At 43.3% G+C, this 72,089-nt stretch overlaps 1 protein-coding gene and 3 long non-coding RNA genes across 4 annotated transcripts; 2 read left to right on the forward strand and 2 right to left on the reverse strand.

Moving 5' to 3' along the window:
* Nucleotides 1-2,412: 2,412 nt before the first annotated feature.
* On the reverse strand, nucleotides 2,413-13,573 carry LOC143131531 (metalloreductase STEAP2-like). The gene is made up of 4 exons (XM_076291175.1): nucleotides 13,082-13,573; nucleotides 11,193-11,720; nucleotides 8,736-8,900; nucleotides 2,413-2,697 (listed from the first exon to the last, which is right to left on the reverse strand). Exons 1-4 carry the CDS (start codon nucleotides 13,571-13,573, stop codon nucleotides 2,413-2,415), a joined length of 1,470 nt encoding a protein of 489 aa, XP_076147290.1.
* Nucleotides 13,574-33,198: 19,625 nt separating this feature from the next.
* Nucleotides 33,199-35,315, forward strand: LOC143131767 (uncharacterized). The gene is made up of 3 exons (XR_012988203.1): nucleotides 33,199-33,512; nucleotides 34,545-34,746; nucleotides 35,285-35,315. It is a non-coding gene; the product is annotated as an uncharacterized LOC143131767 (long non-coding RNA).
* A 3,904-nt stretch (nucleotides 35,316-39,219) lies between these two features.
* On the forward strand, nucleotides 39,220-40,176 carry LOC143131769 (uncharacterized). Its single transcript, XR_012988205.1, has 3 exons — nucleotides 39,220-39,545; nucleotides 39,873-39,973; nucleotides 40,103-40,176. It is a non-coding gene; the product is annotated as an uncharacterized LOC143131769 (long non-coding RNA).
* A 717-nt stretch (nucleotides 40,177-40,893) lies between these two features.
* Nucleotides 40,894-43,505, reverse strand: LOC143131768 (uncharacterized). Its single transcript, XR_012988204.1, has 3 exons — nucleotides 43,166-43,505; nucleotides 42,786-43,013; nucleotides 40,894-40,982 (listed from the first exon to the last, which is right to left on the reverse strand). It is a non-coding gene; the product is annotated as an uncharacterized LOC143131768 (long non-coding RNA).
* Between the last annotated feature and the right edge of the window lie 28,584 nt (nucleotides 43,506-72,089).

Below are 72,089 nucleotides of genomic sequence, written 5' to 3' on the forward strand. Positions count from 1 at the left end.
CTTCTCTCCTCAGCCACAAACAATTCAGACCAAACAAGGAAAGTGCTCTATACATATCTGATATTGTTAATTATGGAACAGTAAACAATGTTGTGAGTGTAAGATTTACATTTACATGTATTCATTTAGGAGATGATTTCATCCAAAGTCACTTACAGAAAGAAAATAACATTCAAGCTACAGTGCAGAGGAGACCTTAGGTAGGAATTACTATTGCATCTGTCAATACTATTACTAGAGGATAAGAGTGCCGACATTATACATACTAGTGTGGTAGAAGGAGGAAGAGGGGGAAGTAGATGCTAAGTGCATGTTAGGTGTGTAAGGTTGTTAGAAGTGATATCACATCCAAGGATGTAGTGGAGGCTAAACGTAAGTAAATGCAGTTTATCCACCTCTGAAATTTCAGAAATATTAGAGTTTATCAACCTCCCGAAAGAGTCTATTCACCAATTGCAACTTTTAACATTAAAAAATCACACTGTATTATGCACATGCACAACATGTACACTCATCAACACTCTAGGAACCATTTAATATCATTGGTATTGTTATAAACATTGGATAATAACCTCCACCATCATCAAACATGTTCTGAATGACTTTTTAAAAATCCGATACCGCATGTCGCAGTCAACCTTACTGTGATCAGAATTCATAGTTCACACCCACCTCTTATTTTACCACTAAACCTCTGATCACATCACTGTAGCCCACACGGCCATATGTGTGTGTGTGTGTGTGAGAGAGAGATGACAAAAGGAAATTGTATGTACGCAAGACCAAATACCCCTTCAGTGACTGATTGAATGATAAGTTTCACAAAACTTAGTATCCTGTGTATTTGGAGGGGGTGGATATTGCCATCTGCTGGTGGTATATTACATAGCACCCAAAAGGCCATACAGACTCCACAAGATGGGACACAGCAGAGAGAGGAGAATAGTAACATGTTTTACTTTATTTGGCTATGGCACATATTTCAAGTAACAACAGTGAACATACTGCACAGAAACACAGTGCAAGCCCTGAAGCAGACTCCTACTCCACTAAATGGACTCCGCCCTTTCAAATGTTGGCGTTCTCACTGCAGGGTAGGGATGAGGCTTGTGTCCAGACACATTAATAGTGTAGAGTTAGTGCACCTTGTTATAACTGCAGACAAATCAACCAAACCAAGACTCCTCCATATCCATAGAATGGTATAGACATTGACTGACTAAATCTGAGTTGTCAAATCTGAATGATAACTCTGATGTCTGCGATGAGAAAAACATCAGTGGCAAACGCAGTGTCATGCATACACGTCTGTGACATGTTTCAGCGTATCAGCTCATCGTCTTCACAGCAGCTTTCTGTGCAGCTAAAACGGTTATGAGTCAGTTAAACCACTTTTTGACCACATGTGATTCCCATTAGAAAAGAAATTCTAACAAGAGATCTTAGTTTCTCCTCGACCACAATCAGATAGTAAGTGACACGTAAAGCCTTTGCACACTAAGATCTGTAATATTGCAAGCATTGATTTTGGTCTGGGAAATACAGAAAGCTGCAGTAGGAAACCTCCTTCATTTACACAATACAGATGCAAAAAAACATTTGTCAGCGTTTGTCGTTGTGCAAACGTGACTGACACAAAATGAGGTTGTATTTGCTCTTCAATCGTCCAACAATTTCGCATGAAAAATAGACTCAGTGTGAAAAGGACTGTAGACTTAAATCTCCTGCTTCTATACGTGTCTGTATGATCCTATTTACAAAGTGTTTTTTCCTGATAATGGCATGTTCCACGTGATGGCTGACTGCCTGTAATTTCTATCGTCTAGATTTGGCCCTCACTCAAAGAATCACAATGAAAGGTCTGGGTCAAAAAAAGTGCATATGTTCAAAATTACAGAAAAAAATATGTTTTTTTTACAATTGATTTTACAAACTTTTTTAACAGCCAGCAAAACTAGCCTGATGTTGCTATCAGGGTAAAGACACGGCAGTGAAGCATGTGGCCATGTGTGCACCGTTTGGACAGACGCAGGCAAGACATCTTCAGACTTATCTTGCAGTGATCCATGGCAAAGCAGTGGCTTAGTCGATAAGGAGTAGAGAGGTGCCAGGAATGTGTCAGTGCTGTGGAGACTGCTGTGTCAGTCATCATGTCAGTGATGAATGAGTGCTACGCTGAGACAAGGTGTGAGGGAGCCCATCACGTCACGTCACGTGGCAGTGGTTGTGCCACAGTCAGCAGCATCACAGTGTGTTTCCAGGGATGTTTGGATGGAGGTGACGTCTCATGATCGTGACCCGCTCTGGGGACAGGTGACTGGCCGATCGCGGTGGGACTGAGGTGACTTCACATGATGGTGACCCGCTCTGGAGACAGGTGATTGGCCGATTGCAGCGGGACAGGAGGTGACGTCACATGATGGTGACCCTCTCTGGGGACAGGTGATTGGCCGATCGCGGCGGGTCCCTCCGGCCCTGGCTGGCCTGCCAGCCGCGACGGATGAGGTGCAGCTTGCGGCTGAAGCAGGGCAGCAGCAGCAGGATCTTGCCCAGGATCACCATGACGGGGAGGACCAGGGCGATAACAAAACTGGGCGGCAGGTAGAACCGGTAGGCCTCCTCCTCGAAGGCCCGTCGCCAACCGAACAGCAGGCCATGAAATGTAGCAATCAGGAGGGCAATATAACCCAGAGTGGACTGGGACCAAGAACAGAGCATATTACAACATCATAATACATGTGTAATACAGCACATGAATATATTACCGCTTGCTATTAGATAATATGCTATTGTACATATTTTGGATTTTGGAACTTTAGAACATTGACACCTATAACTGAAGACAGTAATTACACACACAACAATTACATGCTAACATTATTGTTAAAAATGAGTTATATGACTGTTCTCAACAACTTGGGGAATAACAAAATGTACAAGTAAATACAACAAGACAACAAATGCCATAGTTTCTTATTTAAACTTCTGTGCTTAGATGGGAAGGCATCGAGAAAATCCAATGTTTTGTTGTTGTTTGACAATGAACGACCTTGCATAAACAACCAATGTCTTCATCCGTATACAGAAAAAGCCTAAATGTATAAAAGTTTATGAGTTTAAACAAGGACAGATTGGATATTTCACTATGACATTAGCAAAGAATATAGCCTAGAGTAGCCTAAAATATACAGGCCTATCAATAGGTTAGACATTTTTTAATTCCATTTGAATATTGTCATGTCACGTAGCCCTACATGGAACGTTATTAACCAGTTTTCTAACGGTGTCCAACGATGAGTCATAAAAAATATTAATATACTGATTCTGCTCGGAAAGAACCGAATAAATAAAACACTGATTTAAAAAAAAAAAAGGTAACACTTTATTTTAAGGTTCACATGTTAACCACCAATACATACCTAATTAATACCTGTATTAGTGACTTGTAAGGCATGTGTTAGGCAACATTAACCATTTGTTAGGTGTGTATTCACAAATTTCTTGTTCATGACGAATTAGGCCTTTATTATTGATATAATCTTAATAATGACCTTGTAAGCCTTGATCTCTACATACTAATTAGTAGTAAGTACCAAAATAGAATATGCATAACCTACTTGTATACTGTCTGAATAAATCCCAAATAGTAGGAGAACAGTTGTAGAATAAGCAAGTGTATGGCTCAACCTCATTGCTGCATTTCACTGCCCAGGTTGCTGTGTGAAATAGCACTTAATAACTGGGAGATTGGCTCCCATTCTAAAGTGGAAACTGGTTCCTTGGTAGCAAGCACATTATCATCAGTAATACCTCTGCAGAATGTACTTATTAGTCATGAATTGGTTCCATATTCTAAAGTCAGGCATTATTATTATTAAGAATTATATGATGGGAACAGTCTAGACTATAACTCCTGGTCAATACAGACATTCTTTACCCTTAATACATTGCTAGTGCATACATTGTTCATTCAAAATATGGTCCCTGTTCTAAAGTAGAGGCTGGGACAATGTTTATTTAACAAGTTCTGTAAACATGTTACATTGTACTCTCAATGAGCTCACAAAGCACAAAAAGACTAGCAATACCTTCTCCCAATACTGATAAAATACTAGTCCACTCTGGCAAGTAAATAGCAAATGTTCTTTTGTGTGATTTCTTTACTGCTACTGTAGTTTTCAGGCAAATAGGCCTGCTGTGTACAAGGCAAATAGGCCTGCTGTGTACCCGTTTTTGATAGGGGGGTCCCGTTTCAAAGAAGACCACCACAGATGTGTTGAATAACAATTCTTTTGCCCTTTTTATTTGTTTAAAAGACGTGTTTTTATCCTGTCAGTTCTAGTTAAAACTAGCTTTTGCTAGTCTTTTTGTGCTTTGTGAGCTCTTTGAGAGTACAATGTAACATGTTTACAGAACTTGTTAAATAAACATTGTCAGTGCTGTCACTTTTCTCATCTTCTTTTCTATTGTTAACACCCTCCCAGCCTCTACTTTAGAACAGGGACCATATTTTGACATATCATGACTAATAATACATACTGCAGAGGTATTACTGATGATAATGTGCTTGCTGCCAAGGAACCAGTTTCCACTTTAGAATGGGAGCCAATCTCCCAGTTATTAAGTGCTATTTCACACAGCAACCTGGGCAGTGAAATGCAGCAATGAGGTTGAGCCATACACTTGCTTATTCTACAACTGTTCTCCTACTATTTGGGATTTATTCAGACAGTATACAAGTAGGTTATGCATATTCTATTTTGGTACTTACTACTAATTAGTATGTAGAGATCAAGGCTTACAAGGTCATTATTAAGATTATATCAATAATAAAGGCCTAATTCGTCATGAACAAGAAATTTGTGAATACACACCTAACAAATGGTTAATGTTGCCTAACACATGCCTTACAAGTCACTAATACAGGTATTAATTAGGTATGTATTGGTGGCTAACATGTGAACCTTAAAATAAAGTGTTACCAAAAAAAATCTGATTTCTGATCCAGGTTCAGTTTGGGCCTGTAGTCATTTCCCAAACCCATCCCATCTCTCTTGTCCACTCTCTTCCTGTCTCTCTCCACTGTCTTATCGATATAAATGGTAAATGGACTGCATTTATAAAGCGCTTTCCCACTCCTCCGAGCACTCAAAGCGCCTCATACTCACACAGATGGAGGGGGCTGCCGTGCAAGGCACCTCACACTTTGGGGTTTGTGTCTTACTCAAGGACATCTGGACAGGTTCAGGAGTTGGGCTTGAACCGACAACTTTGCGGTTCCTGATTGACTCCTCTACCTTCTGAGCCCTGTACCACTGCCACCCAGAGTCAAAAGCCCCAAAAATATACTTTAAAAAAGAGAGAAATTACCTCAGGTTCAGGTTGGACTTGAACCTGGGTCGCCATGGGCACTGTAAATGGTATGGAATGCTGCCTGTCACTTGCTTCACACCTCCCTAGGAACTACCTAGTTCCGGTCCTTGATTGTGATTGGCTGAATCGTGTTCAATGCCGTTGTAAAATGCAGCATAAACATACACCTTGGCCGCATTTCGTTCTATATTACTGCACTACCATAACTTGATACAAAAGTTAAAGTAGCTGTGTCTCGACGTTGCTTGGCAACCATTCAGATAGAGGAAATATATTTCTTAGCCGAAGAATGGTTATCTATGAATAAATCGTTACATTTCCTGTTGCTGTGCCTTTACTTTATGAAACTTTGCCAGGTATTTATAGTAACAGTTTTAGAAAAGCAATAAGCCACTCGAGTCCGTAGGTTACACTGTTTTTACAACAGCTAAGGGGGGTTTTAGGCACTCCGCTAGCGCGTCGTACATACATATACCATGACTGCTATTGTGTTTAGCCATGCACATACATACATATATACCATGACTGCTATTGTGTTTAGCCATATACATATATACCATGATGACTGCTACAGGGTTCCTACACATTTTCCATTTAAAAATGCCATACTTTTTCCATACTCAAATGTTTTTCCATACTCAAACTTCTCGGTAGATTTTTCTGACCATATTCTAGACACTGTCAATGGAGTGTTCTTCTAGCATTGTGAAGAGCCGTATAATAAAGTTTATTATGAACTTGTTAGCCCTCAGAAAACACTTGCCCATTGTTGGATACTTTTTGATGAGGAAGTGCTGTGTTGGAAGGTGCACTCACATTTGATACAGCATACTACATATGTTGGAGACTAGTGCACTACTGGCAGAGGCCTCAGAAATCACTGTAAACAGTATTATTTGTTTGCAATACCTAGAAATTTTTCCAGCAGCGGTGCTGTTGATCGTAGGAACCCCCCCCCCAAAAAAAGAAAATGTTGAAAAAATGACTCCTTAAATGGTGACTTCTGGTGGATTTTGTGAAAGAAATGGACAGATTGAGTGTTACAAATTATGACATAACCATCAACACAAGCATTTACAAAGCATGATTATTGCAGTACTTGAACAGGATTATTCATGTTTTTCTTTCACCTTTTTCATTTACATTATTAGTAATTAGCCACTGTACAACTGTACACTGTAGGCCACTGTACTAGGTACTGTACTTTAATTAAGGCATTAAGACAAAAGGCAAAAGATGTTTTTTATTCCTCCAATTTCAGCATGGGTGTCTTAACTTTTGCACAGCACTGCATAAACTACCGTATATAGACTTCCCTTTCATGTCATTACACTGTATTGGTGCTATGCAAGTCGAATTGAGTGCCTGTCACTTTAAGGCCGTGACGGCCCGTGGGGCTTGCTTGATTCTCATGGTTTTAAGCTAACTTCAGCGTTATTGTGCATGGTGCATAATATGTGGATGAAATGAATTGTGTTTTCCATGTCATTTGGTAAAATAAATGCTCAAAAACTCGAAGAAAATCTATCTTGGATTATAGGAGATAAGTGTCTTGTATCATTTCTATAATTTTGGTGAGCTCTACAGGAATTACAAACTATCTCCAGATGTAAATGGTTGCGTATCCTATTACTCAAATTCAATTAAACCCACCAATAGGCTAACTAGACCTTAGTTTCACAGCCTAGGTATTTTAGCAACACAGGGCTTGAAAGCATTGCCTGTATCACAAACAAAAACGAAACAATGCGTGGAATTTATCTGGGAATAGGCTACTGAAGGTAGGGGCGAGGTACCTCGCTGGCGTGTTTAATTTGGTTCCTTGGTTAACATAATGTAGGCTATGTTTTTTTGCACAAAATTGCGTCTGCTAATAAACTTAAACATAAACACAAACAAGCATGATCTCCTGTGGAATCCCTGACTGCACCTTCAACGTTAGCCTACTATTATTTGTTGACATTAAACCAGAATGAACGGCAGCTGTTCCTGAAGTTCACTTGCATGTTTTTTTTTAGTTTTTTTTTAATTAGGCAACTTTTTTTGCAGTGGCACTTGAATTCCAGGAGCGGCGCTGCGCCGCTGATGAATACATTGTAGGGGAAACACTGAACAGTTTATCAGATAATGCAGTATCCATGTCTTGGTAACTTTTACAAAATCAAAAAAGTCTACCGAAAATAGCAGAGCTAGGTATAGGGCACGTGCATAGAACTGGGGTTTTCGATTTGGTTTTGGTACCAGGGTTCCCTTGTGGGAGAGATTTTTTCTGAGGACCCCCATTCAATTGTATCTTGATTATGTGGACTGACAACTTAAGCTACACAACAGTAGGAATGGTTTATTATGACCTGAGTGAAGTGATTAGTACTGTAGATGCAATAGTCTGGAAACACAAATATTTCTCCATACCCTTGTTTCTTTTTTCAATACTTATCCAAACCTGGAAATTACTAAAATCAAATTCCATACTTTTCCAGGTTTTCCATACTGCGTAGAAATCCTGCTGCTATTGTGTTTAGCCATGTACATACATACATATACCATGACTGCTATTGTGCTTAGCCATGTACATACATACTAGGGGTGTCACGATTCTCCAAATCCTCGATTCGATGTAATTTTCGATTTTAAAGTCACGATTCGATTCGATTTTCGATCTTTTTTAAATATTACTATTAATGCATTCCTTATGTTATTTACTCTTTTTGGCCTTTTCTTTTTCGGGGGCTTTTATTTTGACACCGCTTTGAAACCGTTCCAACCGCGAGGTTGTAATGTAAACAGAACTTTAGGCTAAAACAGAGACGTGAACATAGTAAAATGAAACAACACAGAATGTTAATTTGATTGTTTCAGCACACTCCGAAGGGACCCAAGGTTAGTGTTCATGGAATATGTACTTATAAATTTGCATTTTAAGCCTTAAAGTAACTTTGGACTGTAATTAGACCATCTTTTCACTTGCTAAGTTGAGTAGGCTAAGTTAGTTTTAATTGACGTGAATGAACGAATACTTCCACACCGGTGATTTCAAAGTAGCAAGAGGGGCTTTGATTTCGGTAGGTTGATGTGTAGGCCTATATTTTAACTGGCTGCAGCCTAAAATTAGAGGAGTGTTGACGCTGCAGTTCAGCACGTGCATGTGTGTTTGTGCTCTTGGCATACATGCTGGACGTGACATTTGGGGTGTGGCTGCATCGTCGATTCTACTTTTAAGTTCGAAGTTCGAGATTGAGATGTAATTTCGATCGATTTCGAAATAAAATCGAAATCGTGACACCCTTAATACATACATACCATGATGACTGCTATTGTGTTTAGCCATGGTTGTGCAGGTAGGGCAGTGTGCTGGGGCTCACCTGGATGAAGCTGAACTCCCTCCAGTTGAGGGCGCTGCTGACAGAGGGGATGGAGGTGACGGCCAGGAGAGAGAGGAGGCCCAGACTCATGATGCCAAAGGACAGGTACATCTCCACCCGCCACACCTCCTCCTCGTTCCATGAGCTCTCGATGTTGGCATGGACCTGGACACGCACACACATACACACACACACATTCACACATTACTCCTAAGTAGGGCTGGGCGATATGGCCTAAAAATAATCTCTGATTTTTTCACATAAAACCCGATTTACAATTTTAATCGATTTTGATTGAAATCTGCATATCCTTCTTTCACAAGCGTTTTACACCATGTCTTTAAGTTGTTTATTTAAGATAAGTGAGCGTATTCTTTAATCTTTGTTGTGCCATTCATGTTTTTCACACGTTCATGACCACTCTCAGTGGGAAAAACAATGTAATCACGGGGGCGGTCCCTGATATTCCCAGGTGGCCTGAACGAACCATAAACCTCTATGCTTATGGATGACATCACTAATGAGCGCCATTACTTTTGGCATCAGATCCTATTTGCTGCCCATCAGCAGCTGGATAAAGTTTAGAGACATTGGACATAGCCTATATGGCAGATCATTTAGAGACATTGGACATACTGTAAAACTCCAAATAATAGCCCGGGCTTTTATTTTCCCAAATCGCCAAACTGCACCGGCTAGTATTAGAGACAGGCGTCTATATGAGACAGGCCTTTAATTCCCTTTACACAAAACTTTTCCTCTGCAAAGATGGAAAATATTATTGAATTAATTATTTCAAACACACTGAATGTCTACCTATATGACTAGGCTATCTGATGACAATTACGGATCATTCATTTAGTGTTGAGATGTTGTTCATTGAGTGAGATACAGTAAGATCCAAATAGTGGGGATAGCCAGAACAGATGAAACACGTTTTAATTGAACGTAATCTACAAAGAGATCGTATCACACTGAAAGCTCATATTTTGTCACTAGCAAATAGCCTATATCGGTCCTTTGTCAAATACAGTTGCATTATATCAGCCCTGACCAAAACCGTTCAGGAATTATTTATGCAAAAGTGGAACGTGCTTAATGTTTTATTCTCCCTCATTTTCGGCACGAATGAAACATGAGAGAGCATGAACCATATTGTTTCTACCGTTTTGTACTTGCCAACTTTGACAACAGTCTACATTCAAATCATAGCCTACTTCCAGGCTCGCGGGAACATATTTTTGACCAGGGGTGCTGAATAACAAAATAATCATGGATGTCCGACGATTTCTCCCCCAGCATATGATTCGAATTTAGACAGCTAAATACGCCATTTCACCGGCGTGTAGGAGTAGGTCTAAGAGTGAGAAGTTTTATAATGCCCTGGGCAGCCACATTCCACTGCAACTATGTGCAGCACTTGCCACTCCGACTCATCAATAAAAACTGTGTGCGCACACACCAGTCCCATAGAAGCGCACTTGACTTTACATCATTAACCTATTTCAGTAGGTTATATAGCCAGAGAATGTCCGTAGATGGGCTCTGATATAGCCTAGTCTAAGGTAAATTCCTTTTCTGACTTCTTTCTCTTTATCGCCATGGCATTTAGAATAAAGAATAACGTTCGTGAACCGTTCTGGTTTTGTTGCCAGCATAAAAACAAGCTTACCATCGGCCTATCCACACATTTTAAACACAAGGGATGAATTGAATGATGACGAAGTCGGACATATAGTCATAGTTCATATTGGAAAAAAAGTTATACAATTTGAACTAGCTTTTCCCCAACGCAGTCTTTTAATGCCATCTAATCATAATGTGCGCAGTCTGCGCAATACTTAAGCCCAAATCACACCCAAGATTCGCAACGAGATGAGCAGCAACTTGATGCAACATTCTAAAACCTTGCAACTGTGACCAGACATGTGAATGCTTTGCGACGGCTTGTAACGACGTGCAACATCTAATTCACACTGCTGTAACCTCCTTTCTGTAACAGTTTCGTGTCATTGCGAATCTTTAAACAGACGATCTGACGGGTTTTAGAAGATTAAATACAACACGAAACTAAAAAACAGACCAGTCCTCTACTGGAGATCATTGGACATAGCCTATGCCAGATCATTTAGAGACATTGGACATAGCCTATATGGCAGATCATTTAGAGACATTGGACATAGCCTATATGGCAGATCATTTCGAGACATTGGACATAGCCTATGCCAGATCATTTTTCAGTGATCAAATTTAAAAAGAAAAAACAAATCGATTTTTAATAAAAAAACTCTATTTTTAAATCGATTTTTTGCCTAGCCCTACTCCTGAGACTTATTCACTTTTAATAAGTCCTTTAAAGGTTCTTTTTTTACCAGTGCAACTGATTAAAATAATCAAATCACTTCAATAAAGCTATGAAAATAATTACGCTTCCTCTCCCTCTCCCCACCTGCTCACCTGCTGGTAGGCCATATTCATGAGCAGGTATCTCTCGGACTTCCTCAAGGGCAGGCACAGGCTGTACAGCGTGTGCACGCCGGCGAAGAAGAAGCTCAGCAGACCCAGCTGTTTGCGGTAGCCCAGCCACTCGTCCAGCCAGGGCGGGAAGCGCCGGTACTTGGTGCCGTAGCCTAGCTGGTGCGCCGCTGCCAGCTGCCCGGCCAGGTACACCAGTGCCAGCAGCGTGATGGCCACGGCGGGCACCGTGTGGTTGACCACCTCCACGGGTATCTTGTAGAAGAGGCTCTGCCCGCCATGGACATACGGGTGGATGATGTCGCGCACGAACGAGTAGGCGAAGAAGAAGATGGACAGGGCCACTGCGGCCAGCACGGGCCCCCGCCACGCCGGGAAGAGCCGGAGCGGCATGTTCTCAATGTCACGCGCCGATGACAGCGCACCCATGTCCAAGGGCGCAAAGCCCATCTGCCGAGCCAGCTCCTGGACCTGCTGTCGGGCCACCAGGGAGTTGCTGCAGATGTACACCTGTCCAGAGGGACACATGGCAATCAGACCATCTAAGTATAAGTATAAGTATATATACTCTTTTGATCCCGTGAGGGAAATTTGGTCTCTGCATTTATCCCAATCCGTGAATTAGTGAAACACACACAGCACACAGTGTACACACAGTGAGGTGAAGCACACACTAATCCCGGCACAGTGAGCTGCCTGCATCAACAGTGGCGCTCGGGGAGCAGTGAGGGGTTAGGTGCCTTGCTCAAAGCGTGCCTACTGGTCGGGGTTCGAACCGGCAACCCTCAGGTTACAGGTCCGAAGTGCTAACCAGTAGGCCATGGCTGCCCCCTATCTATCTTTGCTATGCTAATTAAGCACTTTGGATTGCCATTTTTGTACGAAAAGTGCTATATAAATAAAATCTGATTGATAGATAGACACACACACACACCCACACACACACAAAAACACAAACACACTCTCATACACATATACACAATTCAGTAGGTACAACAAACACTTCTAACTCCCTTTCAATCTCTCACTCTGGGGTACATCATATTCTAGGACTTTGAAAGATATGACACATAAGCCCATACCATGTGATCAAGCTAATTCTCACCAAAGATGTGCTAAAAAAGGTCCTCTACTTTCCTTTGCCGAGCCGACCACCTGCTGTGTCATGTTTGACGGGCAGACAGAAGGCCCATTCTCTGGCTTAGAGCTTCTCACTGGCGATGAGCGCCGTCTGGCTTGTAAAACTCAGAGGGAAATATCTCTGTCACACAGGCCAGACTATTCAAAGAGCTAAGCTTACAGACAGCATGTGGGATCATGTGTCTACATTCATACACACATCGTACGTAGGTATGCCACAAATCATAATTTCAGTGACTCCTTGTTTTTGTTTTAACATGATCTGTGACTATGGTTTAACATTACATGGTCTTGTTTTTCTAGTTCTACGCTGTTTCTTTATATGATAGCCATTTGCACACCTTATTCTGAGCGGATGGAACTGTTGGAGGACCATTCTGACTAACCATCTATTGTGTTATAATTGCCAGGATGACCATCAACAGATCATCTGGGATTTTATTTCATTTAAAAGTGCAACACATTAACATGAACACTACTCCTGCTTTACCCATACATGTTGGCCTGCCTCTTAGATCAACTTCATCTACTCGTGCCCCCTCACACTCATTTATTCATTTACACAACTGTTATAATAGAGCTAGCTATAGCTAATTTGAATAGGCCTTAGTGGTCCCTGGGCAGGGAAATATAAGGGTATAATACAGACAATACAAAACAACATTTAAGAGTAGAAGACTAACAATATTTACAAATATCATATCAAACCTGACTAACTGGCCAGGTCTCACCTGATTGCATGTGTCCTTCGCTGCGGACTGCATGGCCCATGCTGAGATCACGTTGAACCCCTTCACCACAAAGGATTCTGGGAAGAGGGAGGCCAGATACTCGGCGTTGGACTCCGGGTACTGGTTCCTGCGGCGGTTGTTACTCACGTCCACCAGTACCTTGCCCACCAGCAGATGCTTGAGACCCCAGAGTGAGGCGTAATGCTCGCGGCGTATCGCCAGGAAGATGATGCTGGCCTTGTCCACGGCGTCCTCGTGGTGCGTTACGTCCACCACGTGCGGGAAGGCCTCGGCGGCTCGCTTTGGCTGCCGGCTGCCCACCACCACCCCGAAGCCGCTGCGCAGCAGACGCAGCGTAAGGCTCTTGGAGAAGTCGCCCGAGCCCACGATGCCCACCACCGCCGCCAGGCGACCGCACTCTCTGGACGCCATCATCTTCACACCGTTGGGCAGGAAAGAGGCACTGCCGGCCGCCATGGAGATGGAGTCCATTCTCACACCAGCAGCACCTGCATAACACTCTGATGGATGGAATGATATTGAAGACAGTATATCAGAATAAATAATAGTCATAATAATAATAATACATTTAATTTGTATAGCGCTTTTCAAGACACTCAGAGACGCTTGAAACTGGACTATACTAAACACCATCAGATTATTACTGAATTTATAAACGCTGTGGATTTTGTACTTCAAATCCTTACACAGATAGCCTACACAGTATATAACTTTATAGGATTTAAGGATCAGAGGAAATATGTGATTCACCAAGGGCATGTGAAGGACACACACATGATGATAAGATTATGAATATGGATTACCAAGAGAATGTAGGCTATGATATCCTTAAAAGTTTTCACTTAAGAACAGATATGCTGTGACCATTTAAACAATAGAAAATAACATGCCACAGGTATTACATATTGGTTTGTAGCTTAATGGCTTAATGCAGACTACAGACAGTGCCACTTGGGGATAATTAACCTTGAAAATCACTGTCAGGTGTCAGTTACTTCTCTGTTACTCTTTTTAAAAGTAGGCTACACTACAGTGTATCCATGAGTAAACAAGACAAACATGTGTTAGTAGAGACTTGGTCAAGAAGGCATGAACATTAGAACTGAGTCTGACACAAATACCTCACTATATATGACACTATGTACATAGCCATACAAACATGTATTATGACAGAGAAACGATTAAAATTAATTGAAAACAAACAAACAAGCTATGAACAGCACCGGCTATACTTCCATAGCTGTATTGTGGACTGTCACTGAGTAGGCTACGGAATCTCAGAAGTGTTATCACCAAATAGTAGCCTAACAGGTTGACAAATATTGCATCATGCCACATGCCAATTCTGCTCTACAAAACAATCACTCTAAGTCAACTTAGGGGGCATCTCTGTAGGCTATGGTAGGCTAAACCCTAAACAACCCTCCAGCATCTTGCCTTTGCGTGACGTAAGAACCTGTTAGCCATCAGCTGATTCTCCTTGCAATAGGGCGCGCACGACTGTTTTTGATTTTACCTTATTTGACATTCGTTTCACCTGTAAGAGCAAGGGTTTATGACTGTCATTGTCGTGTTAGATGAAGTATAAAACACGACAATACGCTACGTATGTGCTTCACTTGGCTGTTTGAGACATAACAAATTGCTTAATGTCGATGGATGCATCCTAGCGTATAACCCGATATTTCTCATGCATTTATGTTTGCACATATTGTCAGCATTATAAGACAGGCTCGATTTCAGAATTCTATAAACACACGCACACGAGGAAAGCTTATTATTAATTTACGTGGATAGATATAACACAAGGTGACCGGTTTACCTTAGATGTGATCCGCTGCCTGCGTGCTTGTGTCCAACCGGTTCCCTTCCGTTTTCTCCGCCCCCAGTCCGTTAGATGCGCCGTGACCGGGCTGCTTAAACAGGCGGATGCTTGCCATCGCTGTAGCTTTTTCGCACGCTTCTGATGGAACGATTCTTTGGTTCTTTGGTGAATAGCTTCTTTATTTATTATATTTAATAGCCTATTTTTATTTATTTAGCAGATCTGTTAACTTCTGTAGGCTAATTATCGAAATCTTTTTAAAATGTTAATGTAGGCATATGCCAATTTAGAGCACTTAAATTGGATGAAGATCATATCCTTATTTTTGGCTAGGCTACTAAATATGTGTATCACAGATTAAACAGAATTGATTGTATTTACTGAGACCTCAAAATGTCACAATGATAAACTCCACTATGCCAGTGCGAAATGCTTTCAAGCCCAGCTTAGCCTGCCTACCTGGACTCGGAAAGCAGTGCAAAAATGTTTGCAATATTGGTCTGTCATTTCATTGACCCTATCATCCAGGGCCGGTTCTCCCCAGAGCCATAGAGAGAAAGAGTTGCGACACTCTTTGATGTCACCGCCAGTGCAGTCACGTGGTTCGTGTAAACCGCTATAGTTCCAAAACATACGCTGGCTGTCATGTTCTTCTATGGGACAGACAGCAGCGATTGCGTTATTTAACGGTAAATATATATATATAAACATACACCCTACTACTTTTTCAGCTGTTATTGCATGATTACATATTTGTTAATGTCAGTTTTGCATTTTGAGAGGCAGGGTGACAATGAAAAAGCTGTATATTACTATACGTTTTACATTTTTGGAGGGAAAAGCTTATGTTCATGTTCGCATGGACAGAAGTACAGGCTAGAACGGCTCTAACTTAAGTTTTCTTTTCCATATCATTCATGTGATGACAGATGTCTCATGATTTTCATTTTATCGCAACTGGGCTGTATTATTGATTACCGTGATTTTGCTTATAAATTCCGATTCAGCCATTAGCTTACCTTCGTGGTAGCGTTAGGTCTGCCGTGGTCCATTCAGCATTCGCCTAGCAGCTAGCTCACTTCTGATAAGTGGTCACCCCCAGACCACAACGTGAAACATGATCATGTTAAGACTAAGAATATGTTTGGGTCTATAGGTAAGTGCAGAGCTATTAAGATTTTTCTCTACGGCTCTGGGTTAATGCACAGAGTAAGAGTAAGGTTAGCTGCAGAGAGAGTGATAGAGAACAGTGACAGGTGACACTCCCATTGGACTCCGTTGTACCTTTTTGCTTTTTTGAGAAAGAACAGTCCATTCAGCATTTACACCCACTTCTTCTGATGAGGCAGGAGTTGACCACACAACCATGATAATTTTAATACTAAGCCATGCACAAAGAATCAAATATATTAAAGAATAACAACTCATTAAGCTTGGATGAATGAATCAAATATTGTTTAATAAAAAATACTGAGTGAGACAACAAGATGTGTGTGTGTGTGTAAATGTGTGTATCTAACTGGAAAAACAAGAACAAAGTGAAGGAACAGGGAGGAATATTATAAGTGATTAATACATTTAAAAAAATCCTCCACATACATCAGGCTTCAGAGTGCATCAGGGCTGAAAGGAAGGAGAACATTCATAATAAAGGTACCTGGCATAAGATAAAAATGAACAGTGTGGAACCAAAAAAAATGGGAACAAGCATGAACAAGGAACAAGCATGAATAATATCAACAAACATACGTACAGTGGCCACAACAACGATACTGGTGGTCCAGCAAGATCTGTTGAGACGGGCACAAATATATTCTAACAAGCCAGTTCACTCAGGACTGCCTAGAAAATTGCATACATCAGACTCACACCTGTGGAGTTCCACTATGCACTATGGCCAGTCACTGTAGGGCAGTTCCTCTCGACAACGCATACTAACATCCTCTTAATCTGTGTCCTGGACACTAAAAAGCAGATGAAGCGAAATAGGGCGACAATAGATTCAACAATGGACACAGCAGGTAACACTATATATAGGGCAAACCATTCACAACATATTATAACGTCGCAAATATACTATAGTGTAGCGCCGAGGCTATTTGCCCCGTGTTGGACTTTCCCCTGTGTTCCCCTGTGTCTTCTGTTTTCCCGGCGTGTGCGCGTGTGTGTGTGCGTGCGAGAGTGTCTGTGTCTCCCTCTCCCTTCTGTGTCATAGAATGTGTCAATAAGTTCTGATGTGTTTTGATTGGGGGGAGGTGTCCGGGAGGGAATATTTAGGGGTTCGGATAGGTTAGCGATTGATAAGGGGAGGGAATAGAATAGGGGGTTCTAAGACGTCTAGTAAGTTTAGTCAGAGTAGAAGTAAATTACGTGCGAGTGGGTTGTGTTGCGTTGTGTTGTCTGCCGTTGAGAGTGAATCACGAGTGAATGAGAGCTATTTTATCAAGATCAGTTTGTTGTTTTGTAGTGGACACCTCCTGCTACGTACCTATAGTCTGTACATCCATTGAGAAATAAATAACCGGAGTTTGGAACGATATCCCAGCCTCCCCGTCTCCTAACTACTCTTCGGCATTACACTGGTGTCAGAAGTGGGATCGTTACCTCTGCCGAAAATGGATGACATCGCTGGGCTGGTAAGGTCGTTCCCTTTACTTGGACAGACTAGGGACCCTGATAAGGATGTGCCCCGACATGGGCAGGACCACCGAGGTCCGGAGGGACAGAGAGCTATTGCTAGATGGTCTCACAATAACCCCTTTCTGCCATTACTACGAACCGAATGTTCATTAAGCCCTGACTCTAACGCTCGTGCCCCTGACAGTGACACTCACGTTCGTTTTCCTGTTGCTACTGGCAACGGCGAAGAGATCAACCGGAAAGTATTCAATAAAAACATCCGGTTCGCTAGTACGCCAATAGTGGCTAGCGGCGCTAGTGGTGGCTGCCCTGCGCTGTCGGAAGCTAACTGGCTAGCGGGAGAAGCTAGTCGCTACTCCGGTAGCAGCAATACTGTTTGCTTAATTGATTCACATCCCAATTGCCTTCTAAATAAAGTCGAGTCCTCTTCTACAGAAGCACTTTTTGCTCCTTCACTTCCCACACCACCCAGTTTTATGTGTCCAATACCAAACGCCTGCAACTCCCATCAGCTCCTTGATATTGAGCCCCTTAGCATGCATGCTAATTTCCCATCCGAACACACTAGCATTGCGGCAAACACTCTGCAAAAAGGCTCCGACGAGGCAACCCGTCTATTTTATACACATAGAGAGAACACCACACAGTTGCCAGACACTCGACCTTCACCCCATCAGTGTGCTCACTCCCCAGTGACTGGGCCTCACTGGGGGGTCAGTCATTCTACCGGCGGGCATGCTACAGCCACAGAGACTGGGCCGTCTGTCCCCCTGACCCCTCTGGTTGCACCTGAACCTGTGCGTAATAGAAGTTTCCTGAAGTTGGGCAGATACGATGGCCGTACCTCTTATGAAGCCTTTCGTGAAAAGTTTGAGCTAATGGCTAACTCTAATGGCTGGAGTGAAGAGGATAGAGTGGGGCAGTTGGCAGCTGCATTGGAGGGGGATGCGCTGCAGGTTTTTCTTGACGTCCGCGGCAGCCAGGTGACCCAGGCAGATGTTCTACACAGGGCATTGTCTCGTCGGTTCGGTGACACCACTCCCACTGTGTCACGCCGTCAGCAGTTCCAGGAACGTGTGCGGCAGGACAAGGAGACACTGGGTGTTTTCATGGCTGACCTACAGCACTTAGCTCAGTGCAGCTATCCATCTTTTAATGTGGAAGTGAGAGATGCCCTCACCTTGGATGCATTTATTCGTGGTCTGACACCCGAGAGGCTTAGGCAACAACTGCGGCTGCAGCAACCCACCACTCTAGAAGAGGCGCTTCAGCAGGCCCATGCCATTGAGGGGATTTTTGACGAACAGCCAGCAAGAACCGCGAACAGCTGGGGTAGCCGTCCTAGGGCCTTTGCCGTTTATCCAGGTGATGGTAGCCATCCTCCATCTGCTCGTAGGCCTACCTCTTTTGACCATGACTCTGCCGTCTGCTGGCGCTGTGGCAAGAGAGGCCACCTGCGCCGGGACTGCACCACACTGGACTCAGCTGTTGGCTCTTTACAGCAGGGAAACGGGAAGGGACCGGAGTAATGGGAGTGTCTCCTGGTCCTGTGTGCAGTGTAGAGTCTCCCGTCAGTGTTGTTTCATCTGATTGTGGCCTAGTCGAGTGCTGTCATGTATCTGCTGTTGTAAATAGTCATCCAGTTAAAGCTTTAATAGACACTGGTTCCACCGTCACTCTAGTCCACCCCAGCTTGTTAGTGAACCATGCACTACAACCCCCCAGTGTCCCTTTAACTACCGTCACCGGCGAGCATGTGCCTATGGTCGGCCAGTGTGAGGCGGAGATCCAGGTGGCTGGACAATGCTTTTTCATACGCGTCTGGGTTGCTGAACTTCCGGAGCACTGTATCCTTGGCATTGACTTCCTTCATGCTGCAGCGGCTGTCATTGACCTAGGGGCAGCATGCCTCAGACTTGGAGAGTCAAACACTGCGCCCATCTGTTTCAGCCCCTCACCCCTTCGACCACTGTTAAACTGTGTTGGCGTGCTCCATGCGGCTGAGAATTCTGACCCGCCAGCACCTGAGACCATACCCACTACCCCAGATCTTCCTGTGCCGTTTTCAGCAGCCTGCTCTGGGTCCGAGACTCCACTTCCCCTACGCCCCTTTCCTGCTGTAGTGGAACCTGAGCCTCCAGCACTGGTCACTGATCCACCAACACAGAGACACACCATCCATCAGTTGTGGGAGGACAACAGCGTAGGCCTTGATGAGTCACAAAAACAGATGCTATGGGCTGTGCTGGACCATCATCGTGCTGTTTTTGCTGCAACCCCCGGTGATGTTGGTAGGACCCCGTTGATTCAGCACAGCATTGACACTGGTGATGCAACCCCTATCCGTCAACGTGCACGTCGCTTGCCCCATTCTCGACAGCTGGCTGCAGAACAGTGTCTGGAGGAAATGAAGGCTGCTGGAGTCATCGAGCCCTCTGACAGCCCCTGGGCTTCTCCGGTTGTATTGGTCCCAAAAAAGGATGGCAGCTGGCGGTTTTGTATCGACTTTCGGCGGCTCAACGAGGTGACTGTTAAGGACTCATATCCACTACCCCGGATTGACGAGTCCCTGGATCAGGTGGGTGGGTCGAAGTGGTTCTCGTCGTTGGACCTCCGGTCTGGTTACTGGCAGGTGCCCCTCGCTGCTGATGCCAGACCAAAGACAGCGTTCACTACGGGGACAGGGTTGTGGCAGTTTAACACCATGCCATTTGGGCTTTGTAATGCGCCCGCAACATTCGAGCGGCTGATGGAGCGTGTGCTGCAGGGAATTCCCAAAGAAAGGTGTCTTGTGTATCTTGATGACCTGCTCGTACATGGCAAAGACTTTGAGTCTGCATTGCGTCATCTAGATGCAGTCATCACAAGAATAGCCCAAGCCGGCCTGAAGCTACACCCAGAGAAATGCAGTCTGATGCAACGCGCTGTCACCTTCCTTGGACACCACGTGACTGGAGAGGGGGTTGCTACGGAACACCGGAAGACCGAAGCTGTTCGTGACTGGCCAGCCCCCTGCAACCTACGACAGTTAAGGTCTTTCTTGGGTCTGGCTTCATACTACCGCCGCTTCGTTCCAAGCTTTGCCACTGTGGCTGCCCCACTCCACCAGTTGTCTCGGAGGGAACAGAAATTTCATTGGGGGCCTGAGCAACAACGTGCTTTTGACAATCTGAAGCTGGCTCTTTGTAGTGCACCAATCCTTGTGGCGCCAGACCCGAAGCTCCCTTTCATCCTGGACACGGATGCCAGCAATGTAGGCCTCGGGGCCGTCCTATCCCAGGTGACTGCAGATGGAGAGAGGGTCATCGAGTATTACAGTCGGTCCTTCAACAGAGCTGAACGCAACTACTGTGTGACCCGGAGAGAACTGTTAGCCGTTGTCGAAGCTGTTCGTCATTTCAAGCATTACCTGTGTGGCCTTCCTTTCGTGGTCCGGACTGACCATGCCTCCCTGCGTTGGCTCCTCTCTTTCCGTGAGCCAGAGGGTCAGGTTGCCCGTTGGATAGAACAGCTACAGGAGTTTCAGTTTGAGATTCAGCACCGGAAGGGAGAAAACCACCAGAATGCTGATGGGCTGTCCAGGAGGAGCTGTTCAGCTGCGTGTCCACAGTGCAGTCGTCTACCTGGTAGCGCTGAGGGTACGTTGCCTGACGTATTAGAGGATGAACTGCTAGCCATTCAGTGCCGAGCCATACTACCGGCCTCCAACATGTCCTGGGCTACCGAACAACGTAAAGATCCAGAGCTCCAGGTTGTGATCAGCTGGGTGGAGGCTGGACAGCGCCCATCCTGGGAAGATGTAGCTGCTCATGGACTCACAGTGAGGGGCCTGTGGTCCATGAGGGATGGGTTGGCCCTACATGACGGGGTGCTGAAGAGACGCTGGGTGGAGCCTGCAACAGGTTTACCTAAATGGCAGACTGTTGTCCCGATGTTTAGCTGCGGATTGGTCCTCGCAGCCATGCATGGGCAACCTGGAGTGGGTCACTTTGGGGTGAAAAAGACACTGAAGCGTGTGCGACAACAGTTCTATTGGAGCACGTGCAGGAGGGATGTAGAGTCCTACTGCCGCCGGTGTGACGCATGCACTGCCCGTAAGGGACCCGTGGGCCGTTCCCATGCTCCACTTCAGCAGAGGAGGGTAGGCTATCCGATGGACCGTATAGCTGTGGATGTGATGGGGCCCTTACCGTTGACACCCCGGGGAAACCGTTACATCATCGTGGCTGTGGATTATTTCACCAAGTGGCCCGAGGCGTACGCTGTGTCCAATCAAGACGCATGTACTACAGCTGAGGTGCTCCTTGGAGGCATGTTTGCTCGGTTCGGAGTGCCTGCAGAACTCCATACGGATCAAGGGCGGAACTTTGAGTCCCGCACCTTTGCAGATTTTTGTCAGCGGATGGGCATTCGGAAGACTCGAACCACTGCTCTCCACCCTCAAAGTGACGGCCTAGTCGAGAGGTACAACCGCACCCTTGCCGAACAGCTAGCCTTGTGTGTGCAGCAGGATCAGAGAGATTGGGACCTGCAGATTCCTCTGGTCCTCATGGCAAGCCGCACTGCAGTCCAAGAGTCCACAGGTTGTACTCCAGCGCTGTTGATGCTTGGTAGAGAGCTGCGGACCCCACCCTCACTCCTCATGGGCCTACCCCCAGATGCTCCAGATGCCCCTGCAGGGCTTGAGTATGCACACCAACTGCAGGACCGACTCCAGCTAGCTCACGACTTTGCACGCCATCAAGCCATTCAAGCTGGAATTCGGCAGAAGAGAGCATATGACCACCATAGTGCAGGACGTGACTTTACTGTGGGTGAGTTGGTCTGGGTGTATGGGCCAAAACGGAAAAAAGGACGGTCGCCCAAGCTCGACTCAGCGTGGGACGGGCCTGCGTACGTGGTAGAGAGAGTTGGGGAGGTGACATATCGCATCCGTAAAAGACCTGGAGCGCGGTGTGTGGTCCTCCACCGTGATAGGCTGGCTCCGTACCGAGGGGATCGTAATCCCTTTGTCCGTGGAAGTCCGCGTCGTTCCCCTGGGGTGAACTGCCCTGAACCTGGAGGAGCTGGACACGCAGCGCCAGGGGATGGGTGGGGAACCTCAGAGGAGGGCGAGGTCTGTCATCCCGTTGCCCTGGTCCCTGGGAGTGTTCCAGGAACACCTGGAGGAGCTGAACACGCAGCGCCAGGTGGACCTGGAGGCAACCAGGTTCAACCAGGCTTGGGATTGTGCTGGCCAAACCCCGCTTCGCCTGCGCTTGACGACCACAGGGGGGAGAGGGCCCACAGGCGTCGGCCCCAGCGGAGACCAGCAGGTGAGGGCCGTCCAGCGGCAGCGTGCTCCTCCTCGCCTGTGCCTGACGACCACAGGGAGGAGAGGGCCCACGGGCGTCGGCCCCAGCGGAGACTAGCAGGTGAGGGCCGTCCATCGGCAGCATGCCCCTCCTCGCCTGTGCCTGACGACCACAGGGAGGAGAGGGCTCACGGGCGTCGGCCCCAGCGGAGACCAGCAGGTGAGGGCCTTCCAGCGGCAGCGTGCTCCTTCTCGCCTGCGCCTGACAACCACAGGGAGGAGAGGGCTCGTAGGCGCTCAGCTCACCGGCTCGCGGACGTGGGATCACGCGCCCACCGAAGACCGGCAGCACCGGACGACATTCCTGTGTCGCCCCTTGGTGCTGTGCTTCCGGGGACATCACCGCAGCGGCTCCAGCAACATCAGCCTGCGTATAGCCTGAGGCCCAGGAGAGGGCTTCGCCCGCCTCGACGCTTTGATGAGGCCATCTTTCCTCGAGGGCGAGGAACTTAAAGGGGGGGGCAGTGTAGCGCCGAGGCTATTTGCCCCGTGTTGGACTTTCCCCTGTGTTCCCCTGTGTCTTCTGTTTTCCCGGCGTGTGCGCGTGTGTGTGTGTGTGTGCGTGCGAGAGTGTCTGTGTCTCCCTCTCCCTTCTGTGTCATAGAATGTGTCAATAAGTTCTGATGTGTTTTGATTGGGGGGAGGTGTCCGGGAGGGAATATTTAGGGGTTCGGATAGGTTAGCGATTGATAAGGGGAGGGAATAGAATAGGGGGTTCTAAGACGTCTAGTAAGTTTAGTCAGAGTAGAAGTAAATTACGTGCGAGTGGGTTGTGTTGCGTTGTGTTGTCTGCCGTTGAGAGTGAATCACGAGTGAATGAGAGCTATTTTATCAAGATCAGTTTGTTGTTTTGTAGTGGACACCTCCTGCTACGTACCTATAGTCTGTACATCCATTGAGAAATAAATAACCGGAGTTTGGAACGATATCCCAGCCTCCCCGTCTCCTAACTACTCTTCGGCATTACAATACTTTACCACACTTATAATAGCCCTGAGCAAATTCAAAAGTGGTTGAGGAGAGAGAGGGAGGGAGGATCCTTGGATGTATTCGGCCTCTCCATTCCCGGCACACCGTCAGCAGTCGCCACCAGCAGCCACTACCTGCAGACACCACCAGCAGCCATGGCCAGCACCAGCCACCATTACCGGCACCAGCAGCAGCAGCCGCCAGCAGCCGCCACCAGCAGCAGCCGCCACCACCAGCAGCCGCCAGCAGTAGCAGCTACCAGCAGCAGCCGCCACCTGCAGCAACAGCCACCATTACCTGCAGCCGCCACCATTACCAGCAGCAGCCGCCATCACCATCCTTCGCCAACACCAGCCAGCTCAAGCAGTCATCGCCTCCAGCAGCAGCCGCCTGCAGCAGTGTTTGGGAAACAAATTAGTCACACTACTGTCTGAGTAATAAACATTTTAAAGCTCATTATGGCTTATGATAATTTTTTGTGTAAAATAATTTGTATTCCTACATGCAATCCAACAGCCCTTTCAAGGGTGTAATTAAACAAACCTTATTTCTACTAGCATCAGATACACAGTACTCAGCTGACTAGCTAACACCGCCAGGTTCAGCAGATACAACCTAAAAAAAAAACGTCCTTAATCAACCTTAATGATCCTAGTAATCTAACATCAATAATTTACTAAATAAAATATGTCAGAGATTCACTACTGAACGTAATTTTTGGTGTAGCGATACCTTCTTCACAGCTCGCAAAATCGAGATAACTAAGTAGCAGGCAATGACTGAAAATCGGTTGTCTACCAAGTTAAGAAAATATATATAAATTGCACTGTGCACATACAGATAAATATAAGCATATGCACCATAAAGGGCCTATTTATATAATATACAGAGTTGACAATTCAAAAGAGGTAGCTATTTAATGAATTTACGCCTGGATATAACATTAACGTTAACACAGAGGGCGAAGTCAAGCTAACAAACTAGCAGGCAATCGGTGGTCTACCAAGATAAAACATATATATAATTACGCTGTGTACATACAAATAAAGATCAGTATATGCATCATAAAGGGCCTCTGATAAAATATAAACAGTTGACAGTTCAAAAGAGGTAGCTATTTAATCAATTTACCCCTGGATATAACATTACCTTCACAGAAGGCAAGTCAAGCTAACAAACTAGCAGGCAATCGGTCGTCTACCAAGATAAAAAATATATATATAATTACGCTGTGTACATACAACAAAAGATCAGTATATGCATCATAAAGGGCCTATGCTACAATATAGACACTTAACAAATTCAAAACAGGTAGCTATTTAATCAACTTACCTCAGAAGTTACTCGACAGTCAGCAATGGAAGTGAATGATGTCCAACGCCATAGAATGGCTTTTTGGAACTACGTGAGGCTGCATACCCAGGAAGTAGGCGGCAAAAGGCGTACAACGGAGTCCAATGGGAGTGTCGCAACTCTTTCTCTCTATGGCTCTGGTTCTCCCTATACGCACACTACGCAAGTTGCGTAGGGCCCCGCAAGTTAATGAAGGCCGCCTTCCCCGTCTCTCCTGGAGTCAAGCTATAGTGACAGACAAGTATACAGTTATAGCGACAGTGCCTCATACATTAAAGGACAATTCCGGCGCAAAATGAACCTAGGGGTTAATAACACATGTGTACCGAGTTCGACCGTTCGCTGGGATTTGTTTTCATGCTAGTCGAATGTGACCAGTTTTATTGCAAACCGCTTATTAGCGGTTAACGCTAGCCTTCGGGGCACACTACAGTAGAAATAAATCACTATTTCTATACCACTAACAAGGCTCAAAATAGCACCACACTTACACAGTAGCATAATGAGGGTCTCTACATGTAAACCGAAGCATTGAGAACTTTGTAAGTGTACAGGCAGTTTATTAAAAAGAAACACATTACCGTTCACATCTGGTTCACATATACAGGCAGGCGATGTGAACTAAAATCAAACGTAATTTGCTCAATATAGGCCTATCAGAAATAATAGCTCCGATGTAACATAACTTGTGTAGTGTAGGCTACTTACTTAGTGGATCCATGTCCCTCTGGTAGCCTATGGATCGCCGCCGCCTGTGTGTGGTATTGACTACAGCTTCTAGCTCTCTCTCTCATAGCCCTTTCACGGAGCTCCCGCAGCTCTTCGTTGGTATTCCGACTCGAAAAGATAAGGACGTCCAATAAGGGTTCATCCTTGATGTCTTCAAATTCGTTCAAATAACCTGCCATCTCTTATGTCTCCTGTTGCGTTCAGTGCTTCTCTTTTGCACAGTCCTTCTGCAACAACGTTTCACCCGAGATTCACTTCACATCCCAGTTGTAACCAAGGCGCCTGCCTGTATGTGAACCAGACGTCAACGGTAATGTGTTTCTTTTTAATAAACTGCCTGTACACTTACAAAGTTCTCAATGCTTCGGTTTACATGTAGAGACCCTCATTATGCTACTGTGTAAGTGTGGGGCTATTTTGAGCCTTGTTAATGGTATAGAAATAGCGATTTCTTTCTCTGTACGTGTGCCCCGAAGGCTAGCGGTAACGCTAATAAGCGGTTTGCAATAAAACTGGTCACATTCGACTAGCATGAAAACAAATCCCAGCGAACGGTCGAACTCGGTACACATGTGTTATTAACCCCTAGGTTCATTTTGCGCCGGACTTCTCCTTTAAGAAGATGAACATGAAACCGAATTACCATTCAGGGCATGAAAAACGGAAGAAACGTCACGAGAATGGCGAACAGCGGGAACAGCAGTCGGGTAAACTTGCGTTCGTTCCATGGTTTGATGTCAACATGCATCTCTCCAACATGCATCTCTGTTGCTGGCCTAGCCTAGGCCTACCTAACAGGGAAGTGAATCCCCTGATCTGTCTGTGGCTTGCTTGCCAGCCTTTCCCAGTCACAGTACTTCGTAAAGTTGTGAAATATAATCGCATTTTAAAAGAACTAAATTGTTTTACAATATTTGAGTCAACTTTAATTATAGCCTACAACTGAACGTATGCAAATTGGAAAGTAGCCTGTATTAACTTTGATTCGCTGTGCTGCATGGATAATAGATGCACATCGTAAATTAGGCCTATTTGAAGTATTAAAATGATTGTTTAAAATAGTCTACGTTTGAAAAAATATTGAAACTAGATGTACCGCAGAGCGGTACAAAATATGACCGCCGCCCAGTCCAGCACATTTTTTCCACAAAAATAAATCACGCTGAAAGGCCTATATGATTCTAACTGTCTCACTAAATTGCATTATCCACACTCAATTCTCACGGATATCTGCTAGACAACAAGTACCAAAACATGATTAGTTCATAGATTTCACATGTAAAATTAATTTTATACAACCCCACCTCCATCTTGCCTGTTCATAATTCTGAGAAATTCTTGAATTGTGTGCATGTGTGCATGTACATGTTTATGTTATGCGTGTGTGTGTGTGTGTGTGTGTGTGTGCGTGCTTGTGTGTGTGCCTGTGTATGTGCCTGTGCATGCAAGCGTACATATGTCTACTGTGTGAGTATGTGTCATACGTATGATTACTGTGAATGTATGTGTGTGTGTGTGTGTGTGTATCTGTTTGTGCACATGTGTGCACATGAAATGGGTTAACATGACCCCTGGAGGCAAACATACGGAAAAAAATGGTCATCCTAGGCCCTACAGTTCTCAAGATATTCACAGAGAACTGTGTCTGCCCTACCCTCCTTTCGGGGGGTCCAGTCCAGCGGGGGGGCTACAGATCAAAATGAAAAATTACGGTTCCATGCTATCCATGTGGGGGTACATGCCCACCAAGTTTTGTGTACCCCGGTCTTTCAGTGTCCCGGGAATCCTTGTTGGTGTACGTCACTAAATGTACACATAAATTATTTTATTGTAAGGCCCCCCATGAACGAAAGTACACAAAACTTGGCATGCATTCGGAGGGTGTCATAATGATCCTACACTTTTAATTTCGTGCAGTTTTGAACTTGTCAGCCAGAGATATTGTGATGAAAACACCTAATTTTTTGCTTTTTAATTTTTAACTAGGTGGCGCTATACATGAAATAAGTGGTAATGGGATGGGTTGACATGCCCCCTTAAGACCAACATACATAAAAAAGGTGGACCTCCTAGGCCCTACGGTTATCGAGATATTCAAACTGTCTCCGGCCACCTACAGGCCAGTTGGTGTATAGTAACATAAATTAATTTATTGTGTGGCCCCCCATGAACGGAATTCCACGAAACTTGGCGTGCATACAGAGGGTGTCATAATGATCCTACACTTCCAATTTTGTACAGTTTTGACTTTGTTAGGTCACAGATACCTTCAATTACAACACCTCATTTTTACTTTCTTGTGTTTAACTAGGTGGCGCTATACATGAAATGAGTGGTTATGGAATGGGTTGACATGGCCCCTTGAGATCAACATACAAAAAAAAAAGGTCCTCCTAAACCCTACGGTTTTCGAGATATTCACAGAAAACTGTGTCTGCCCTACCCTCCTTTCGGGGGGTCCAGTCCAGCGGGGGGGCTACAGATCAAAACGAAAAACGATGGTTCCATGCTATCCATGTGGGGTTACATGCCCACCAAGTTTCGTGTACCCCGGTCTTTCAGTGTCCCGGGAATCATTGACAGAAATTTGGGCATGCGAAAAAGAAAAAAAAAAAAAAAAAAGAAAAAAAGAAAAGAAATCTGACTAAACCTATATGACCTTCGCTGCGCGGCGGTCATAATAATATATAAGAGAATCAGGGGAGCCAGTTCATAACTTTGGCAAGTAGCCTACAGACACACAGGTGAAGAACAGTCAGTCAGTAAGCTACTAGCACAACCAGACCCTTACAAAAAAAAAAAAAAAAAACTGCATTACTTCAAGTGTCAAACTGCAGATTTCTGAGTATGAAAACCTCAGTTTTGGAGAAAATATTTGCAGCTCTTATGCAGGGAATGCATTATTTTAGAGGCAAAAAACTGCAGGTATTTTTTGCAAGGGGATATGTACAGCAAGCCTCAAAAGCAAACAGCCCAGACTATATAAACAAACAGCCCAGACTATATAAACACTATATTTGGTAACTTCCATAGACATCCAAAATGGGGTGGGATGATTGTATTGGGAGCACTGAGGTGTCAGATGATACTATAAAAAAAATGGTTACATTTTGGCGCTCAGAGTTCAGGTAGGAAGGCCCCTTAGCAGGATTTTGCTTAGGGCCCCATGGAGGTCTGAACCGGCACTGCTAACATCTCTTGTATATTCTTTCTCATGTAAAGCAAATGCCTGTTATCTTTTTTTAGTATTTTGATCAGCTACAGATTCCTATTTACTGCCCTTTATTTTGGATATTGGTTGGTTTTGATATGCACATTTTGTAAATTAGCCAGAATGATTCGGTGAGATCTATGCTATATTAGTTTAGTGTCTATGATAAACAGTATACATCTGTTGATATACCTTTTTTGAGTTATATCTTAAATATTTTGCACGTCTTTTAGGCTACTGAAGGGAAGCACTCTGTCGTAATTGTAATTACCACCAGGGGGAGCTACAGCCTTCTAGTGCCCAAGAGAACCATTTTTGGGAACAGTGAATGTCGATGCAATATCTAAAGCCAAACAACTTGTACAAAGTTTGGTCCACCATCAGTGAGTGAGTGCTCCATTAATGTGTGTGTGTGTGTGTGTGTGTGTCAAAAAACATAAAAAAACTGAGTCTCTGTAGGCAGCCTAGGCTCCGAGATCTGTACACAAAAACAATTGCTACCAACAAGGGTTGGCAACCCCTCAAAAGCAAACAAAGTGTTTCAACCAATAACCGACGAGATGCACGTTAGGAGAGTTTTAATTGCACGGAAGTGAGGGGGAGGGAGTAGCGAGCTAGCTCTCTGTTTTGTTTGAACATCAACAGAAGCGACGTATCCCCGCTATCGCTGATACAACCTTTAAAAATTCATTGTGTAATTTCTTGGGTTAATTCTTGGGAGAAATTCTCCCATCTAGCGGTGAGATGGTGTATTGCAACAGACTCCAGCTACCCCCCACTGCAAGCGTGATTTACTAGCTACAGAAGCCGCACCATAATGTCCTAGCTGACGTTACAAGATCGTACCCTTGGATTTGTTATTTTGGCTTATATTCAGCGAGCAACTTATAAGTGCTAACGTTATTCGACAAGACTGTACAAGATATGTAGTTCAAGATAATGCGTGGTCTTCTATCTTCGTACGAATAGTCAGATATCATCAGGTGATTCAACGGTAGGGGTTTCCTTTTCCCGGCAGCCACGAGCACAACTGTCTTTCGGTAACTGACCGACAAACATGAAAAGCAGAGCTAGAATTTCAGGTATGTCCCTCCTTGGCTAATGTATTCTAAAGATGGAGGCCGAAACATGGCTGCCGCCATACGGGCGACTCGGTCGTATGTATTCTTAATGGCAGATCCTACACTTACGAAATTTGTTTGTGTAAATAATTACACATGAATGAGCACATATTTATGAAAGAAAAAATGGGTTTTTGCTAAGAATCAACCCCAAAAAAAGTACACAATGTAGCTTTAAGTTATCAGTTAGTGCATAATGTCACAGTTACCAAAACCTCCAGGTGGCCAGATTCTCCAGGGCCAGGTCAACTGACTGGGCAACAGCGTCATTCCACTCACAGGTGACTGGATTATGCATGGAAATAGGAAGACCTTATAAGAAAGGTGTGAGGAGTTCTAACTAGGGCCTAATCATGACTGCAGGGTCACCTTAACCTCAGTCAGCTGTGAGTGTCCTAGGCCTGAGCACCCATAGAATTCTGACACTCTCCTGATTGACTGTCAGCCATACACATCTGCACAATATATACTGTATTTACTGGCACTTAAACTGACCTCTAGCAAACATCACTGCAGTGCATACACAATTCTGCATACCACTCGGAAACACGCACACCTGCACAACGATTGGTCTGAGTTGTCGCTACTCCTACCAACTTCTGCCTGTCTGGTGTGCTGGTCTGTCATTTTTGTGAAAACTGCAGTTTGTATGTGAATTACCTCCATTGTCATACTTGTTGTTATTATTGTTGTGTTTGTTGCTGTGTTTGTTGTTGTTGTACCTGACGTCTGGATACTGTATGTGTCTTTAAAGCTATACGCATGCAATTCATTTCAGCTATATACTCAGCTCAATACTGACAAATATGGGTCACAGCAGGGGTGTGAGCAAGGTGGAAAGACAACATCTGGACATAAAAATAGAGAGAGAATAAACCGCTGTCTGCTGGACTTACTGTGTAATGTTCATCTGTGGCAGCTAGCTGCCAGGCAGCTACAGTGCTACACTCTGGGGACATGTTTGTGAGCACCCATATCATGTCCATGCCCCCAGAGAGTAGTGCTGTAGCTGCCCCATGTCCATGCCCCCAGAGGGTAGCGCTGTAGCTTCCCCATGTCCATGGCCCCAGAGGGTAGCGCTGTAGCTGCCCCATGTCCATGCCCCCATGAGGGTAGCGCTGTAGCTGTTGGCTTCAGAAAGAGTTAGGTAGAAATGATTGGGTTTTTTTGTTTGTTTTTTTTCCGTACCAACAGACCTCACGAAACAGATATCACTGGAATTCTCCTTTAATCTCTCCCAGGTCGTCAACAGTAGGATTCCAAGGGGACTATCTCTGAGTATGACCTTTTGTGAATAGCAAAAAAGAGGCACAGTTATCCACCATTTCAGAATATTCTAGAAAAATGCTGATACTCCTTCTCTTCCCAAACAGGATCCATTCCTATGAAGGTTTATGGGTGCAAAAGTGGCGAGGACATTTAACTGCAGATTTTGCATGTGCACACTAAAGTCGTAAATGTGTAACAGTAAAGTTGAAGTTGTACATATTTTTTTATATCTTGTTAACACAAAATAGGGGCTACGGGTTCACAAATCCTTTTTACTGGTACACAAATCCTATCCTGTGAGTCACAACTTTCAAGAGTCATGCACTCGACACTTTTGCTCCAAACGTTGCAGCGCAGTTGGTGCGAAACACATTTGCACATCCGTGTTTCATAATCTGAGAACATGCACAACATTCGTGCATTTGTAAACCCAAATGTGAACTAATGCATCCGAAGTTGTGCATCTGTGAAATAATTTCTCATTAATAAAATTCTACAGATCGCTTTGATTTTCTTGCACGACTACAAGTCAATTGATAGAAGTGCTCGAATCTGCTTCTACGAGTGACTTTTGCTCCTGGCTAGGTGATATAATAGGAGCAAAAAGATTTGTATGTGTGCACGTCGAGCGAATCGATCGAGAAAACAAGGCGGCCGGATCTGGATCCAGGATCGCGCTCAGACTACCATTGCCTGCTCATAAGGTAAGTAACATGATAATAATATGAAGAAAGTTATCTTGTTTGTTGGTTTACATTATCATGACAGCTATGTTTAGCTTAGCTTACCTGCTTGCTAAATCCTCCAGTGCTAGATCAAGCTAGCTAGCTATCGCTAGATAAATAACTAGTTTAGAAGTACAGAAATATAACACTGCCCGTCCAAAATCGTTAGGACACATAATCTGACATCAATTTTCGAACACACCGCAACAAATATTTTTTCCTCGCTTTGTGCAAAGAAAAACTATAAATCGTGTGTCCTTCATTGATAAGGAAACATGCTGAGGTTACTTACTTTATGAGCAGGCAATGGTAGTCTGAGCACGATCCAGGATCCAGATCCGGCCGCCTTGTTTTCTCGATCGATTGCTCGACGTGCACACATACAAATCTTTTTGCTCCTTTTATATCACCTAGCCAGGAGCAAAAGTCACTCGTCACTCGTAGAAGCAGATTCGAGCACTTGTATCAATTGACTTGTAGTCGTGCAAGAAAATCAAAACGATCTGTAGAATTTTATTAATGAGAAATTATTTCACAGATGCACAACTTCGGATGCATTAGTTCACATTTGGGTTTACAAATGCACGAATGTTGTGCATGTTCTCAGATTATGAAACACGGATGTGCAAATGTGTTTTGCACCAACTGCGCTGCAACGTTTGGAGCAAAAGTGTTGAGTGCATGACTCTTGAAAGTTGTGACTCACAGGATAGGATTTGTGTACCTGTAAAAAGGATTTGTGAACCCGTAGCCCCTATTTTGTGTTAACAAGTTATAAAAAAATATGTACAACTTCAACTTTACTGTTACACATTTACGACTTTAGTGTGCACATGCAAAATCTGCAGTTAAATGTGCTCGCCACTTTTGCACCCAATATACCTTCATACACTGAAAAAAGTGATTTTGACATGTAGTAATTTTTTCTTAAATGAAACTGTATTTATATACTCAATTTGTTTGTGTTTTGCAAAAACTCATTTCAGATAAGTAATATCTGCAAGAAAAAAAGGGGTTTGCTTCAGATTTGTTTGTGTTTTACAAAAAACTAATTTCAGTTAAGTAATATCTGCAAGAAAAAAAGGGTTTTGCTTCAGAGGCGGTGCTGCGCATGCGTTTATTTGGCTGCCAAAAGATGATTGTCCTCCATTTTGCAAACGGTTCCGTTGGCTTGAAGGGATCTGCACTTGAAATCTTCGCTTTTGACTTTTAACGGTAAGTGGTATATTATTAAACGTCATTTGACAGTCAGTTTACCATTACAAATTTGGAGTGTCTTTAATTGCCTTATTTGACACGATAGAGCTGTTTTCTTGAATATTTAAGAAATCGTCTAGCAAGCTAGCTAAAGTTAACTTTACCTAGCAGTTCTACTCCAATATAATGTTAACTGGGCTAACAAGTTCATCTTAAAGTTTACTTTTATTACCTCCTCGACGTAATTGATTGAATAACTTCAAAATGAATATATACCTTAATGTTACACAATTTAGGTCGTTGAAACTCAGTGGACCCATTAAAGTTTGTACAGTTAACATTAGCTGCTAACTGAATTGGAACACAGATCTTGCCTGAAATATGGTTGACCTTAACGTTGCTAGTTAGCTAACCGAACACGTTATGCAGCAGACCAAACACGTTTTCACCGACCCCTGTGGAGTCAACTGACACTTAACTTGAGCAATGCCGAGTTTGCAAAATACATTTGTTTGGAGACTCAGAATGCAGGCCAAGGTACATGTAAAAAGGAAAGAAATAGGACTCATGTTTTGTGAGTGATTAGGTCAGGTCATAACTCGGACAATGTTGGGCAAAAGCCACATTTACGCTAGGTTTAGAAACGTGTTTATTTATTCTGTCAGTAATGGAGTACCACTATTTTCTCAATAATGTCATCGCCAGCGCTGAATATGCATGGTGGTGGTGGTGGCATTTCTCAAACTCAACAGCAGTGCAAGATCTGGACAGGCTGATGCTACGCACCTGTTAAGCAGATATTGCTTGAACATTTTATTTGTTCCATGGTGTTGAAATTCGAAATGTTTTCCCTTCAAGGGGACAGTCAGACCAACAAGCAGGGCTGTGTAGCTATTGTTGGTAGATTGTAAGATAATGTGTCAAATGTCAATTAAATGAAGTGTCAAAATCGTTTGATTAACTAGTACCATTTGTGTATGTATTAAATAAGTATATTTCATAAATGTATACTTTATATTTATATTATAAATGTGTTTCTATCCTCTTTAGTTACAGGTATTGAGAAATGTCCTTGCTTGATGACTGGATCAGGAAATGCCTGTGATGCTTGGGTATTCAGGCAAGCTACAGGTCAAAGATGCGTAACCTTGGATGTCCAGTGACCGCCGTTTTCCAGAAGAAGAAGGTCATAAGTTCCAGAAGAAGGTTTAAAGGACATAAAATGACCAAACATTTGAGGATTTTGCAAGGTGTAAGTTTGTATTACTATTTTTGTTTACTTCTCTTACATATTACATACAATGATCACATTGGATCTGTTTCTGCTATTTGCAACTGCCATCACTTATAGTCACCCTACTCACACATTGCTCTTATGTTCCTTATTACAACATAGCGACAGATAGAGGCATTATAATTTTGTGTCTAACTATAACTGGACTCCTCAGGGTTGATACGTCTACATGAGTCGTCATACATTTACCCACTCACTCATTTTCCCGTTGCTCACATTGTTCCTTCCCCAACTGGTACACTCACTTATTAGCCTGATGTCGTTATACTCAATTCCTGTCAGAATTTAAGTCTGGCGCTGCTTCGTTGGGACGTGATTATGGGGTGTGTTTCAACCAATACAGGGGAAAGAAATGCTTGCCAAATGCCTGTTATCTGTTGCAAAGCACTCTGAACTGAATCTTCCGTATTAAAAGTGCTTTATAAATAGAGGTTATTATTATTTAGAGTATTGATTGTATTTTCACAAAATAATTAATATCCCTGTATCTGAACAGACAGAGACTGTACATCTGAGGAGGGAGGCAGTCATCAAGACCCCGTGCCTTTATTTTGGTGAAGATGATGATTCTCTCATACATGTACATGGTAAGTAACACTAACCAAGGGCATGTTGAAATTGCAATAAAAATTGCATTTTTATGCCAATTTTTAAGCCAAAAACCTTTAAGCCAGCTCCCAGCTCGTACCTTTTCTCAAGCGTCAACCTAAAGCAGCTTTTTAAATTTTGTACAGGATATCCATGGCAAGGAGGTGTCAAGAGAAAACCACCCCTTGGAACATGAGGACATCGGCATCGTTGTGGATGGAGGCATCATTTTGGAGGAACCTTGGTCTGTTGCACAAGGCTGTGCAGTGAAGCCAGAGACTTTCTAATGAGGAGACACAGCACTCAAAAAATCCTCCAATCATGTGTTGTGAACTCGGTGCTGGAGTAAGGTTGGTGTCGTGAAGCCTTGCGCACGCGCATTTCTGCCAAATAGGATGCCCGATGAGTGCCAAAAAAGCATTGCATTATGGCTGCCGAGTGCAGGGACTTGCCTAAAAGGACTTTGGTGAAGCTAGGGGTCATATACACATTGAATCAATGTTGAACTCTTCAATACTATTACAAATTCATGCAAAAAGTTGTCATTCAGATGGATGGTGATAAGCTCCTACCCAAGGTTCTCAATCTTAAGAACCAAATCATTAGATGGGCAAGTGGGCCTCTTCTTTCTCTTCCCTGCTGTCTCTCTCTTTCTCTCTCTGTCTTTATTGTTCGTCCTCTCTCTCTCGGCACACTTTTACACACACACACAGTCATGATTGACTTGATTTGAAAGATTCAATAAATGGTTTTGAACCTTTCTTTCTTTCTCACTGTCTTTCTGTCATTCTATCTCGGCACATTTACTTACACACGCACGCACGCACACACACACACAATCTCTCACTGGTAAGGTGTTTGGCTTTGGTCAAAGGTTCACAACCATTTATTGAATCTTTCTTTCTCTTTTGGTGCACACACTCTCTCTCTTTGGCACTACTGCCTTTGCTTTTGCTTTGGTTTGAGAGCGGGAAAATTATTATTTTTTAGAGCAAAGGGTCACAATGTGTTTTCACATGTGTGTTTCTATGTTGAACATTTGTTTTAATAAAGACAGTTATACCATTTCTGTTTGAGATTTAAGTTAATACTATTTAACCTGAATTTGAAGTTTAACTTAATTTTTACCAATGAAATTATATACAAATACTAAGCAAATTCAACTAAATCTATATGGCTGGATGTAGCTAAATTAAATTGAGTGCAAATGGTTACCTAAAAAAAATTAAGTAATTCTTGCATTAGAGAATATTAAGCAAATTCAACTAAATCTATATGGCTGGATGTAGCTAAATTAAATTGAGTGCAAATGGTTACCTAAAAAAAATTAAGTAATTCTTGCATTAGAGAATATTAAGCAAATGCAACTAAATCTATATGGCTGGATGTAGCTAAATTAAATTGTGTGCAAATGGTTACCTAATACTAATTTTTACTCAAAATATTTGATTGGAGTTTGCTTGGCTTGATTTAGTTGTAACTACTCAATTTAGTTTAGCTTTAATTGCAAGAAAATATTAAGCAAATTCAACTAAATCTATATGGCTGGATGTAGCTAAATTAAATTGAGTGCAAATGGTTACCTAAATAAAATTAAGTAATTCTTGCATGTCATTTTTTTCAGTGTACATTCCTACCAGAACAGATTGCACAGAGCAGGGGATGGAAATGGCCCTGTAGTTATTATAGCAGCCATGAGATGGCAGTGTTGCTTATCTTTAGAGTGCAAGTCCAAACAAAGCTTCACCCTCCAATTTAGAGCCACATATGTATCCAGCAAGTTATAACTCTCATTCTCATGAAACTCCCGCAGGGAATTGATGTATCAGCTATGGAAAAAATCTGATTGTTTCAAGCGGAAAAAATATGGGAGTTCTTCGAAATGATTATGTTCTTTACAATTTTGCGAAGGTCATTTCACCATTATTTTTGCCTTGGCACGCTTTGCCCAAATAATACCGCTCCTAATCTGTCCACTAAGAGGTAGAATGGGAGATTAAGCAATGGCAATCTCCGCACGGTTCTGAGACCCAGGGGGAGAACTTATCCCCTTTCACAGTATGAGGTTGGAGGGGGGGGGGGGGTAGGGGAGGGAGGAATGGAGGGAGTTCCAGCGAACACCCTTGTATCACAGTCCTGCTGGCCACACCATCAACTTGCGTTATAAGCTCTGATGCTTCCCTCATAAAACATTCATACAATTCCAGGAAAGGGGAAAAGAAACACAAGTGCCTTAAAAAATAAAATGCGCTTTAATCTTTGGGGGAGAAAGCAAGCGAGAGAGAAAGAGAGAGAGAGAGAAAATGGAAGAATGGAGTGGAAGAAAAAAAAATTAAAGCATAGCTGAAAACTTCCACTTCACCCTTTTGGTGACATGTCAAGTAATGTAAAACCAGCTCCCTGAATATTTATTGAGCCCAAATGAACTGTCATCCTTTTTGTGCCAGCGTTGCAGAGTGCTAGATATTCAGTGTATGAGATGACTTATGCATTGTTGTGGCTGCACATGTTAAAATAAGAGGTTTAGTTATTTATTTATTTACATTTTTTCCCCCTCTTGAGCGGGCACGTTCCTTTACAGTGTCAAACAGCCAAGCCGTGCACTTGTGAGATGCATTTATCAAGGCAGTTTGTTGACTGAAAACTTTTTAGTGAGACTGACTGAAGGTGGAAAAAAAGGCTGTTTTAACATTGGAGGTGGGGATCGGGGAAAGAGTGGGAAGAGTGGAGGTAGAGAAGGAAGGAGAGAGGGAGAGAAGGAGGGAGCGATGTGGGGAGGCAGGGGCCAGACAACCCATTACAGCGTAAGATTGGGGAAGAGACAGAGTGCGAAAGAGATAAAGGGAGGGGGATAGAGAGAGACAGAAAGGGAGAGCGAGAAAGAGAGTCAGAGAGAGAGAGAGAGATAGAGAGAGAGAGAGGGCAAGAGAGAGAAAGAGAGAGAGAGAAAGAGAGCGAGATTGGGGACAGTTTAATGTCTACCATGAAGGTGACCCGGGATTACTCCAGTCCCCTCCCCACAATCTCATCCCCGCATCTGGAAGCCATCGCAACACAATAAGCTCAACTTTCTGCCCCTCCGCCCCCACTCCCACCCCATTCTACCCCACCCCCCCTCACTGTCCTTTTCCAACTCATTTCTCCTTCAGTCTCTGTCCTCCTCTCCCTCACAACCCTCCGTCTCCTTCAATTCATGCTCCCCACTCTTCAGTTTAGGCATAGTCCCCTCCTGACACATAGCCTGAGCCTGACGCTTGTAGCTAAGTTGCCCCTACGAGCAAAAAGCTCACAGACTAGTCTACACGCCTGGTTTTGGATGCCTGAGCCACTCACTGGATACTCGGGGCCAGAGAGGCAGTTTGGAACGGGAGCAGCACAGACCAATGAACCAGGTGAAGAACCAGGCAATGCACGATGCCTCTGAGAGCACGCAAACAGAGACTTTCTAATGAGGAGACACAGCACTTAAAGAATCCTGCATAGAACTGCATGTTATGGCAGTAATCTCCACACATATCTCACCCCTTCCTGTATACCTCCCCATTCTCTTGTAAAGGACAATAGCTGCCCGATAACGGCCCAATGTGCGTTACCAAGATGACCGCCGAGTGGAGGGACTTGCCTAAAAGGACTTTGACGCAACCTCCTCAGCCTGCTATGCTCCAGTTAGAACACTCACAGAATTGGAGACACAAAACAAGCTTTGTTTGCTTCAGAAGAAACAACTTGTGGAAGGAACAACTCTAATGACTATGACATTCTCAGTGAATGGCATCCTGTCTTGATCTGTCTTTGTACAGACAGGCAATTCACCTTTGGCTAAGCCACACCCTAGAATGTAGATTGACCAATCACAGCGCAGCCAACAACGAGCTCCCATAGAGGTCCGACACTTTTTCACATCGCTCCATTGACTTTAACGCAGGCGTCTCATATTTTCGGTCTCGGCAGGTATTTTGATCAAAAATATGGTTAAACGTTGTGCCTGGGGCATTTGTAATACAGATACGCGTTTCCCAGAAAGGTTGGAGGGGGGTGTCCGTTTTTTCCCCTTCCCAAAACCGAAGTCAAATCCTGACAAGTGTCGTCTTTGGATTAAACTGTGTGGACGTCCTCACAGTCAGCTAAACCCCTCGAGGATCAACAAGCACACTTTTGTGTGCTCTAAGGTAAATTTTGCTTTTAATCTTACTGTGAAGTTATATGATATACTAGTTAGACAATTTTATGCTGTGTTAGGTTATGATTTCGGTTCTCTAACCTAATTATTGAAGAATCAATGTGCTAGCAAGCAAGCAAGTTTAGGGATAGCTTAGCTATCACGTAAATCAGGATTGTTTTCTTTGACTAGCGGCTGGATGTTAGCAGCTAGCTAACTTCGTTATTAAAGTTACAAACACCTAACGTTAATGTTATAGATACGCTGTGGTAGTTTTTAAGGTGACTACCGCCACCGTGTTGCCACAGTCCAACAATATTTTACATCACTATTTCAGCATTTTGTTAATGGAGAACCAAGTCCCGAATCCCCAAATCCAGTCCCTGCTATTCCTGGTGGAGGAAGTGGAGTCAAAAGTCGAAGACTGCCAACTAAGAGGTAAGAGGTATATTTATATAATTCAATCACAGAAAACATATTACAGCCACAACACAGTATCAGAATAATATCAAACACTTTAATCGATTTTACATATGTATTTATTTGTATGTATCTATCTATTTACAGAGGCATCTCCACAGTATCAGGCTCATCAGTGCAGGACACCACATCAGAGGAGTTGTCCATCGTCATTGAAACAGGTAGGCTACAGTTCATGTGACTGTTGTGGACTGTCATTGCACATTGTAGGGAGAAAGTGCTCAAAAAAGTACCAGTCAAGTTTATCTTTTATTTTCCTCCACATCTCGGGATCAAAACAAATTCGCTCCAGGTGATAGTCACTTTCACATGACACAAAAAGGTCACACCATGGCATCCCAGTTATCCCCAATTGTCCCATGATTTGGAAGTAATATTCGTGTGTACGATTGAGCCTGTAGGTGTCATCGCTACCCTTTTTAAGGTACTGGCAATCGGTGTAGCTGATTTTCATTGGACATTTAATTTCGAGTAGTCCATAGGTCTCACTCTCATCACTCTGAACCCTTCTGTCAGGGGATGTACCCAAATAGGGGGCGTTAGGGTTGATGACAAACCCACACACTTGCACATCATTACCAGTGATGACCGCATACTGGGCTGCAGCGGCTGGCTCAAGCTCCAGGCCTCTCTTCATGGCTTTTGTCATGATGCTCTTCTTCTTCCTCTGCATGATGATGGCAAGTTGTTCAAAGTCAGCTCTTCTAGAGAATATTCTTTTGAAGGACGATGAGGTTAGGCGGATAGAGCGGACATGATGCCAGATGTTGTTGCTACTCTGCTGTCTGGTGTTTTTCTCAAGTGCCTCTGCCTCAGCCTTTGAGACTACTATGGTACTGAACCTTTCCATCTGCACTTCATTAAGGACAGTACAGAAAGAGCCTGGCTGTGGTGGCAAAGGGAATGCTGGGAAGTCACTGGAGTTTGATTGGGAGGATGCTTGTGAAGTGTTGTCCAATAGTGGGAGCTGTATGCATTGAAGGGGGAAAAAAACATGTATTATTTACATTATGTTTCTTGTTTTTTTTATTTTTTTTTACTAGGCCTCATTTTATTAATGTCATTGTTGTGTTTTTACACAGAAAACCAGATTCACACAGCAGACCAGATTCCCACAGACCAGATTCCCACAGAGGATCCACACCAGGATCGCACAGAGGACCAAGAAGAAATAAATCAATTAAAGAGGCAACTTGCCGATAAAGAAAAAGAAAATGCCTTGCTGAGGGAAGAGATTCAAACTCACTCATCTCACTCACTCACCCACACCACACCCACTCAAGCTCATTACCAACTCACACCGGAGACTATATCTAACTGCAATGTGCCTGAGTACTTTAAGTACAGCACAGGTTTTAGTTATGATGAGTTCAACAAGCTGTGTGCTTTTTTTAGGATACCCAGTACTGCAACAGATACACAAACACTTAGCCCTGTGACATACCACAGAGTAGATCAGCAAATCAACCTCATGCCTTTAAGACAACAGTTCCTACTTGTGCTTATGAAGCTGAGGCAAAACTTTGATCTGAAAGAGCTGGCCTTCAAATTTCAAATTCCAGAACGAACTGTTAGCACTTTATTCAATTCATGGATTGATTTCATGTATGGTAGGCTAGGCAACATGTCTATTTGGCCACACAGGGACACAATAACACAAAACATGCCTGACAACTACAGAGCAGAGTTCCCAACAACATTTGCTATTCTTGATGGTACAGAGATTAAGACAGAAAAACCAACATCACTGTTACTTCAAAGTCAGACTTACTCAAACTACAAATCTGCCAACACACTTAAATGTCTTATTGCCTGTGATCCTCGTGGTGCCATTATCTTTGTATCCACACTTTACACAGGATCAATCTCAGACCAAGAGCTATTTAGACAATGTGGGATCAAAGATTTACTGAAAGGTCTGCTTCAGTGTGGCTATCTTAAGGCAGGTGATGGGCTCATGGTGGATAAGGGTTTTCTTATTGAGAAGGAGGTAAAGGAGCTTGGGCTTAATTTGAACATTCCCCCCTTTGCCAAATCAAATAGTCAGATGCCAGCTACAGACATTGAGATGACAAAGAAAATAGCCAAACACCGAGTACATGTAGAAAGAGCCATAGCCAAAGTGAAGAAATTTAAAATGGTTTCTGGACGGATCCCTAATGTCAGACTTGGAAACATAAATCAGATATGGTTTGTGGTCTGTATGCTGTCCAATTTCCAGCCGAACATTATAAAAGCATAGGATACAGCACAATGATCTGTCTACACACAGTTAAGCTCCTGAATTTGAATGTTTTTTTTTAACATGATAAATCAATTATTGTGTTGTTATTGAAAATTAAATCAAATGTATGTTGGCTATGTGACTGCAATAAAATGTCTTCCTACAAATGATAAGAAATTAGTCATTATCTTTAACAGTTTTACATAATCTGCTTTACCTGGTAGCTCAAGCCACTTCCAAGAGGGTACTTCTCCTGACCTATCACTACATCTATCGGGGGTTTGCTTGCTATGTAGCTCATAGGTGTCCCTGTCAGCTGTCTCAATAACAACAAATCCTGATCTGTTACCTCAGAGATGGCCCTGTGAGATGGAAAAGTCACACATTTCTACGTATGTCAAGTAATCTGAAATACAAAATACATTTCTGCGTATGTCATGTGCTCTCAAACACATAGGCTACATACAAATAAGTTGCTTATGGTGGAGGGACACAATGGGATAGCCAGCCTACATGGTGTTAAAAATCAACATAGCTGTGACTCACCTGTCATTGCGGTATTGGCAGAAGATGGGTCTCCGTTTTCGCTCTGTCTTGGCCCTGGCCACAACGACTGCTGTCACAGGCTGTGGTGCTACTTTAGCACCTCTTGGCTTATGCCATTGTTGGGGTAAGCTTGTGGAGGACTGAACTGGCACAGCGTTTATGTGTTGTGCCTTGCAGAGATCCAGGGTATGGATAAGCCCAATGATGTGCGCGCAAAACCCTGTGGAGCTAACCATAACATCACCTTAAGTTACAGTTTAAGTTGAATAGTCTACCGGTTGTTGATACGCTAGCACATGCTGAATAAATACAACGTATACGTGCGTAACGTTAGTCCGTTTGCTTCGTAATAACGATTTTAGAAGTGAATAGAGACGTACCCAGCTTTGCATGAACAGTGTTGCTCCTTGATATTGTCAGTCCCAGCCTCCGTCTCGATTAGTAGGATATGCGGTGGTTCATTTTTTGACTGTGACCGGTATGCTTTTGCCTCTATTTGGATGCCTTGTTCTTTGCGTTTCACCTGTATGTCCTGAATATAGCCTTCGAACGCATATTGCAGACCTTTTTGTCTACTCCTATCGGACACTTTATTTGCTGCTTTATAAAACTTTGACAAAAGTTCAGCAGGAAGAGCTGTCACAGCATAAGCCATGTTGTTGATAGTCTTACGATAACCAGTCAGAAAACTAGAGCCCAGAAGTTGTCGGACGTAGCAACAGTAACTAAGGGGGGCGGGGCTTAGCCAAAGGTGAATTGGAGTTGTATTCTTTCTTTCTTGGATTCAATCCCAAGATTAGAGTACAGAAGGGTTACAGTATTCCCTTTTGAAGGACAAAGCCTTCATTTGGCAGAAGAAACCAGACTACCAGACACAGTCTGAGATCTGAAATGTGGTTGAGAGTGTGTGGGTGTGTCTGTGTCTGTGTGTGTGTGTGTTTATGTTTCTGAAGCTGTTTCAGACTTCAGTTAACGAGCCCGGCACCTTATCCAATTTCTTTCAGCAGCTACCACAGCAAATCAGCTCCAAAGATTGACCCTCTTAAGTTTTACTGGTTACGACTTCTGAGAAAAGCCAATCATTATTTATATTGCACCATCCTGCATCGTAGTCAATGATGTAAATAGTACATCAGAAACACTGATTAAAGCACACACACACACAAACGCACACACGCAAACGCACGCACACACACACACAACCAGATCGACAATATTCCCATGGCTAATCTATTAAGAATGATCTCTCTTCTGTTCTGTTGAAATGAAGATGGTGTGAAACTATGATGGAAACTGTTAGTACAATTCAAATAAGATAGGGGAGTGTAGAGGATCAGAATAAGAATTAAAATATATTACCATTATCTTGTGAAAAGGTGCATCTCCCCCAAATCAATGTATTTAAACTGAAGGACACCTTGTGGTTTTGATAGATATAGTCTTTATTGTCCCCACGGGATAATCATTTGAATCTGAAAACAGACAAGAGGAAATGAAGTAGCCATAAATTAGAATTTTGTTAATATTTCAATGTTTTCAACCCACACTGGAAAGTCTCACATTTAAAAGTGGTATCCAAGTGTTCTGGTATCCTGTTTCCAGATGGCCGTGAGCGTGGAGAGACGAGGCTACGTGATGAATGCTCGGCCTTGTGTCGGTATATGCATATGCTTCTGACGTGGAAACCAGACTGAAACAGGTGGCAGTGTTTTAAGTGTCACCTAGTAACAGTAGATGTGAACCAGATGATGTGAGAAAAAGGGACACACACACACACACACACCGATCCTGCGCTCCTCAAGTCTCTCTTGTCTTCCTCCTACCATCTGTGGTGTGTTCTAAACTCTGTGTCTCTCTCATTTACACGCACACACACACACACATAAGTAAGTATAAGTAAATACTCTTTTGATCCCGTGAGGGAAATTTGGTCTCTGCATTTATCCCAATCCGTAAATTAGTGAAACACACTCAGCACACAGTGAGGTGAAGCACACACTAATCCCGGTGCAGTGAGCTGCCTGCAACAACAGCGGCGCTCGGGGAGCAGTGAGGGGTTGCTCAAGGGCACTTCACACACACACACACGCACACAAGGGACTCTCTTGTCTTCCTCTCATCATCTGTGATGTGTTGTTCACTTTCTGCGTCTCTCTCATTTACACGCACACTCAGTCTCGTGGCCAAATGTCAGTATGTTTTTATAGCTAATGAAACAACTTCAGATGTGCAAATAAAAGTTTACCTTTGACATATCTATATGCAACTTCCATCATTATCCACATTGTTTGAGCCATAGCCTACCCACGCTACCAGGTCCGGTTGACCGCTGATGCTCCTTTCTCCCAGTTGGACATCATTAAAGGACAGAATTGAATCACAATCCTTAGAGTTATGCATAATGTCAATAAATACCACAGGACTATAGATAATAAAGCTGTTTGCTTCTAAACAACACACGTGTTTCCAGCATCTAATCACACATAGCATGTTCCAGGACATTCTACCATTCTTGCATGTAACCAATAGAAATTAAGAAATTCAGTGTCCGATATGTAATTCAATATATGTGGAGAATGGAATTGGTGCTGTTGAATCTTGCTGTGTTGTATTGACACATTTCTATTTTCCTGACCAATCTGAACACACAATATAATGTATGTTTCAGTCAGGTTTACGGAACTGGCAAGAGTGTAATGGCACGTACAGTATACGCAGACAAGGGTTGCATTAAACAAAAACAAAAAAAACCTGCGTTTCAAATTCGTCACACACACATACACACACACACAAACACACACCCACAAGGGGCTCCAAATGATTCCCCCCGGTCTTCAGAGTACATTCATTCTCATTTGAGCGGCCTCCTCCCCTCTCGGGAGGCTCTGCTGGTCCAGTGGGCCTGCTAGAAGGGCCACATCTGACAGGATTAATCTGGACCAATAACACGGCGGCTCATGCCCACTCCTCACAAATGAGAGCTCAATGCGCTGTGAAAGAGCCTCTGTTCGCCTCACTAAGACGTATAGATATGCAGAGATTGTGTCTCAGACAGACACATGCAGCCTGTCTCACACTCACGCGTGCGCACACACACACACAAATGTAGAGAGAGGCAGAAATTTGTGTAGCGTTCAAAAGTGTGGAGGAGATGTTCTGTTGTGTAAGAACATAACACAAATAACAACCCTCTAATTCACCATGCCCAGCTCTCTCCATGCACTGTGCAATCTGCTTATTGCTTTGTTCATGTGTAATCTCACAAGAGGTGCCTGAAGTCACACCACAATATCACAGTTAATTATCCTGTGTGTGTGTGTGTATCTGTTTGTGAGAGTACACACTAATGTTACTTTATAACTGCAGTGATGTGTGTGTGTGTCAGTGTGCTCCACCCCATACTTGTTTTGATTTAGAATGCATCCGTGGAGGGAGTGCACATATAATTAATTGAGTATGCCCCTGTGCAAATGCCCCCTTGCCTCCATACATCAAAGGGTTAAATTCAGATACATTAATCTAAAGGACTCCCTGGGAGTCTTGAATTTATACAGTTGACTCGACACACGTCTTTGTAGTGAATTTATTTAGAACGAGGTCAGTGTTGGATCTTCAGGGCAATGATTACAACAATCAGCTTTTTTGATTACAAAAGTCAAAACATTAATTTCCCCAGGTCTTATACCAGCAAAACAACCCAGCCTGAGGGCTTCACGTCTTGCTGTTCCAGTTCACCTCATGACATCTCTGTGTACATGTAACACAACGATTTCATTTTTTAGTCAAAATGCTTTTTGAAAAGATTTCAAATCACTCATAACTGCTGGAGAGCTGAATAAATAGTCAACTCAAGTGAAAATAAATGTTGTGATTGCTGTCTGAATCCACCAAATGGCTTTACCTAAAGCTCTATCAAGGACAAAGGTCTGAAATGCAATATCACAAATCTTCCTTTCTCCATATGTTATGCTCTACCAACCATTATCCAGTATCTTAAAAAAAAGACATTCAAATCCAATATGACTGACAGCAAATCTGGGATTGTGTTTTTTTTGTGTGGCAAAAACATAAAAGTTGTCTGAAGTTCTGTGTTTGTCTGGGTGCTGCTCAGCCACTAAGCACTGGCTGATAGACTTACTGGCTGATGGCAATGTTGTTGACTGTTTTGTCTATACTTTTGTCTGTGTACCAGGTTGTTGTTGCTGTTGTACTGTGGTGTCTGTTTATCCTGTGTCTGTGTCTTGATCTCTGTTTAATGTGCTGCAGAACAGGAACCTGCTGAAAACCAGCTTAAACGTAGTCAGGCCCACTTAAACTGTAACTGACTGTTTACTTTCAACAAAGGTTTAATTTTAAAACACTGGATTAAAACAAGAATAAAATACAAGACGTTCCAGTGTTCATCCTAACACCTTCATCAGTTGTTTAGTGTGCACAGTAAGTACAGTAAGTAACTCTGGCATTAATACACAAGGCAGTGTTTTACTGGAATGTTTTGAATATCCGTATTTTTGCTGCATGAGACAAACAAACAAGGAAGTAATCACGGTGGCAATGCTCCATTAACTGCACTGCTCTGGCCTTCACTGGGCCCTTTACGATTCCTCCAGGTTTTCCAGGGTTGATTTAATGGTGAGAGCTCCCCAGGCTTCAATGATCCACACGTTGGCAAACTCTGACAGCAAAACCGGCCAGGGCAAAAGAAAATAGTTTGCAAGGTTATTTATTTATATCTAGCTACCTACTCCCTTACTGTACAAGCCTTAAACACTATAGCTGACATATACACCCGCTGCATATAACAGGAAAGCTTTGATCCAGCTTTGTTTTTGTGTGTCTGTGAGGTGGAAAACCAAGCTGTGCAGTGAGTTTCTTGAAGGATAGTGTGTGTTTGGCTTGTTTTTTGCTAGTAGAGCCCTGATATTCTATAACATCAAGAATAAAATATCAGGCTGCAACAGGAGAGCCGCACAGAAATAAGGAATATGGGCAGGGGTAGAGGGACATATCCCAGTGATAGCAGTAATTTCATCTTAATGGTTTAGTCAATACAAAAATATCAAAGCACTGTTTATGACATTGTCAGCACTAGGCACTAAGCAGCTAGGGAAAAAAACGATTTTGAGAGAATCACTCCTGTAGTCTGTTTCCAGTGTGTCTGTGAGCTTTCGCAGAAAGTTGGTAAGATGTTGATGCCTCACTCTTCTATTTTTGTTTAAACCTTTTTAGAGTAAGGGGGGGAGGGTGTCTCAAACTTCAAGGAATAGAAAATTACTGGCATTACATTAAACACATTCTCTCTTATAATTGACTGTCAACTCTGGTAATTTTAATGACTTTCTTTCTCATGCAGAGAAACCGTCCGTCCTGCTATGAGGGACATCTCTAAACCAAGTTGAAACTTAAATTTTCTTGTCCTGATTATTCCTCCCGTTCAAAGACATTTAACGTGTGTACAGTATTCTGGCGGCATTCTAAGTGAAAATGTCAGAAAAATTTTCAGTCATTAGCTTTCTAATGACCTGCTACATATCTCTGGGCTTCGGAAATTAAAACCTGCGAGCGTCAAAAGGAAAAAAGGCCTGGGCACGACAGCATGTCTGTGTCGGAGAAGAGAGAGAGAGAAAAATTGGCTGGGAATTATAGAGTTGATCAGTCACCAATTAAAGCTGAGAAATGCCTTTGCAGAAAAAGAATAAATTAGAACAGATCAAACTCTTTCTTTTGTCCTGGGGTGGAAGCTGTTTTTTTTTGTCATGTCCCTCCACCATCTTTCTTCTGGCCTTTGCTGCAAGTCTCTTAATTAGATTGGTGAGGAGAGAAGAGTCAGAGTAGACTCAAAGGTCTTCCCTTTCATCCAGAATGTTCTTTAACCCTCAGGGAGTGGACTTCAGTACCCCACAATGGGCAGCACAGCATGGGGGCACTCCATGAGCTTCACTACTCCTGCTGCTGTTGCTGCTACCAGCTCCTTTTGTTCAAATCCTCTGCTAAGGTAGGACTATCGCGTCATCCACATATACATCGATTCGTCCATCACCTCCCTTGTCACCTCTTAACTTTGTCGAGCGATGTTTCGTGAGGTGTAGTTTTCAATGCCCATTGATGTCATTTCAGATGACTCACCCCTGTGATAATCTAGCCCATATAATTTAGGTCAGTAGCACCTTTAATCTGACTAGTACATACTGAGGTCACACTTAAAGCCCCCCTGTGTAAGAAATTCTCCCATCTAGTGGTTAGGAGTAATATAGCAACCAACCTCTCAAGCGCTGCCTCGTTTAGAACTACGGGAGCCGTCACACATCAAAACTGACACTAGTTCTGGACTCCTAGCACGTCGAAGCATAAACTTCTCTCTGAAAGCGTAACTCTCGCCAAAATGCACCCTAGGGTATTTTGTGAATGTACACGAGTCAAACTTTCGTTTAAAAGCATAATTATTGTTGTCGTTTTTGGGTCAAATGGAGTTTTGAATGGGAACTATTTTTTGATACATGATCGCATCAAAATATTTTTTTGTATTTTTAAAACACTAAGAAGGCTCGACATAACATGAAACTTCGATCGAAGTATCATCAGTGTCTCTACACATGAACTCGAGCACTGAGAACATTGTTCGTGTACACAGTGTTCACTAAAAGAAAGGTTTTGAACAACTCACTTGGGTTTTTCCATGTGCCATCATGCCAATCAAGGAGTGAGTGAGGTCACATTTATGAATGGTAAATGTTGATTTTGTTAACAAACAACTGAAAACGTTACACAGAATTGAGCTGAGGCTGAAAGTTCAGCAAAGTACTCCACTCCAAGCTCACTACGGTAGTGCAGGAGAGGCCAAATCAACTTCTCCCAATTCTACCTCCACTATCGCTCCTCTGAAGAACCGGGGCTAAATTAGCCTGCTCTCTCTACACCGTGCCAGTCTCCTGCCGACAGCACAGACGAAACTATGCCACCACAGCACCTCCCCAGCTCCATCACAATCGGGGAATTCAGCAGCCTCCACTGTGGATGATGCAACTTCACACTAGTCTGCAGTCGCAACCAAACGCCTCCACATCACCCTGCCAATCACCTCCAGAGAAGCAAGCCTCCTAAAAGAGTTACTCAGCCTGTCGCAGTCCTCCTCCAAGCCTCCTAAAAGAGTTACTCAGCCTGTCGCAGTCCTCCTCCAAGTCCCATTTCATTGCTAACTATTAGGATCTTACTCCATGGAGTGGTCACGTCCTACAGTATTTGTTTTTACCTGACCAGTCATGTCTGCAGTCACTGATGTCTGTGTGTGTGTGTGTGTGGGTGCAGGGGGAGGGGGTGGGGGGTGAAAGAGGGAGGGGGCATAAACCACAAACAAAATAACTTCATTTAATATACTGTATCTGCTGTATTTCATCCATCCTAAATGGGAGGGGAAAAAAACAAAATGAAATCAATTTATGGAGAGAAAAGCAACCACAAGACGACAAATTGAAATGGCCTCTGTGGAAAGTGAAATTGGCTGGAACCTTGGGGGCATTTCAATCCCTGTTTGTTCGACAGAGTTTTGCATAAAGCGCAAAAAAGCGTGAAAGCACACACACACACATGAACTATGTATACACAACATCTTTTCTCTAGCTCTCCCCCACTCTCTCTCTCTCTCACTCACACACACACAGGAACTCTGTATACACAAACAACCTCTTTTCTCTAGCTCCCTCTCTCTCACACACACAGAGAGAGAGAGAGGGAGAGAGAGAGAGCTTGCGCAGAAACTTGCAGAAGTAGACAGGAGAGAATGTAGGTCAGTTTGAGGATGCGGGATTACACTATCAGTTCCACACACTGAAGCATTTGTAGGTCCAAAGCAAACAGCAGACCTCTATCCCATCCATCAAAACGTGCTTTATCACAAATGACAGCTTGCCACCAAACAGGGGCATAATCTGATTAGCGATAAGTCTTGCACCTCTCATTAACATGCACAGTGGTGGACAGAGGTCTCTTTCTGTGTGAGTGTGTGTTTAAGCAAAGTCAGTCACCTCAGAACCTCCAGGGACTACAACCCTAATCAAGAAACAATTATTTCTTTGCCATAATTAAATGGTGTGTACTGTATGTGTGTTAACTGTGAAAGGTAAGAGTTGTCCTCTTGGGATGGGCTACAATTGACAGAACATTGTATTTGTCTTGCTAATGCCCTCAGAGTGTTGTGTGTTTCACAGATTCCATCTGAGCTAAACGCTCCAGGCTCTGAATGACTTGTTTGTTTACAGACCTCATCATCTTCATTTGTTGACTTTCCAGGGCTATTTCCAGGTACTTACAGTCTGTTTATGTCTGACACACCAGATTAAAATGGGTACTTTGGTCCGGCTTTTCCTTTTGACATTTTTATGCCAGGGCAGTGTTGACGTTATTGTAGAATTGGATGATAATAAAAACAGAGGGAAAAGGCAACTACAACAAACCAACCAACAAACAGACGAAAACATGTTTGTGAATAATCAGTATGAGTCCCTGGAGCCTGACCAGAAATATGCAGATTGATGACTTCGGAGATCCTTTAATGCAGAAGTTTATTTGCCAGCCATGTGAGAGCCCTGAGATCACTGGGTAACATATACAGTAGAACTTACAAACTGCCCTCTCTGTCACTGGATCACATTGGGTAACATATAGAACTTACATACTGCCCTCTCTCACTGGATCACATTGGGTATCATATAGAACTCACATACTGCCAGTTCTAAAACCTACCCCTTAGGACAAAACAAGAGATAGACTCCCAAACAATACGTTTTACCAATCAGATCATAGCCAAATATGACTGCATGGAAATGTTTATGTTTATATAATATATCAGATGCTTTTATCCAAAGCGACATATAACAATTAGTTAAAATAAACAATAAACAGTTATAAAAAAAAGTTGGTGGAACTACATTAAGGATAGTAATGATAACAATAATGTCAATACAATATCAACTATCAGTAATAAAAAAAAAATAGCATAAATATACCAACCATAACTCATAAGAACAACGTAATTAATGAATTTTTTAAGCGATGTTGGGTAACGTCACTTCTGTTGACGTTCAAACAAAACAGAGCGCTACAGTATATCGCTACTCCCTCGCCCTCCCTCCCGTGCAATTGAAACTCTAAATGCGCATATCGTCGGTGATTTGCTTAAACAGTTTGTTATGTTTTTATGGTCCAGGTTGGACCAAGTTGTTTTTGTTAATAATAATAATAATAATAATAATAATAATACCTTGGACTTATATAGCGCCTTTCATGGTACCCAAGGTCGCTTTACAATGAGGGGGCGGGGGGGTTAGGGGTCCTCACTAGTAACCACCACTAATGTGTAGCACCCACCTGGGTGATGCACGGCAGCCATTATGCGCCAGAACGCTCACCACACACCAGCTTAAGGTGGAGAGTGAGGGAGTGAATGAGCCAATTACAGTGGGGGATGATTAGGGGGCCAGATTGAATGAGCCAGGTTGGGAATTTAGCCAGGACACCGGGGAACCCCCTACTCTTTGCGATAAGTGCCATGGGATCTTTAAAGGAGAATTCCGGTGTGATTTTGACCTAAAGTGTTTTGAAACATGATACCGAGTGTGAACGTATGTCTCAGCCCATCTCGGCTTGTCCCCTGCACTCCGAAATCTGGTGCTAGTTAGCCGATGCTACCAACAAGGCGGTCAATGGTGGTGCCTCGGCATCGGCATAGCCATGCAAATAAATCACTGTTTTACACCATTTACAAGGCTCAATGTATCTCCACACTTCATCAGTAGACTTCCAAGGGCCCTGACATTTAAAACGAGACATTGAGAACTTTGAAAAAGCACTGGTAGTTTACTTTACAAGACGATTTATACAGACAGTATCTTCTCGAAGTTTAGCGTTTGCAGCCATCTTGAATTTAGTCACGATAAGTCGAGCGACGAGTAAGAATGAACAGGTATGATAAGGGATCAGATTCCAAAAATAATTCCGTGGAAATGCATGGATTCCAGTTGCTGCTACTGGAAGAAACTGTAATCCATGCATTTCCACAGAATTATTTTTGGAATCTGATCCCTTATCATACCTGTTCATTCTTACTCATCATAGCTTGACTTATCGTGACTAAATTCAAAATCGTCTTGTAAGTAAACTACCAGTGCTTTTTCTCAGTTCTCAATGTCTCGTTTTAAATGTCAGGGCCCTCAGAAGTCTACCAATGAAGTGTGGAGATACATTGAGCCTCATAAATGGTGTAAAACAGTGATTTATTTGCATGGCTATGCCGATGCCGAGGCACCACCATTGACCGCCTTGTTGGTAGCATCGGCTAACTAGCGCCAGATTTCGGAGTGCAGGGGACAAGCTGAGATGGGCTATGAGACATACGTTCACACTCGGTATCATGTTTCAAAACACTTTAGGTCAAAATCACACCGGAATTCTCCTTTAATGACCACAGTGAGTCAGGACCTCGGTTTAACGTCTCATCCGAAGGACGGAATACAATATCCGTTGTTGTTGCTGTTGGAGCCTGGGCTGTCCACAGAGACCGCATTTTTTTACAGTGTATTCAGGGCACAGGCAGCTAGCAGGTGGTAAGGTGATGTTTGCAGTATATGACAAAAAATCTTATAGCTTAGAAACCAACATCGGTTAGAGCACATTTAAGTAATGGGAAGCACATTTGGGAGACACCTAGCCTGGGAGTCGAGACGAATCAGAGGCCGCATTTCAATTTGCTCTGGCAGATCTGTCAGGCCACTTTCCCAATTATTCAAGACCATTTCTGAATCCCCTAATCCCAGGAACCAATCATAATCACTTATCCAGCATGGGGTGGGCATTATATGATGACAGACAGAGGTACACAACCAGTGGCTGGGCTGGGGTGACAAGTGTGTATTTTCATTGAAATTGAGGAAATAACTGTAGTAAAACCTACATTTACAAGACAGATGTGTTTGCTGTACTTCCAAAAGGATTTGGTAAGAGTTTAATGTACCAACTTTAATTTCTTTTCACTGCTGGTTATGCCCAATTGTACAAGTACAATTGTCTCTTTTTAGAATTAGTTTGTGTCTACCAGGCTAGGAGAAGCCTTTTTGCTGTAAATTACTATATTTTTTCAGTTCTACACTCTCCTGTCTCCAATTTTCCTGCTCTCTCTCTCAAACATGCAGAAAGTGAGAGAAAGAAAGAGGGGGGGAGGGGGAGAGAGAGAGGCAGGACATCTAATGCCATATCTTAAGGGGATGTGACAGTGTGGTCATGGCTGGGAGATGTTTGTCTCTGCAGAAAGAAAGAGACTCTAATGCCCACATAGGGACAGACTAATAGTGTGTGTCGCCCAATGCAGAAGGCCTAAATCCACACACACACACACACATAAACACACAGAGCCTCACACACACAAACTCACAAATGTCCAGAAACCAATGACCCCATGTTGTCAAGAAAGACTTTTCATTTTTCTGCTGGTTAAATGGTTTGTGTGTATGTGTGTGTGCCCCCCCTCCACAAACACACACACAAACTCTCACACAAAAGTTATATATTGAAAGTAGGGCTGGGCGATAAAACGATAGCGATATATATCGCAATAGACATGTAATCGATATCAATAAAAAATGTGTTCGATAGAACATTCGATAATTAAAAGCAACACACCTCCCGCCTTACGTTGTCCATAAATAAATAGGCTAAATATATCTTGCATTGTAGCTAGTATGTGCAACTCTACCAGAGTAGACGATAGAAGTAGGCCTACCTCAACACAGACTCTCAATGAGTCCTTGCCCCGTGCACTCTCTCTCTCTCCCTCTCAACAGGCGCATTAGTCTGAGCGAATTAGGGTTGAAGGTGGAAGTAAATACAGCAAAAGGATATTTGGTATCAATCGAACCGTAATTTCATGTAGATTAAGAATTTCAGGTGCCTACAGTGCAGATTTGTACCAGAAAAAAGATATACAGCTTTGAATGGACCATGGTATAATGATTATTGGGCCAAAATCGTATATTATCACATATAGATATTAGCTGATATCTCCCATACTGGTAAAAGGATCTTTACCAAACTTGGTGTACTTACTCACCATAAGTTCTTGATGAAATTAGTAGGTGTTTAATGTCTTGGGGTCAAAGGTCAAGGTCACGTGAGGTCATAGTTGACATGCAATGTTTGTTTTATACCTCTCAAGCAGATTAAAGGATCCTCATTAAACCCAACAATTAATTAAGCCTAAATTAACTAATAAGGCATTAAAGATCATGGGGTCACAGGTAGAGGTTAAAGGTCATGAGGCTATAGAATCAACTATCTGAATTGACATTAAAAAAAGATTAAGACATTTATTAAAGCAAAACAAACTTTATTTTCTGTATAAAAACAGTTGTTTCAACCTCCACATCTTATTTTAGTATTGTAGTAGTAGCCTCTCTGAAACCAGGGGAAATCTAAATAATTTGCTGTTTTAAAAATGCAAACATCTGTGTGAATACCTGTTTTAAAATAACTGTTTCAGTTCAGAGTTTTAGATTAAATCCAAACCATTTCTGTCAAACATCTGATAAACATTGTCATCTACATCTATTTCCTTCAACTTAAATTATAACGCCAGACAATTGATGTAAATGTTTATGTTGATAGAATACTGTTAGAAATAAAAACTACCCTTGCATCGCATTGCAATAGTTATACTTTGTTCCCTGAAGTTGGTAGTAGGCATATAAACAATGGCAGCAGCGGACTGATATTACCTAGGATTCTACTAGGTATTATGGTGGGTTTTCAGGATGTGAAGGGATGTAATCATGGGTTTCATAAAGTACTGGGGGTACCAGGATGAGAGGATCTCCTCCTTACATGGTTAAGGGAGAGGGGGTGTTATCAAGCTGGTGAGGACTGGACAGGACAGGGATGAGGAGGCCACTGTGCCTTACGAGTTAGGGCCTGTCTAGCTAGGAAGAGAATAAGATAAGGCCTTATTTAACCAAACTGGAAGGAACCAGAAAAACTTAGGGTTACACTATTTACATATGTTACCTATGCATTACATAGGTTTGCATATAGTTTTATGCATGATGGGAAGATGGTTTCCACCAATGTACCCTGCTTGGTACTGATTGGTGAAATGTGTTGATGGAGATGACGTGAGAGGGTGGCACTTCTCAAGGGCTGAGGAGTACAAAATATAGTGTACAGTATAGCCATCCGTAGGGGAGATCTTGTCGGGGGCCCCAGCTGATGACATCTCCTCCCTATTGCTTTGATGGTTGGTCTGGACTTTGGTTGGGCTGTACTATCATTGCAATACGGTGAATAAAGATCAACAGTCTTCGGAAAATCTTCTATCTACATTGTCTCTTTCGGACGCCTTGTTCCAGAGTGCTAAATTACTAAATAGTCAAGTGGTAATTGTTAATTGGACAATTGGATTTGGAAGTGGACATTTTCTAGCCTGGAAAATCCAGACCCTGGTAATCTAGAAAGATTAAGGGTCTGGCCACGAACAATGTAATGGCCCAACTCGAGGGGCGGCACCAAGCATGCACTTGAAAATCTCACTGCACGCAATTGGATAACACTAGACCAATGTTTACTCCACTCACATCCATCTGGGATCGCTTCCGTTGAGAGTGATTTCGGCACTAGATTTTATGGTAGAGCCAATCAGGACGCAGGGCAGGAGTTTCATAGATGTGACGTAGCGTAGAAGCGACTGTGAGACTGTTCTCAGTGTCACGGGTTGGCTTCAATGTGAGTGGTTGAAGTAGCATGTTAATAGAGGACGGACAAGTGGCTTATCCAATCATATGCAAGGATTTTTGGCCCAGCCTTCTGAAACACCACTCCAATGGATCGATCCCAGATGGATTAGTGGAGCTAGGCGGAACGAAATTCATCTGGCGAGAGTCAGGTTAGTCTCATCATCCATTGCAGTGAAATAGAAAATAATGAATCAAGACAGTACTGAGCACAACTAAATACTGATATTCATCCCAGGGGAAAATATTGCTTCTTACAACAGTCTCATCTTTCAGAAACAAAATTTAGAAAATGAACTGCTATAATACTTTGTGTCCCTTAATGTGCTTTGTAAGAAAGTTTTACGCAGTCAACAAAACAGACTTCATAGCTGGCTATGCCAACCACCTTTCGTTGGAACTCCTTGCTCTCACTGAGACTTGGATCACACCGGAGAACACTGCCACCCCGGCTGCACTCTCCACTAACTTTACCCTCTCCCACACCCCTCGCCCATCTGGACAAGGAGGTGGGACGGGCCTGCTGATCTCCAACAAATGGAAATTCACCCCGCTACTGCCTTCAAACAAATACGTCTCATTTGAATTCCATGCCATCACAGTGATTGCCCCAGCAAAACTCTACGTGCTGGTCATCTACCGCCCTCCAGGCCAACTAGGCGACTTTACGGACGAACTTGACATTCTGCTGTCCTCAATCCCTGAGCATGACTGTCCGCTTCTCGTTCTCGGCGATATGAACATCCACTTAGATGCCCCAAGCTCCGCGGACTTTTTGGCCCTGATCCACTCCTTTGATCTCAAACTGGTTCAAAGCCCACCTACTCACAAAGCTGGCAAAGAGCTTGACTTGATCCTCACTCGGAACTGCAGCACAAACACCCTCATGGTGACGCCTCTCCATCTTTCTGACCACTTCTTTATCCAGTTCAACGTCAGCCTGACAGAACAGCCTCCGGCTCCTTAGCCGATGGTCACGTTCCGCCGCAACATCCGGAACCTGTCTCCAACGCACTTTTCCTCTGTGGTTGCCTCTGGTCTACCTCCACTCAACACCTTCTCCTCTCTGGAGGTTAATGAGGCCACAGACTTGCTCTGCTCCAAACTGAGCTCGTGTCTAGACGAGCTGTGCCCTCTTACCACAAGGCCAGCTCGATCCAAACACTCTCATCCATGGCTAAATGATACCCTCCGGTCGCAGCGCACCAAACTCAGAGCCGCGGGGAGGAAATGGCACAAATCCAAACTAACTGATGACCTCAAAAACTACCAGACACTCCTGACCTCCTTCTCAGCCAGCATCACTGCTGCTAAGACGGCTTTCTACAATGACAAAATCAACAGCGCTACAGACACTCGAAAGCTTTTCTCAACCTTCAAATCGCTACTCAACCCTCAGCTGCCTCCTCCTCCATCCAGCCTTACTGCGGACACCCTCGCCTCATTTTTTACAAACAAAGTGGCAGCAATCAGCAGTCAATTCTCTACATGCCCACACAACGCATCCGACTCGGATACCGCACTCCCACAGCCTGCTGGGGCTGCTGGAACATCTTTTTCAGCATTCGCGCCTCTCTCCGAGAGTGAAGTATCTAACCTCCTGACATGCAGCCGTCCTACCACATGCCTTATACCTACGAGCCTACTTCAGTCCATCAGCCCGACCATCGCACCAGCTATCACACATGTGATCAATGCCTCGCTAACCTCCGGCACATTTCCAACAGCGTTCAAAATGGCCCGAGTAACACCGTTACTTAAGAAACCTTCTCTCAACCCTGCTCAAGTCGAGAACTACCGCCCTGTCTCACTCCTGCCTTTCCTATCCAAAGGCATTGAACGAGTAGTCTCCAAACAGGTCTCTGACTTCCTTTCACAGAACAACCTTCTGGATCCAAATCAGTCTGGATTCAAAAGCGGCCACTCTACCGAAACGGCTCTGCTGTCTGTAACAGAAGCCTTAAAAGAAGCCAGGGCGACCGCTCGGTCATCAGTACTCATTCTGCTTGACTTATCGGCTGCCTTTGACACGGTTAATCACCGCATCCTTCTCTTTATACTCGCTAACATGGGAATCTCCGGTTCTGCTCTCTCCTGGTTTGAATCCTACCTCACAGGACGCTCGTTTAACGTATCATGGCTTGGTCAACTATCTGCATCTCACCATCTCACAACAGGGGTCCCCCAGGGCTCAGTGCTGGGCCCCCTTCTCTTTGCTATCTACACTACCTCCTTGGGACAGATTATCCGTTCGCATGGCTTCTCATACCACTGCTATGCAGACGACACACAGCTCTGTCCTTTCCACCTGAAGACCCCTTGGTTTCAGCACGGATCTCGGACTGCCTCTCAGACATAGCTACATGGATGAAGGCACACCACCTCCAGCTGAACCTCTCAAAGACTGAACTGCTGGTCCTCCCAGCTAAACCTACCATACACCACGACATCAACATCAAATTTGACTCCCTGTCTGTTTCACCTACCAGGACTGCAAGAAATCTAGGAGTTGTTCTCGATAACCAACTGAACTTCTCAGATCATGTTGCCTCAGTCGCCCGGTCATGCCGTTTTGCACTCTACAACACACGGAAAATCAGGACTTACTTGACTCAAGATGCTACCCAACTCCTGGTTCAGGCGATAATCATCTCACGACTCGACTACTGCAACGCCCTCCTGACAGGTCTCCCAGCCTGCGCAGTGAAACCCCTTCAGATGATCCAGAACGCGGCGGCGTGCCTGGTCTACAACCAACCCAAAAGGGCACATGTTACCCCGCTGCTCATCCAGCTACACTGGCTACCTATGGCGGCCCGCATCAAATTCAAGGCTCTAACCCTTGCCTACAAAGTAGTCTCCGGTTCTGCTCCCACCTACTTGAATGCCCTCATACAGACATACACTACCACCAGACAGCTGCGCTCCTCAGACGAACGACGTCTAGCTCTACCACCGGTACGCTCAGGCCAAACCAAACTTTTCTCATCTGTTGTTCCTCGCTGGTGGAACACACTGCCAGTTCCTACAAGGGCAGGGACATCCTTCTCCATTTTCACAAAACTCCTGAAGACCCAGCTCTTTAGAGAACATCTCCTCTCATAGCACCACTCACAACAAGTCTTGCTGATCCTAGCACTCACCAGCCGTCTTGAACTGAGACGTAACAGCACTCACCGATGCACTTATTCTTACTGTACTCTACTGTTTCTAAACTGTTCTTTAAATTGTCCTAAAATTGTTGAGAATCGCTTTAAAACTTAAAATTGTTACCATGTTGTAAGTCGCTTTGGCTAAAAATGCGTCAGCCAAATGTAATGTAATGTAAAAGAAATTATAAGGTGGCTTGTAACAAATTCGTATTTAATTATATTATTGATATCTACCCTCAAAATCTTCCAAAATATTTAGATATTATTTTTTGCCCACCCCTAACTTCAACTGAACAGATAACAACAGACATGCCACATTACTAACATCAAAACTGGAAGACAATGCTAGTCCTCAGGGTCACAGAAATTGCCAGGAGAAAGTGGACAACACCTTCTCCATATAGGAAAAAATAGCAAGGGCCACAGTTAACAGTCATACTAACTTATGGAAACACATACAGCAGAGAAAGCTATAATTTACAGCTGGAAGTAGCACTGCTTGTACTGTGGAAAGGACTGCATGGGCAATATTGAAAGAGATATTGGTCAGGTCATGACTATGCTAGTGGAAGTATTTCACTGTTATGTAACTGCTAAGCACATTTGCATACAGTAATTGCAATCAGATTCTTGATTCTTATATACAAAGGAGGGGTATTAAACTCATTGTGCTGTAGATAGTGACTCCCCATGTCAAAAACAACCAAGTCTTTGTTGTGCAACATAAAAAAGTTCACTATATTTACAGTAATTGAATTGAACATGGCATGTTGATTAGCATGTCTCCACCGTCTATAACCTTGTATGTCAGGGGATGAAACTGACCTTAACCTTTGACCCCATGGCCCTGAGTCCCTAAATTCATCTAACTTGTATAGACAATAAATGTACTAGTTAATGAAGATCCATCAGTCTACTTTGGAGATATGAACCAAATACTGCATGTGAGTTATTTGTGTGACCCCTTGTAACCTTGACCTTTGACCTCCAGACTTAAATTGTCTTGCCAGCTCTTTGACAACTTGTAGTGGGTAAGTAGACCAAGTTTGATGAATATCTTTCAATTGGCTTAAGAGATATCAGCTAATATCAAGATGTACCAACATATGTTTTTGGCCCAAAAATCATTGTGCCATGCTCCATTCAAAGCCCTATATATTTTATATATAAATTCTTAATCTACAGAAAATTACGATTCAAATGATACCAAATATGCTTTTGCTGTATTTACTTCCCCATTTGACCCTTTTCTAGGATAATTCGCTCAGACTACATCCCTCCTCAGCATGCGCATGTAATCCAAACATACACAATCGTGCAAGACGACTGAATTGCTATTAAATCCGGTTAGCATCATTAGCACGCTGTACGAATTTGTTAAAAACTGTTGCATTCAAATTGACTGCTAAATTCTAATCAACTCAATCCCGATGCAAATGGAAAAGTATTTTCCAAGACTCAAACGGGCCTGTCCCAAGGAGAAAAAGTATTCATTTGAAACTTAAACACACGTAGGGAAACTGAACAGTCTAACCAGTAGACTTACTATGATAAACTAGCAAATTACTTTGTTTACAATATTTCCAGGCTTCAACCAGTGCTGCAGACTTATGTGCACAATTATTTATTTGAGTGTTTTTCATGATTGTGTTGCTATTTCTTTTCCCTGTTTGCTTTGATTGATAACTGAGGTGATTCCAATCAGAGGAAGGTTAAGTTTAAAATAAAAGTGTTTAAAAGTGTTTAAAATGAACTCCCCCTTCTGGTCCTTATCTGAAATAGATTTTTAAAAAATCAATAATTATCGATATCGACCGATATGAAATACTTATATCGTCAGTTTTCAGCCATATCGTCCAGCCCTAATTGAAAGCAAGACCACCTTTAGCAACTCATGCATCAATGCAGGTATTGACGTTGCCAATGACACCAAATCAACCACACAAACACATACACACACACAAACATCATCACCTCCAGACTTACTCACCCCGGGAGAAAATGTCCTTCCAAAATGACTTTTTGTCCTGCACAGGGGATCAGGGACGGCTGGTTTGGAAAGGTTTAATTTGTGAATTACATGCACACAAACACAGACACACACACAGACACACACACAGACACACACTCCACATTCCTTCCCGCTGCTTTTGGTGGCTCACACTGACAAAGCCCCACGCTGAAGAGCAAGGTCTGTTGGCACGGCAACCCAAACATTCGCCCATGAAGCTATGTTTTGTCATCAGGAGACAAACACAAACACACAGACTCACACACACACACACACACACTCACCCTTTCTCTCTCATACATGCACAGACACACATCAATACTTTCCCCCCATTTTTTCTTTCCGTGCCACCGCCTGCCGACACAGCCATCCACCAACCCAACCACACACACACACACAAACAGAAGTTCTCATCTACATCACAGTGGTAGTTTGGCTTCAACTTAGGAGGAGAGAAAGTGTGAAATCATATCAGTGGGACATCACATTCATTTGAAATATTATCATACCAACCCTAATCTCCATTAGTTCACCTGGGCTTGTGCCAGACCACTGAGCGTTTGGAGTGTGTGTGTGTGTGTGTGTCACTGCCCTCTCTCTTTTTGCTGGTTGGCAACAATCAGGCACTTGTGTGGTTGTGTGGTTCAATTCTGTTGTGTAGCACTCTGTTCTGTTTTAAGTTTTTAGCAGTCAGGCGTTGTTTGCAAACAACAACATTTCAAAGCTGGGAAGGATGACAAGTGCACGCTCTCCTCCGCTCCCTCTTTCACACAATATGAGAGAGAGAAAGAGAGAGAGAGGGCTGATTCAGTGTTGTTGCCAGGAACAATACTAGATTTACACAAGTTGTCCTAATGATATTTTTGCACTGATTTGTGAAATAAGCCATTACAGGCCAGGGATGGGAATGAGTACCAGCCCCATGCAGGTGGAATATGAAAGTGTGTCTGGTCAATTTCAGACACAAAATGATGATTTATGATGGAGTAGCTGGTGAAGTTGACCATTTATCTGTCAGTGGCTGGCAAAAAGGTAATTGCCAGCCCTGTTACAGGCGCCAGAGGTAGTTACACCTGCAGTTTACCGCTGAGCAGAGACAGCATTACAGCTCCTCTAAGCTCACCACACACTCCAACCACAAACTCCAAACCACAAACTCCAAACCACAAACTCCAACCACACACTCCAAACCACAAACTCCAACTACACACTCCAAACCACAAACTCAAACCACACACTCCAAACCACACACTCCAAACCACACACTCCAAACCACAAACTCCAAACCACAAACTCCAACCACACACTCCAAACCACAAACTCCAACCACACACTCCAAACCACAAACTCCAAACCTAGCTATGCAGGAAGAAATGGGTCCATTCAGGAGGTTCCTGCACAGCAGAGGAGCTCACCTCTAAATGGACATCATGAGATGGCTGGGAGGCAATGCACTGCACAGCCCCTATCCCCTGTTGCCAAGGTGATGCTGCAGGATGTCCACTGATGGATAAGCCCAAAAGAGCTCCTGAGGGAGAGCATGTGAGAGAAGAGAAGAGAAGAAAAAAGAAGAGAAAAGAAGAGAGGAGAAGGGGAGAGAAGAGAAGAGAGAAGGGGAGAGAAGAGAAGAGAGAAGGGGAGAGAAGAGAAGGGAATAAAAGCATTTATCTGAGTGATTGACAGAACTGTCTGACACTTTTTTTACCATGTCCTTTCTGAGCTATGACAACTAGTGGCTGCAAGAAAAAAACATATTTCATTTGACCACTGAACAAAACAGAACTGCTGGGGTTGTCGAATGCTGCATATGAGTAGAAGCCATATTTGTAGTCCAGTAAATCATGATTAAGGTCAAACACATAAAATCATGCCTTACTGCATGTACACACCGCCACCGACTTGAGCTGCAAAATAAGCTCTGGCCACATTTATAGCACAATATTAACAAAGATAAGCATACTATTAAGTTGGTATAAACCAGTGTTTCTCAAACTTTTTCAGACCAAGGACCACTTAATCAATAAAAATAGCCTCACTTCAACAGTAAATTACACAAGAGGCCTACTCACTGATTGTCTTTGCACCTTGCTTATTGTGTCAGAATTTATATGATTTAAACTGGCATGCCTTACATAGGCAGTGTTGCAGAAATTTTTGGATTTACATACAACTTGGTTCAATATTGCAAACAACTCATCTATATTATATTTTACCACGTCTGCTCACGGACCACTTGGGCTAGCTTGCGGACCACCAGTGGTCCCCGACCACACTTTGAGAAACACTGGTATAAACAACCTTCATGCCTTTGGAAATAGAAGCATGTAATGACATGATGCTAGCTAGATATGTACTGTTTGCAATTATGAACCTGGTAGCCACCTAGCTATCTGAGTGGAATGTGTTTCAATTGGCATATCATGTGCTTCACGTAAATGCTTTAAGTTTAAACTAATTATTGAAGACTTCAAGACTCACCAATTCCATTACACAAATGCAAAGACCACTGATTATATTCTATCACAGTCCAAAACACAGTGCATGCAGCCTGTCAAAGTGCCCGCTCACATTTTATAAATGGTCAGTAGTGGGAACCAGATAACTTCACAATCTCCTCTAGCGTTGTTTTTGTTGTCTTCATGATTTCCTTTTAAAAGTTTCTCATAATAAAAATGATAAATCAATTATCAACAATAAGCCAGCTGGAACCTGCCGCGCGCTCAGATACGTTCCCAATTAAAACGAGTAGGATAGATACATGTACAGTAGATAGATAGATAGATAGATACTGTAGATAGATAGGAAATTCAAGGATAACGTTCCAAGTTAGATCTGCTGCATAATGAGAGAGGACCCAAAAAGTATCATCCTTATGTAAGATGCTGTTGGTACATTTTGACATTGTAAACACTAGTGCAGTGCCCGTTCAAACATGCCATTCCTGAAGAAAACCCGTAGCTCAATTAGGCTACATGCCCACAGGTATGCCTGCTTTAAAAATAGGATGATAGGGAAACATCATTCCAGCTAAGCATTCAATAATAAATACTGAATATAATAATATATTAGCCTATAATTAATGTGGCCTCTAATAAATTTAGGCATGGCTGCATGTCACATTTCTACAGATCAGAATGACATAATGACAACTGTTTTGAGTTAAAGGACAGGTTCGGTATTTTACACTTAAAGCCCTGTTTTCAGATAGTTTATGATTAAATAGAACGTTTAAGATTAAAATTTGGACACATGCTGCTGTCCTGAGAATTTTCGGTTTCTGTGGTAGCGCAAACGGAATATATATAAATTGTGTTGCATATAGCCAGCTTAAATGTCAATTTAAAGATTATGATTAGCAGTTTCTATGCATTTTTCCATTGATAGTTACAGGAAGCCACGTTGTTGTTTAAACTATTGTTGCTTCTAGCCCACGTTACCTCCAGTTTCACTTGCTGCAGGCACGCACACATTGCATGAGCGATCATAAGCGTTCTATCTCCGATGTAGAACTCAAATGTGTCTTGACGCCGCCGTTTGTAAGATCAGATCAAATAAGACGTTCTAAATGGAACACGATGTAATTAAGCTGTTCCTTTCCAAGCATCTTGGAGACGTACTGTATGTGTGCTGAGTGGGCTATGTCTATATAGTTGATGACACCAAATGAATAAGTATGCTGCAAATGAGCAGACGTGTGAAGCACCGGGCACCAGCAAAACTGTATACGTTATAACACCCACATCCCCCACGCTTGCTACGCGCCTGGTGTGTGTGCGTGTCTGCACGCAGGTGTCTCCCTCTCCCTCCCGTGTCATAGGCCTATGTAATGTGTCCAGAAAACCCACAAAACGCAACAGTGATAGAGCAATCATAGTATCATGATATGATTGCCATCTGGCGGTAGTGGTTTGTGGGCCTATTGGGGTCAAGTAGGAAGCCCAGCAAGTTCCAAAAGTAGAAAAAAAGTTTTGCGAGATCTCGCAAAACTTTTTGCGAGATCTCGCAAAACTTTGCGAGATCCCGCAATGAGATCCCGCAAAAGTGCATCGTTTTTTTTTTTTCTTCTTCATGTTTTTTTTTCACCATTACTTTTTTTTTTTTTTTTTTAACCCATGTTTTTTTTCCCCCATGTCACCCGGAGGGCTCCGTAGTTTACCATGCGTTGTAAAACTGTGGAGCTATTTTTCCAAACGCCTCACACCCGTACATTCTTCCGTTGAGAGCTTGAATAATAGACACTCCAGCCCAGTTGGTGGCGATAATGCACCTTACACCGTCTTGCCAATTACAAGCAAACCACTGGCATTTCATTGAATACACAGAAGAAGCAGAAGATCGCTGTCTTGAAGTATTTTGCAACAGACAGCTAAAAATGAGGCGATTTTGTGCAGTTCCGAATTGCGGGAAAATTTGTAGCAAAAATAACCTGTCATGTTCACATCATAAGCCTAACACTAACCCTAGCCTACATGAATAATTTGGCTACATGATTTTGTACGTTTACTATTTTTTTGGCTGTGGAACTTTCATGATGAAAACGTAATGATTCACGTAGGCTATCATTCACATCGTGCAAGTTCCAAGACATTTTAGCATTAGCCATGGTTGGACGTGACAATAATTTGGATAGCGTAGTAGCCTACGATACTGCGACTGCATAAGACTAACGTTACAGAAAAAATACAAACAGGGTTTCCGGCAGTGGAGTAATACTGTACCTCACAGCACATCCAATACAAGTCAATGGAGTTGGACAAAAACTACGATAAAACCTGTTGGAAAGAATCTTTTGCAGCGATTTTTGTGTGAGCATATCAGTGAACACCCCTGACCACTCCGTGAGTTTCACGTCTTTGTAAACGAAAGTTTAATGCATTTTAGGAAGGATTGTTCCAGTGCACCTATGCAGCGTTCTGGAGGAGGGGGGGCGCTACCACAGAAACTGAAAATTCTCAGGACAGCAGCATGTGTCCAAATTTCAATCTTAAACGTTCTATTTAATCATAAACTATCTGAAAACAGGGCTTTAAGTGTAAAATACCGAACTTGTCCTTTAAGGCTAAATGGATAGCTTACTGAATAACTTCCTAATGCTATTCGAAGCTTGCACATACTTTTATTTTGAGTGGTCACTACATACCAGTGTTTGATGGCGTGATAAGTGCCGTCGCTCAGTCTGTAACTTGTCTAACGTTAGCTACTGTATGTGGCATTAGCCTATCGCTCGTTTCAATTTGGGACCTTGCAGTCGTTTTAGTCAAAGTCTCTTGAAAGTCTCCAAAGTAGCCTGGGCTATGCAAGTGGTCACTACATACCCGTGTTTGTTGGCGTGTTGTTGCAAGTAATCATTTTATGCAAGCAAACTGCATACAGGGAGTCTTTATTGTTGAGGTCAGACATTATAATCATCTTGCATCTTAACCCACAAGCGGTTCCCGAGTAATCCGTTTGAATTGCGACTGACTATCATCAAAGTAAGACCTAGCAGAGCCCGTTCTCTGGACCTAGCTACTGTCAGTACCATAGGTCAGTACACGATCCATGGGGTGGAGCTCCCCTGAAACTGGTCCCCTTGGAAACAGTGCAGTGCAGCGATAAACGTCCTACATAAATAAGCATATTTTGAAATATGCATTCAAAAATCTTCAAAATCAAGAGTGCACACCTTTGTGCCACGCGCTAGCCACATACGAAGGTCAGTCTGACAAACGGTCAGCGAGTGCCACAGACACACACACAGACACTTCTTGCTTGATAGATAGATAGATAGATAAATTCTCTAAGAAGAGTGAAAAGACGTTTGCAGTAAAGCTACTCTGGCTAAATTGTGGTGCTCCCTGAGCGGATCTGTCCCTTGGTGCCCTACGCACAGTGAGAGATGCGCATTGTGGTAGCAGCGGCACTGGACACTTCCAGGTGCGTTTACAGTAGCCTACTATTGGCCATTGACAACTAGACAAGGCCTATGAGGCTTTGATTGAAATTCGGGACTGGAGCGGTCCTTGACGGGACAAATCAAAATCACCCAAAATACGGGATGTTCCGGACAATTCGGGATGATTGGCAACCCTAGTCGAGTTGTTAAACACTGTTAAAGTCTTGTAGGAGTTATGAGGGTTGAGTTGTTAAACACTGTTAAAAGGCTTGTAGGCGTTATGAGGGTCGAGTTGTTAAACAGTGTTAAAAAGCTTATAGGCATTATGAGGGTCAAGTTGTTAAACACTGTTAAAGGCTTGTAGGCGTTATGAGGGTCCAGTTGTTTAACACTGTAAGTTTGTAGGAGCTAAAATGGTCGAGCTATCTTGGTTGATGATCATTTTGTACACTAAGAGAAAGTCCCCCTTTCACTGCATGATGGTTTGATGGTTGCCGCTTTGGGTCGAATCAGCACATATTTCATGAAAGCTCCTCCACGTTCTGCACTGATTCCCTAAAAAGAAAGTTAAACACCTGTGTAAAAAACTGCACAATTCTACTGCGAACAATGGGACAGAAGAAGGCAGTCAGCAGCAGTGTAGTCAATGGCCTGGAGGTCAGCAGTATGGAGGATCACAAGTTTCACAAGCTCCCAGACGTTTACACACAACCAAAATTGCCAGTGTCGAAACACCACATACCCAAATAGGAGTCAGTACAGAAATGGACATACTTACAAGAAGTCAAACTGCCACAACTGGATGCTGAAATAGAATTGTTAATTGGAACAAATGCTGCCAAACTCATGGAACCCTGGAAAGTAATCAACAGCAGAGGTAGTGGGCCGTATGCTGTTAAGACCCCCCTAGGCTGGGTCCTCAATGGACTCATGCAAGAAAGCACATGTGACCTCAAAGGCAGCCATGCATGTGCAGCGGTAGTAAATCGCATTTCAGTGGCCAACATGAATGAGTTGTTGGTAAAACAATACCATCATGATTTCCCAGAAAAAGAATCTGAGGAGAAAACAGAAATGTCAATAGCAGACAAACAATTCAAATCGATTATGGAAAAATCAAAACAATGGAAAAATGGTCATTATTACTTACCTTTACCCTTGAAGGAGGAGAATGTAAACATGCCAAACAATTACCAGCAGGCACAGCAACGCGTTCTTTCCCTGAAAAGAAAATTAGAAAGCGATGCAGAATACACAGCCTTCCTACAGGGTATGATTGAAAGTGGCTATGCAGAAATGGTGCCAGATGACGAGCTGAACAAGGAAAGTGGAACAGTCTGGTTTCTTCCACACCATGCTGTACTGTACATCTATCTATAAAGCAAGAAGCGTCTGTGTGTGTGTGTCTGTGGCACGCATATCTCGCTGACCGTTTGTCAGACTGACCTAAGATTTCGTATGTGGCTCGCGCGTGGCACAAAGGTGTGCACTCTCGATTTTGAAGATTTTTGAATGCATATTTCAAAATATGCTTATTTACGTAGGACGTTTATCGCTGCACTGCACTGTTTCCAAGGGGACCAGTTTCAGGGGAGCTCCACCCCATGGATTGTGTACTGACAGTAGCTAGGTCCAGAGAACGGGCTCTGCTAGGTCTCACTTTGATGCTAGTCAGTCGCAATTTAAACGGATTACTCGGGAACCGCTTGTGGGTTAAGATGCAAGATGATTATCATGTCTGACCTCAACAATAAAGACTCCCTGTATGCAGTTTGCTTGCATAAAATGATTACTTGCAACAACACGCCAACAAACACGGGTATGTAGTGACCACTCGAATAGCCCAGGCTACTTTGGACTTTCAAGAGACTTTGACTAAAACGACAATTCCGACTGCAAGGTCCCAAATTGAAACGAGCGATAGGCTAATGCCACATAGCTAACGTTAGACAAGTTGCAGACTGAGCGACGGCACTTATCACGCCATTAAACACGGGTATGTAGTGACCACTCAAAATAAAAGTATGTGCAAGCTTCGAATAGCATTAGGAAGTTATTCAGTAAGCTATACACATTTAGCCTTAACTCAAAACAGTTGTCATTATGTCATTCTGATCTGTAGAAATGTCACATGCAGCCATGCCTAAATTTATTAGAGGCCACATTAGTTATAGGCTAATATATTATAATATTCAGTATTCATTATTGAATGCTTAGCTGGAATGATGTTTCCCCATCATCCTATTTTTAAAGCAGGCATACATGTGGGCAATGGCATGTTTGAACGGGCACTGCACTAGTCACCCAAAAAAGGGCACTTTGCGTGTAGTTTTCGACTGCTCAGCATCATTTCAAGGAACATCTTTGAACAGTGTTCTTATTCAAGGCCCAAACCTCACTAGTAACCTGGTGGGTGTTCTTCTGCGCTTCCGCCAAGAGCCAGTTGCATTAATGGCGGACATAGCAAGCATGTTCCACCAGGTGAGGGTAGCTGAGAAACATGTCAACTTCTTGCGCTTTCTCTGGTGCCAAACGGTGGCACAAGTCAACCACTCAGACAGTACAGAATGACCGTGCACATATTTGGTGCAACATCTTCACCAAGCTGTGCCAGCTTCGCACTCAGACAGACAGCAGAGGACTTTAAAGATCTCTTCTCTGTGGAAGCAATGGAGACAATTAAGTCCAATTTTTATGTCGATGACTGCTTAAAATCAGTGGCAACCGAGAACGATGCAATGTCCTTGTACAAGGAGCTAGAACAGGGGTGGGCAAACTTTTTGGCTCAAGGGCCACATTGGGTTTTGAAAATTGGCCGGCGGGCCGCACAACAACCCCTACCCCCCCCCCCCCCCACCCCCACACACGCATAAAAAAATACATTTTTTATAGCCTATAATTTAGTATGAAAAGTATTTGTTTTAAAATATTAATTGCTTAAAAATACTGCTAATTTTATGCTGTTTAACAAATGTATAAATTGTGCACTGTCGCTTTAAGACAGTGCTTTAATTCACGTTTATTTCTCAATGATCTTCTGCCTGCTCCGCTATGGCTAGTGCTGTACCTACGGCTGGGCCCTCTCACAGTTTTTAAATGGTCAGTAGTGGGAACTACTGTTGCCTTCATGATTTCCTTTTAAAACTTTCTTATAAGAAGGAGATATCAATTATCAACAATCACAAGCCAGCTGGAATCTGCGGCTCTCTCTCCCTCTTGTGAGTGCAGACGCGTTCCCAATTAAATGGATTGAATAATGTTCACGTTAGATCTGCTGCAAAGGAGATAACTAAGAGTTAACTTAGTTTAACATGATGTTATCTCTATTTAACATGATGTTTTGACATTGACATTGTAAACGTTATCTAAGGAGAGTGAAAAGCAGTTTGCAGTAAAGCTAACCAACGTCGTCTCTATCGCAGGAAAAAAATAGCGAGCAGCCTGATAACTAAATGAAATGCTTGGCGGGCCGGATGAAGGTGCTTGGCGGGCCGGATCCGGCCCGCGGGCCGCAGTTTGCCCACCCCTGAGCTAGAAACTGCAATGGGAGGCTTCCGCTTGCACAAATGGATATGCAATAACCGAAATGTTCTTATGTCCATCCCACAGGCAGACAGCACAACAAGTGAAAGATCTTGACCTGGAAAAAAGTTAATTGCCTGTGGAGAGAAGTCTTGGGATTCAGTGGTGTGTGGAAAAGGATGAACTTACCTTTGCAGTGAGCCTAAAGAATCAGCCATGCACAAGAGGTATATTGTCTGTAATCGCATCTGTGTATGATCCTCTTGGCCTCATCTGTCCATTTGTCCTTACAGCTAAAAACATCCTGCAGGACCTGTGCAAACAAAACCATGCCTGGGATAAAGACCTACCAGAGCACCATGTGCAGATGTGGCAGGAGTGGCTGACTGGACTGAGACACATTGGAGAGCTTGCAGTCACCAGGTGCTTGAAGCCTGTGCACTTCGGTCAGGTAACATCTGCACAATTGCACAACTTCAGTGATGCATCAGAAAGCGGATATGGTTGTGTCTCCTACCTCCGTCTTGAGAATGCAGAACAGGAGGTACACGTCTCCTTTGTAATGGGGAAGTCACGTGTAACACCCCTGAAGCAAATGACCATGCGGAGACTGGAACTTACTGCAGCAATGCTCGCAGTTAGAGTAGATAAGCTTCTCAGAACAGAGTTGCAGCTGACTCTGGAAACTTCAGTCTTCTGGACCGATAGCACGGCAGTGCTAAAATATATAAGAAAAGAAAGTAAAAGGTACAAAACATTTGTGGCCAATAGGGTGCACACAATAAGAGAAATAACTGAAGTCAAACAGTGGAGACACATTGAGACAAAACTTAACCCAGCAGACTGTGCATCTCGTGGGTGTAAAGCCAACGCACTCACTCAGTCCACCACATGGCTTAGTGGCCCAAACTTTCTTAAGAAGCAAAATTCTGAATGGCCAACGTCTGACATTGACACACAGACATTTGATGGTGA

The sequence above is a fragment of the Alosa pseudoharengus genome, unplaced genomic scaffold (genome assembly GCF_046254945.1).
Source record: "Alosa pseudoharengus isolate Yale_2024_CS ecotype anadromous, Long Island Sound unplaced genomic scaffold, YU_APseudo_1.1 YU_APseudo_1.1_scf_18, whole genome shotgun sequence".
NCBI classification, from domain to species: domain Eukaryota; kingdom Metazoa; phylum Chordata; class Actinopteri; order Clupeiformes; family Clupeidae; genus Alosa; species Alosa pseudoharengus.

Bases quoted from the DNA above. Each gene is read 5' to 3' on its own strand.
- LOC143131531 (XM_076291175.1), bottom strand. From the start codon at position 13,573: ATGGACTCCATCTCCATGGCGGCCGGCAGTGCCTCTTTCCTGCCCAAC. The intron at 11,721-13,081 runs GTGAGACCTGGC...CCCTCTGGACAG, and splicing joins CGAAGGACACATGCAATCAG to GTGTACATCTGCAGCAACTC. The intron at 8,901-11,192 runs GTGAGCAGGTGG...GTGCGTGTCCAG, and splicing joins TGAATATGGCCTACCAGCAG to GTCCATGCCAACATCGAGAG.